Source organism: Quercus lobata, chromosome 8, assembly GCF_001633185.2.
Source record: "Quercus lobata isolate SW786 chromosome 8, ValleyOak3.0 Primary Assembly, whole genome shotgun sequence".
NCBI classification, from domain to species: domain Eukaryota; kingdom Viridiplantae; phylum Streptophyta; class Magnoliopsida; order Fagales; family Fagaceae; genus Quercus; species Quercus lobata.
Genome location: NC_044911.1, coordinates 33,103,084 through 33,175,172, shown reverse-complemented (window position 1 = coordinate 33,175,172; position 72,089 = coordinate 33,103,084). Strand labels below are relative to the sequence as shown.

General features: G+C 34.1%; 4 protein-coding genes across 6 annotated transcripts; 1 reads left to right on the top strand and 3 right to left on the bottom strand.

The window, feature by feature from the left end:
- Positions 1-311: 311 nt before the first annotated feature.
- LOC115958077 (protein DETOXIFICATION 40-like) lies at positions 312-6,308 on the bottom strand. Its single transcript, XM_031076440.1, has 7 exons — positions 5,967-6,308; positions 5,076-5,707; positions 2,332-2,388; positions 1,691-1,929; positions 1,445-1,563; positions 1,210-1,296; positions 312-550 (listed from the first exon to the last, which is right to left on the bottom strand). Exons 1-7 carry the CDS (start codon positions 6,306-6,308, stop codon positions 485-487), a joined length of 1,542 nt encoding a protein of 513 aa, XP_030932300.1. The 3' UTR covers positions 312-484.
- A 30,009-nt stretch (positions 6,309-36,317) lies between these two features.
- Positions 36,318-44,995, bottom strand: LOC115955047 (uncharacterized GPI-anchored protein At1g61900-like). Of its 3 annotated transcripts, none has more exons than XM_031073084.1 (8): positions 44,657-44,992; positions 42,720-42,899; positions 39,388-39,987; positions 38,972-39,187; positions 38,823-38,834; positions 38,038-38,181; positions 37,822-37,866; positions 36,318-36,764 (listed from the first exon to the last, which is right to left on the bottom strand). In XM_031073084.1, exons 1-8 carry the CDS (start codon positions 44,712-44,714, stop codon positions 36,694-36,696), a joined length of 1,326 nt encoding a protein of 441 aa, XP_030928944.1. In that variant the 5' UTR covers positions 44,715-44,992; the 3' UTR covers positions 36,318-36,693. The 3 variants fall into 3 exon arrangements, with proteins under 3 accessions (XP_030928944.1, XP_030928943.1, XP_030928945.1); XM_031073083.1 differs by having other exon boundaries at positions 38,972-39,217; positions 44,657-44,991; XM_031073085.1 differs by lacking the exon at positions 36,318-36,764 and adding an exon at positions 36,780-36,978 and having other exon boundaries at positions 38,972-39,217; positions 44,657-44,995.
- A 5,124-nt stretch (positions 44,996-50,119) lies between these two features.
- LOC115957748 lies at positions 50,120-50,994 on the top strand. Its single transcript, XM_031076072.1, has one exon. The coding sequence runs from the start codon at positions 50,187-50,189 to the stop codon at positions 50,718-50,720; it is 534 nt and encodes a 177-aa protein (XP_030931932.1). The 5' UTR covers positions 50,120-50,186; the 3' UTR covers positions 50,721-50,994.
- Positions 50,995-55,303: 4,309 nt separating this feature from the next.
- LOC115954552 (aconitate hydratase, cytoplasmic) lies at positions 55,304-64,632 on the bottom strand. The gene is made up of 20 exons (XM_031072428.1): positions 64,033-64,632; positions 63,196-63,300; positions 62,835-62,995; positions 62,658-62,750; positions 62,092-62,277; positions 61,675-61,836; positions 61,404-61,548; positions 61,156-61,298; positions 61,019-61,075; positions 60,838-60,917; positions 60,652-60,727; positions 59,483-59,668; positions 59,208-59,275; positions 58,989-59,107; positions 58,692-58,813; positions 57,764-57,862; positions 57,200-57,679; positions 56,707-56,805; positions 56,381-56,623; positions 55,304-55,796 (listed from the first exon to the last, which is right to left on the bottom strand). The coding sequence occupies exons 1-20, from the start codon at positions 64,331-64,333 to the stop codon at positions 55,728-55,730; spliced, it is 2,994 nt and encodes a 997-aa protein (XP_030928288.1). The 5' UTR covers positions 64,334-64,632; the 3' UTR covers positions 55,304-55,727.
- Between the last annotated feature and the right edge of the window lie 7,457 nt (positions 64,633-72,089).

Genomic DNA, 72,089 nt, shown 5'->3' with positions numbered 1-72,089 from the left:
TATCCTAGGGGAGACAAGTCAAAAACGGTTTGTACCGGTTACAAAGTTTAGCCAACTAAAGGCTTGAATCTCCTTAAAGAGAGCGAATGTCTCGCCTCAGTCTAAATAGTGTTGTGTAATTTCTTTCTTTAAATTAATAAAATTTATAAGTATTATTCAGTTTTTCTTTGTGTTATTTCCATTATCATTGTGTTAGCACCAACAATTACTAAGAAAAAAATAAAAGGAAAATAGCCGAGAGAGAAAAAGGAAGGAAAAAAAAAATTTTGACATTACATTACATACCAATGTCTATCACGTTTTCTCTGTTCTTCAATAATATGGAATGGTATACAGTGAAAGAAGAATTTTAACTCAGAAAGTTTTGTTTAATTTTTCATAATTTTACCCAAATGCCGTACCTCAGGCTCTCCCAATTTGCAAAGTCAGACAGTCACTAGTGCAATTCAAATGCACTAATCGAGATCATTTTTCAAAACTAGTTTCAGTTCATCGTAAGTGATTCCATTTTATCCTCCCATTTGTTCAACCTTTTGGTAGCTTCTTCCACCTGTAATTTAACATAGAATTTGATTTGACATAAACTAGAAATGGCTCATAATTAATAGCAATCTGTGCCGCACATATTGTTTTAATAGCAGTGTTTTGTTCTCACAGACTCACAAATAGGATTAGTAATTTGGCATTGGTTTTAATTTTCAAATCATTTTTAAGTAGTTGCATGTATTTCATGGACAATGGTGGTTCACCTGCTCCTTCTTTCGGGTTGGCTATTCCGGTACGGCATAGCCAGCAATACCCTAACCCAATCTGACCCAATTGCATTCAACTTTCATATTACAGGTTCAACATTAGATACAAAAGGCAGGTCTAATTGGTGGGTCATATCATAAGTGGACTTAGACCAAAACCTATACTAATATTTTTTTTTTTGCAAAAACATGCATTAATTTTTCAATTAATGCATGTTAACAGATATTCTTAAAATAATTGTTAATAAATTATATTAGGAAAATTTTAACATAATTTTTATAAAAAATATAAAAAGTTGTCAACAACATTAATTACTTTATCATTTTCACATAAAAATATTTCTAACATTTTCCATTAATTAATATAGGTAAAATTTGCAGGTAGGTTGTAGAATGAAAAACCAGACTCTGATGTTTACTTATTATACATGAGAGCTTAGGATTTGAAGGTACTTACCTCTTTATTCCAATCCGTCCGAAACGTAACCCAAATCAAAATGATAGTTTGCGCCAACGTGCCACTGAGCATTCCCAACCATATCCCCTATATATATATATATATATATATATATAACAATGTAATACATGCATCACAATGAATTATTACCACATATTTCATCATTTCCATTTCTCAAAACGTTAATATTTTAGATTGAAATCTCACTATATATTGAAACCAAAAAATGAAGTACCTTGGCACCAAGTTTAAAATAAAAGCCGAGAAGCACACCCAATGGTATTCCAACCCCGTAGTAACATGCAATATTTACGTATGCAACGAAAGCTTGCCATCCACACCCAACAGCCACCCCTTCAAATTAATATCATGGGCTATCACATTAGACCATAGCTAGCTTGTTTAAGATATATATAAGAAACGAATGTTAATGAACACCAATAATTATTTGTGCATTAATATTAATGGATATTAATTTTACCGGACACGACAGGTTGAATTCCATTGAGGAGGAGGGTGAGGGCGAGAAGTGGGCAGAGATCCGAGACAGCAGCGGCCACGGTTTCACCTTGAGTGAATGCATAGCTTATGACATCGCGTAAAGCAAGCACAACCAATGCTGAGATCACAGAGATGATGAAGGAGATCAATGTCACAACCGTCACAGAAAATGATGCTGACTTTGGATTTCCAGCTCCAAGCTCATTGCTCACTCTCACACTGCAATTTCTCATCATCATGAACATATATGTATATCAATTATAATTAATTTCAGAGGAAGAGAGAGAGACTAATCAATCTATTTCCACTAATGAATAATTACAATGTAAAACATGTGCTTATATATTAATTGACACATGTGATTCGATATAACAACGGACTAGTAATATATAGGACTGTACGAACGTGTTAGCTTCATCTCTTAAACGACTGTGTTGCACTGTGGCTATGCTTGGAAGGCTAAATCAACACCGATAGTGTCTTCTCTTGCTTATGCTTAACAAGTCTAAGTAGGACACTCAATTGAAATTAATGTGTGGTATCTAAATTAATTTTATTATTCATATAGAATAAAAAATAATAATAAATTCCTAGCTAAAGAAAGTGACAAGACTGACTGACCTTGCAGCTGCATTGAAGCCAACCGAGATCATGAAAACCCATCCAGATACTGTTGTGCTGCAAATGCAAATTGCATCCCATTCAAAAAATAATAATAATAATAATAAACTATATGGCGTTTGGCTTATTGACAAAAATTAAACATATGAAACTGTAAATACAAGGTAGTGTAATTTTTTTGTTTTTGTTTTTTTGTTTTGATCGTGATACTAAATGCTGTAGGGCCCGCATCAATAGAGATAGGACTCATCCATTTGCGGGACCATATGCTTATTTAAACGAGTTCAGTTTGTGGGCAATTAATGTATGTTGTTGGGCTGTGTTTAACAAAACAAAAAAAATGTATGCAGAGCTATCATTCAAGTGCAATGCAAAATCCCAAATGATGTTCGAGTGCAATGCAAAATGCCAATTGATGTATAAATGAAAATCACATTTAAAAGCAGTCTAGGCGGGTGCTTCAATATTCGCTCTTTAAGTTAAAGCAGGCTTCAAGGAGAGAAGGCAATAAACTTGCCCATTGCTTGGCTAAGAATTCTCTCAATGTTTTAGATTGTGCTATTTAGATAGAGGATATTTCACTACAGTTTTGTTATGTACTTCAAGTTGAAATAACCAGTTTTCGTTAATAAAATTTCATGTGTTTTCTCAACAAAAAATAAAAGTTAAAGCGGGTTTTATGCTTACAAGTCAGTGAAAAAAACTTATTTCCCTCTCCCTTGTGTGTGTGTATGTGATTGTTTCTCAAAAAAAAAAGAATGGGTAATTGTCTCACATTACTTAAGAGAGTGTTTTGTGTATAGTATAACTTGCCCCATCCTCCCTTAAAAGTTACAATGACTTTTGAGTGGAGTTGTAATGTGCCTTTGTGTTAGAACCCCTTTCCCTCTCCCTTGTGTGTGTGTTTGTTTCTCAAAAAAAAAAAGTCAGTGAAAAGAATGTCAATGATGAGATATTTTAACAACCTAGGATAAAAATTTAGTGAGATTGGTTTTAAAGTACGGGTAATTATAGGTTTATATGGTTCTATTAATGGAAATTTATTATTGTTTTTTTTTTTATATGGGAAATTTATTATTGTTAATACTTAATACATTGTAAATTGAGATTTTATTTCTTAAATTATTATGTTAACCTAATATAAAACTAACAAATATTATATTACTTAACAATAATAATTTTCCCCCTCCCCTTGAAAATATTATTATTATTATTATTATTAAAATTTAAAAAGTCCATTCACTTCATTCTTATGTTCCTCTCAAATTTCATATCAATAGAATAAAACTTGACGCGATGGTCATTTCACAAGTATAAATGCTTGTAAAGTGTGAGAGACAAAGGCTAGGATTCAAGTTTTCAAAAGGAGACTTCACACATATATACACTTATATAGATTAAAATAGAGTATAATTTTTATCTTATATAAAAAAATAGAATATTTTTTTGCTACTTCATACATAAATTTATTATTATATCACTTTAAATACAAAACTTTAAAATTTGCATATTTGATTTATAAGCCCATTATTGGTTTTTGATCAATTAAAATTTTGCAAGTATAAGAGTGTAAATAAATAATATAATCAAATAGTTGATTTGTAAAAAAATAAAAAATTAATTAATCCAATGTAAAGTCATTAAGTGTAACATTAGATTGCACTTATAAAAATGTTCTAAACTATATGGACAGGAGTTCATAAAAATTTAATTTAAAAAAATTAAATATAAAAAAATTAAAAAAAAAATTAAAAACTATATGGAGGAGAGGTAAGGGGAAAAAATGGTAGATATATTGCACTTAAAATAACCATGAACATGGAATTCCTCCCAATTAATGTTTCTCTTCTTTTTTATTTTTGGGTAGGTGTTATGACCACTTAAAAGTTAAAACTATGGTAGAAATATTGGAAACCATATATGAAGGGGTTTTACCTTTCTAAGGTTTTCTCAATATGGTAAATGTTAAACGATAAATGCAAATTTTATAATCCAATCATGGTAAGTAAACTGACTAGAGAGATGCAAAGGAAGACATATTTGTCACGTGTGGTGCTATAGGTACTACAATTTTTACTTTAACTTTACAAATTAATGTGTCACTAATTACAAAGAGACAATTCAAATATTTATATATAAAATAGTTGAACCCCACTAATTATATTTATTGTCACATCAATTTATAAGTATTGTATATTAAAATTTGTAGTATTTTTAGTATTTTCTGGCCAGCTTAACTCATTACTACTATATAATAGACTTTAGAAAGAAACAGCTTATCAAACACATGGCATATCACAATTAGTCTAGTATAAAATGGAATATATAAAGTATGACAGAAAATAGGCATTCATGAGGAATATTATTATTTCTAAACATGGTAAATGTTAAATGCTACATGCAACATTTATAGTATTATAATCCAATTAATCAAGGTAAGTATTAAAATATAGTGGAGAAATTAAGAGGAATACATATATATTAGTGGCCAGTTTGACTCTTTTTCTTTCTTTCTGGACATAAAAAAAAAATGCATAGGAAGAGAGCATGGCAACCCCTATACGCTCAAGGCAACACATACGAAGATGAACACCAACACACTAGTGAGGATTAGGGGAATTCGAACTAAGATCTAAGTCTTGTGGCCAGATTGACTCATTACTGCTATATTCAAGAATTTAGAAACAAACAAACAAAACAAAGAAACTACTTCCTAGAATTAAGAAATAAACAACATATCTTACCAAATGGATAGGGCATCCAAAGCCAACTCAGGGTTCGGAAGCAATCCAGCCAGCAAAACAAGAATTTGAAAGTACCACGTCTCTAGGCATAGCATCACCGCTGATGCCACTGACAACCTAAAGAATCCTGGTAATTCTGAGAATGCTTGCAGACTAAACCCCCTCCACGTATACTTGCAACTCTCACTTTTCACTATGTAGACAAATTGTGCCACCACTATAATCCACCATGACAAGCTCAGCACTAATGATGCACCTAACAACCCAAGCCCAATCTTGTACACTACAACCCAGCTTAGCAAAATGTGTACCACTAGTGTGGCCGTTGACATTATTGCACTAGGGAGTACAATGCTTTGAGCTTGTAGAAATTTTTGGATAGGGAAGTTTACAGCGTATGCGAAGATTTGAGGGATTAGACCATAGACGAAAATTGCTGCTGCAGATGCAATTCTTGGTGATTCACCAAGAAATATTAGGATGGGCTTGGAGAAGATATAGATGATACTGAGGAGGACACCTGCTAAAGTGAGAAGGATGGTTGATCTTTGCAAATATATGCCTAGCATTTCGTACTTTTGGGCTCCATATGCTTGTCCACATAGCGTCTCCACAGCACTCCCCATGCCTAACTGCGTGTGGAAGAATGAAAAACATTGGCCAAGATGATAAGAATGAGAGGAAAACTGTTATTAGCAAACTTTGTAGGTACATATTCTAATTTATTGATTCAATAGGATTCAAATATATTTTGTCTGATTGTTTTTTATTATTAGATCGGGACACGATTGATTTTTTTTATATTTTTTAGATAAATCCGAACACAATTCCTTTTTATTTGAACAAAAGACTTTATCGTTGATAAAAAGAGAGATTAGCAAGTAATATTACCATAAGGCCATAGGCAAAGACTTGGATGCCATTGTTGCCAAGAGAGGCGGCAGCAAGCTCAAGGTTACCAAGGTGGCCGGCAATGATTTGGGTGGACATGGACATGAGATAGTTGATCATGTAAACAATAACAGCCGGAGCAGCAAGGTAGAAGAGGAGCTTGAACTCAATCCATGTAGCGGCTGGTAGACGCCGCAAGAAAGGCACGCTATCGTCGGACAAAATCCTTTCAAGCTCGCGGCTTGATTGATGCTTTGTGGTGAATGAATAGGATGACAAAGAGGGAGATTGTGTGTTGCTTTGGAGCAAGGGCTCATTGATGTTATCTTCTGAAGACCCCATTGAGGGTTGGGGATGAGACTTTGTGGTGCTTGCGTTGTTTGTTGTTGGTATGTATTTATATGCTAGTCGCGGTGGATATAGCTAGTAGAGAGGAGAAGAAAATGAGAGGAGTATATATATAACTAAACTCTATCAATATGTTATTGTGTGTAATAAAAATACTCTGTCCCAGCTTGGATGCACTTCTCTGTTTCATCAGTACTAATATGCCACATACCTTTTTTCATCTTTATAAAATTACTATGGTTGGAGAGTATACTTCTCAATAAAATAAAATAAAATAAAATAGTTGGAGAGTATAAACTGAAATACTTCATGTAAATCAGACGATTTCTTTTTTCTTTTTTTAAAGTGAGTTATGAGGTTCGGTTATAAATGGGTGGCTGGTCAGATGAAAATGAAAGGTTTGAAAGTATGCAATTAATGTAGAAGCTACAAACTTTGCCAATACATGTGGATTGACCCGTTAGTCTTAACCATCACATATAATTTTTATTTTAATAAAAATAATAAATAAATAAAAACATCACATCTAAAACGGAAGCCAACATTATTTTGTTATTTTGTTTCCAAAGCTGACCAGAAAACGTAACCAACATAGCGAGAAATGTTTGGGTATTTTCTTTCCATACTTCGGAGAATTTCATGAGATAATTCAAGGAGAAAAACCATGAAATGAATTGTAAAAAATTTGCCAATGAGAGAGAGAGAGAGAGTATGTAGCAAGAATTTTTTTATATATAAGAGAGTAAAATCCAAAATTTAAAATTTCTGAGTATAAAATCTAAAAATCTCCAAACTTTACGGATGTAGTTTGCATTTTAGCCAAACTACTACTGTTAAAAGTTATGAAATTATTTATTTAATCTCAATAGTAGGACTAGCCAAGACTCTTGTATCCAAAGGCGAAAGGGGGGGACGGGCTAGGGATGGCCATGACGCCCCTTGACTGTTCAAAAATCCCTCATCCCTCTTATAATTTTGGTAAAAAAATTATAAATTTAAATAATAGTCACCCAAATTATTTACTACTTCCTCAAAAAGAATTACTAAAAACATGTAATGCATTTATATAGATAACAAATAAATCTTTTTTGTTTATTCTAATTAATTACTCTTATATCATGCACAACTCATTAATTCAAAGTGTAATTAATGTATTTCATAAATGCACTGTTCTTCTCTTCTAATTACTCTTATATCATAGTACATTGAACCAAAGAATATTTAGGAGATTCCCATAAATATATAAGTAAATTTTTTAATAAAAACCTTCTAGAGATATATATATATATATATATATATTAGAAAATTAGAGATATGGGTTTTTTTTTTTTTTCTTTTAAGAAGAACTGATAAATTTGAATTTCATGGGTAGGTTTTGTATTAATGTTTTATATATATATATATATATATATATATATACACCTTGTTATATGTAAGAAAACAACATATGTTAGCTATGTTACAAGCATATTTTATGTGTGTATTTTATATATGTGCGCACGCTTTTTCTTTTCCTTTTTTAATTTAGACCATTAATTTTAATATTCAAGCTTGGTCCTCATAGAACAAAAATATTTAAGTTGGTCCCCAGAAATTGTGTTGTGTCCTTGCTAAATTTTCTGTTACTCATAGGCTTTTTGGATATTATAATAAGCACTCTCTTCCTCTTATTATTGCTGAGTATTATACAAAACAAAGTTGTTAAGCATATGAGATCAGCACACATGTCAAGATTTGTTCTAGTTTTCTAGAAGGATGAGGAAACATCGAATTAGATGTATTAAGTCCTTTTTTCCCTCTTTATACAATTTTTTTTTTTTTTTTGGGGGGACAAATGAGATAGTTTTAATTTGATATTGCATCAAATATATAATTTCATTACCGAAGTAGCAGAATTATATCACTATTATTTTAGTTTCTCAAATAATATATATATATCACTATTATTTTAGCGGGGAAAAAAAATTTAAGCAGTTCGAAAGCAATGTTGGGGACTCTCACGAAAGGAGCGGGCCCCGTACGTGGGATTGCCCTCATTGCACATGTCATTTTGTGTTTAATTACACTCCATAAAATACAATTATGTACAAGAAGCCAAATTGAAGTGTCTTTTCTCTTTCTTCTCTTACATTTCAATATCTGACTTCTGAAATTTCTTTGCCGTCCACAATTACGGCTTTGCAACTAGGAAAGACAAAGAATGTTTCCGTTCCGCTCCTCACAAGTTTTTTTCCATAGATATTATGATTTTTTTTTTTGGGGGGGGGGGGGGGGGGGGGGGGGTGGGGGAAGAAAGAAGATGCATAAAAAAGAAAAGTGGCAACCCCTACGCCCCAAAACAACATAAAAGGAGATGCGCACTAATGTGCTGTGCTCATCGGCGGAGAGAGAGTACATGTTGCTCATCTTATGCAATCTCTTTTTGCTCTGTCTTACCCAAGTGTGTGTAAATGTATAATATCATTTTTATGCATATTCTACTTCTTATTAAGAAAAGTTAACAAATATCTTATAAATTGGACAAAATGGGCTTCTGCCCTTTTCAGGCAAATTAATTAGCCTTTTATCCTTCTTCCCAAACTAAATAGGGAAATGCCCCTCTTTTGAAAATCGACATTTTCAAAATTGAGTTAAGCCCTATAGTGACGTTTTTAAGAACCTATAGTGACGTTTTTAAGGACCTATAGTGGCGTTTTTGCCTATAACTCGATTTTATAGATATCAAGTTACAAAACGCCACTATAGGTCCTTAAAAACGTCACTATAGGTCCTTAAAAGTGTCACTATAGGGCTCCAGAATTTTTTTTTTTAAACTCGATTTTGAGAAAGTCGATTTTCAAAAGAGGGGCATTTCCCTATTTAGTTTGGGAAGAAGGGCAAAAAACTAATTAATTTGCCAAAAAAGGGTAGAAGCCCATTTTGTCCCTTATAAATTAATAGCATTGGTTTAAGAAATATTTATAAATACTTTTTATTGGAGAATAAAATAACAACCAATAATAACTTGACACTTTACATTTTTCAAAATATATCTTTTTTTTTTACAATTGTTTTTATATTTTTTATAAAAGTAATATCAAAACTTTCTTAAAATTGTCTATTAACAAACATCCTAAAAGCATTCGTTAACAAAAATTTTATTATTTTATTACAATCAATCCTCCTATGGACAGACTCATTTTTACATTCAATTTCACAACTTATTAATTTGTATAGGTATAAATAATTAACAACAAAAAAAAATGGTAAGTCCATATAATCATTTTAGGGAGCAAAAGTGTACCACTCTTATGATTTTCATCTTTTTTTCATTTTTATTTTTATATTATTAATATCAAACCCATCTCATTATGGATGACAAATGACTTCTAACCTACCCTTCACTGGTTTTTCTACGTTTCCTACGTCTACTTCTATCTACTATCTATATAAAAAGTGTCCATAGCTATCATTGACGGAGCTGTTATTGGACTAGGGGGGCAATTGCCCCACCCCCTAAATTTTTTTATAAAAAATATTACTATATTAATAGGTATTAACTTTAGCAATTTTGTTCAATAAAATTACACTTTGGCCCGTTAATAATACCATCAATTCTTTTGAAAGTAATGTTATAGTCACAAATATTTTTATAATATTTATACAAACTATTGAGGTAGCAAATTCTTATTGATTTGTACACTTGCATCACTTTTTACTTATCAATATCTACTCACCACAAGAATCCTCAAAAAAAAAAAAAAAAAAAAAAAATCTACTCACCACATTAGCACTTTGTAAAAAATTTTCAGTTTTAGCATTTTTCAACTTTTAAAGAACATAAAAAAAAATAATAGATTAAATCTAAAACAAAATATACAAGCCCAAAAAAATTAGCCCAATAACAAAAATCACCAATAATAAAACTAAAAAAGTTAAGCCCAATCAATCTATTTTACCCAAAGCAAGCAACTTGGTCATTTAAAAAATTTTAAACAAAAATCCTTCGTAGTAAAATAGTAGACTCAAAGAGCGAAGCCACCGCACACAACTAGTAGCAAAGTTGCCCCCCAAACTCCAAGTTCTGGCTCCGTCTCTGATAGCTATTTCTACAACTGGCTTGGTTTGGTTAATTTCTGTCTTTTTAGTAAGCCAAAGTAGTGTGTGTTGCTGCGAAAAGGCAAAAGTCATTCATTCATTATAAGACCCAAAAAAAAAAAAAAAAAAACTTGATGCATAGCGTTTCACGTGCTGGGCCTGCCGGCCGCTAGGCCTCTCTTTTTTTTTTTTAACATCTATATGTAGTTATGTTTAAATCATGATTTGAGCTTATTTCCGATTTTATTTCTTAAAGATATAGTGTTTTTGTTCTAGAGATGTTATACATGATTACCTACGCAACAAATTGTCATAATATTTTCATAATTAATGAGCTATCACTTCCTGATAAGACAAAATAAAATAATAAACAATAAGACCAAACCAACCACAATTTAAATATTTCCAAATTGAAATAGAGTGTTGACAACAATACATCTAAAATTAAACACAAGGTATTATTAGGGGAGTAGAAGTTCCTTGTCCCTTCCTTACGAAGGAGTATTTTCTCAATAGTCTCTCTGTCGCTAAGAAAGTTGGGTACTCCCTCTTTTCTTACGTAGTAGAAGTTCCTTGTCCCTTCCTTACGAATGAGTGTTTTGTTTTTGTCTCTCTAGGGATAACAAGTTTATCTCTAGAGCTTGTGGGGTTTTTCTTGTGGGAGTAAGGGAAGTAGTTTTTTTGTCTCCTTTTGTATGCAGTTCCTTTTCATTCTTTCTTCCAACCTGTCTTAATGGAGGAACTCACAGATACTTGGTGAAATATGTCTTTCTCAGAGAGGGAGGATTCAGGTTTTACCCTTCGAAATGATCAGCGATCTCAGAAGTTCATCTTGAATCTTTGCTATTGGCGTGGTAAGCTGAGTCATGATGACAAGAGTTGTAAACTAGGGACTTGAAGCAAAGGCAACCTACGGGTTTCAGAACAGCAAGTTGGCCCATCACTCGAAGCAAAGCAAGGCCCGTCATTAGGGGAGAATTTGCTTTGCTTTCCATGAACACTGTCATTAAATATTTCCAAATTGAAACAGGGTGTTGACAACAATACATCTAAAATTAAACACAATGTATTATTAGGGGAGTAGAAGTTCCTTGTCCCTTCCTAACGAAGGAGTGTTTTCTCAATAGTCTCTCTGTCGCTAAGAAAGTTGGGTACTCCCTCTTCTCTTAGGTAGTAGAAGTTCCTTGTCCCTTCCTTACAAATGAGTGTTTTGTTTTTGTCTCTCTAGGGATAACAAGTTTATCTCTAGAGCTTGTGGGGTTTTTCTTGTGGGAGTAAGGGAAGTAGTTTTTTTGTCTCCTTTTGTATGCAGTTCCTTTTCCTTCTTTCTTCCAACTTGTCTTAATGGAGGAACTCACAAATACTTGGTGAAATATGTCTCTCTCAGAGAGGGTGGATTCAGGTTTTACCCTTCGAAATGATCAACAATCTCAGAAGTTCATCTTGAATCTTTGCTATTGGCGTGGCAAGCTGAGTCATGATGACAAGAGTTGTAAACTAGGGACTCGAAGCAAAGGCAACCTACGGGTTTCAAAACAACAAGTTGGTCCATCACTTCAGGCTTCTCCACACCGTTTAGCAAGTAAAGGTGCAATTGTGGTGCCTGGGATGTTTGAGAGGACCTCATCTCAACCTATATGGAGTGAAAAGGATGCTGCTGACAATAGTGAATCCAGCGTTGCAACTTCAACTGAGGGAGGCAAAAATGAAATGGTGCAAGAAAATGTTGTGACGGTGCAAGTGGACGTTACATCAGTTATGGAAACCAAGTTTTGTGGGATTGATTCCTCATTAATGCTGACATTGCATTCAAAGCTAGCAAGGGTTTCAAGCTTTACAACTACTATGGGAAGTCCAAAATCCCAGCCAATCATTAACGAGTCCAGCCCGTTTAATGCACCTCTTATTTCGATTGTGGAAGTAAAGAGTGATACATTGGTAGCAAAAATAAGTAATATTGAAGCAACATTACCCACGCATGACAGCTCACTAATTATTGCTCCTATTAACTCTAATTCCCAGCAATCCCAATGGAAAGAGTTTAATATGGTCAATATTTCAGACAAGGAAAAACTCTCAACAACAGCAATTAAGGGTAATGAGCCAGATCAGTCCAATCAACCTCCACACCGTGCCATCTGGAAACCACCTCCATAGCCGATCCTGAAGGTGAACTCTGATGATGCTATTTTCCGAGAACAAAATTTTGTGGGTGTAGGAGTTGTAATCCGAGATGATAAGGGTCAGGTCGTAGCTTTCATGGATGAGAAAATCACTTTGCCCTACGTAGTTACTGCTGTGGAACTGATTGCAACTAAGAGAACACTCAAACTGGCTCTAGATTTTGGTCTTTCACCTATTGTCCTTAAGGGTAATTCCAAGAACACTATAGATGCCCCAATGTGTGAGGTATCATTGCTGGCAAACTAGGGACACTTGGTTGACGATGCAAAGAGGTTAGCAAACCAGTTTGAATCCGTGGAGTTTAGTCATGTAAAAAGAGAGGGTAACAGTGCAGCTTAAAACATCGCTAGACATGTTAGGGAGTTATCGGTGTGGATGGAGGATGTTCCTCCACACCTCTCCACTATAATTCAAGCCGAATCGGCCTTTCATAAAATAAAATTACAGTTCTCTTTCTCCCAAAAAAAAAAAACCACAATTTAAAATAAAGCTCTTGTAAAATTGTTATAACATTTTTGGTATTCTTACAATTTCTAAGATGTTAGTTGCATATAGATAAAATACAATAAAGATAGGAAATACTATCATATAAGGACATACCACAACTTAAAATAAATGTATTGTTAAAATGTTATCATAATATTTTCACAACTAATGAGGTATAAGTTTCTTAAAGCATTCACATTGGCTCATACAAAATGGAACAAGACCAAATTTTGCCCTACCAATCCCAAAAGTCACCTACATTAACTCATGCATCTATTGTGCAAAATTCATTTTAGCTATAGTTCTTATGCAAATATACACAAACATTGTTGTTGCGCATTTCAGTTTTTATTATTTCTTTGTATTTTGTCGAGGATGAAGAAAGAGAGTGAATGCTGGTTTTGTTGTTGTCACAATATTTTCACAATTGGTAAGTGTGCGTAGCTTATAGATCAAAATAAAATAAATTAAAATAATAAAATATCATACCATGACCCACCACAACTTAAAATTAAGGTATTGTGAAAATGGAGCATTTTGTTGTTATCACAATAATTCCACAATTGCTGGGAGTAAGTTCTTTTTAGGTCAAAATAAATAAAATAAAAAATTATTAGACTGAGACTCATCACAACGAAAAATAAATGTATTGTGAAAATATTGTGACATTTTATTGTTGTCACAATATTTTTCATGTATAAGTTTTTTATAGGTCAAAAACAAAATAATAAACTATCAAATTGAGACCCTCCACAACTAAAAATAAAGTTATTGTGAAAATATTGTGACATTTATGTCCCTAAACATTTTTTGTTTAGTTAATTTCAGTGAGCCAAAATTCACTATTTCATGCGCAGTTTTCTTAGACTAATTTTTTTTTAAATTTTTATTACACACTAACAAGTAGTTTTACTAATAAAAAAAATTCACTTTCTTCCTTTATGTTTGGGTTACTTCACGATTTCTCCCCTAAACTTTAACCAAGCAAATTCTTGATCCCTTTATATTTTGGAAACAAGTGAATATCCCTCTATTATTACTATCTCAGTTAAACCCTAATGGAAGCTTATGATACCCATTGTGCAATGTCTATACTACCCCCACTAAATTATAATATCCCAAAAATTTCCTTCATGTTTTTTATTTTATTTATTTACGTGATAGTCATGCTTGGAAAGTTGGAATAGTAATATAGAATATTCTAATTGTTACCTAAAGAACATTGATTTAGTAGGTTTTAATCTTCTAAACTAATAATTTTATATAATTAGATGACATAAATGCCTTTGGCTATCTTTTTTTTATATATATATAAATATTCTCTTGCTTAAAAGGGTGTTTATTAAAAGCTAAATAAGCAAAACATTATAGCTAGACGCATAAAATGTAATATGATAAAGAATGAACTATGAATAAAAATCTTCGTTGTGAATGGTTGTAAGTATTTGATGAAGAGCCTCAATTGCATATGGTATTATTCGTTTCAAAAATTTAAATACTATGACAATGTCTTAGCAAAACTTAGTTCCTTATTGTTGGAAGATGATATTTGTTAAAAAAAAATTTCTTTTTTTCTTTTTTCTTTTTTCTTTTTTCTTTTTGATAACCTATTTGTTATCATTCAATCAAAAAAAAATGATTTGTATCTTCCTTAGATACAAATCTGAATTTTTTTTAAATCCAAAAAACTGATCTACATCTTCTTTAGATATAGATCTGAATTTTTGTTAACATAACAGATTTTGAAATTAAAAAAATAAAAAAGGTAATGAATAGTTTTGTTTGATGCATGCAGCATAGGTGTATTTCATGAATATAGTTCTCTTCTAAAAAATATTTTTCTTATTTTATTTTACATATAAAAACACAAATCTAATTTTTTCTAGCTCTCTACAAATCTAAATTTTTTTGTTATAAAACAGATCTGATTTTTTTTAATACAAACCAAAAAGCAATTTCTCTAGTTCTCAAAAACATATCTGATATTTTTTTTAAAACCAAAAGACTTTGTTTTATTTAATAAACAAAGATCTGACTTCTCTATGCCAAAAACTTTTTTTTTTACATGTACAAAAATAGATCTGATTTTTCTAAACCAAATCAAATTTTTTATTCACAAAAATAGATTTGAATTTTTCTTAAAGAAGAGGACACATTCGTAAATAGATTTATGTGACTTAGTTTAGAATTAAGTTTGTCATGTATGCAACATATCATCCATGTCATTCATAAAAGGGGTACATCGATCATAAGATTCTAGAAGACCAAACTCTGTCTGGGCAGAATGAGTGCCTAACTCCTTCCCGTTCCGTAACCTAACCTCCAAATTTAGTGTCTTTGGATGGGTAGACCTAGGCTTTATCTTTTTTCTTTTTTTTTGGGGGCAGATTGTAACTAGGACAAAAAGCCATGTATCTTTGGTAGATTGTAAGTAGAACCCAAAGCCATGTAATATTCAATTTATCAAATTTGTACTTTTTACTCAATCAATGAGAATGGAACAATTCAGTCACGTAAAGTTGTATGTAATTTTTTCTTTTCTTTTTTTCTATAAAAAATAAGTGGCCACTCCACACCACTTACCCAAAAAGAGAGGTGCCCTTAAAAGCACTCAAAAAATCTCTTTTTTGAGAGCACCCCTAATTTTGGCAGTCTCTCAAAGTGGCGACTCCGCTGGGGATGTCGAGGGCCAAGTTTTGTATTAGACTTAAGTGACCAAATGTGTACCCTTGTTTTTGCATGGTCTTGCACGATATTGTTGTTTGTTTGTTTGTTTATTTATGTTTTTTGAGATATTGTATGATATTTTGTTGTACGTATTGTTTGTTAAAAGCTTTGCTTAACTGTCATGGTGTGTGCCATCCAAACAACAAATATGTATACAGCCCTCTCAACAACATTGTGGTAGTAGTAACCATAGATCACCGATCTTCATTAGATTCGGGTACCCATTGGCGAACTCGCCAGCTCATAGCCTAAAGTCACTGGATCATTTCTTGTTGACTGTAAAGGACAGACCATGCCGTTTGGGCTAACGCAATGTTCATTACATTACAAGTTAGGAGGTGTAACGTCCTAGCTATGGGAAACAATGAAACAATAAACCCACCCTACAACGTAATGACTTAGAACCTACCCTTAGGCTGGCTCATGTTAAAATTGCATTGAATGTTGTGTGTGTTTGTTTGGTTGATTGATTGATGTAGACAGGGACCTAGCTTTGATTAACCTGACCAGGCCCGTCATTAGGGGAGAATTTGGTCAAGATATTTAGGAAGGCTACAAAGAGAACCTAAGGCCGACACTCAAGACAGTAGCTCCAATTCCAAGCCTATCACTCCAATTACGGTACTGAAGCCCGTAATTATAAAAGATACTCTGCTACTGCAACATCACAATCCTATATTTGACCTACAAGACAATTTAAGCTACAAGAAGTTTGAAGCTCCTAACACTATGGTAGAAGAGGGAGAACATCCAAACACTTAAGAACCCATGAACACTCAAGAGCTACTCAACACCATGGTAGTTAGTCAGATCCAGTTGAGGGAGGACATGAACCTTATGGTGCAATAGTTTCAAAGTCTAAAGAGTAACCAAGAGTAGAACAAGGCTGACCATAATCTACCAACCATGGAGAGTGAGAAGAAGATCATCGAAAGAATGAACAAAATGGAAGAGATGATTAGAAGAGCTCATAAGATGGAAGACCTCATGGACTACGAATCCCTCTCACTTTTCCCTAATGTGAGACTGCCTCCCAAGTTCAAGATGCCGACCTTGGACAAGTTTGACTGGACCGGTTGCCCAAAGTCCCATTTCAAGATGTATATAAGGGTCATGCAGCCCCTAGGTGTGACTAAAGAACTACTTGCTCAAATGTTCCAAAATATTATGACTAGAGTTGCTCTTAGATAGTTCCTCAACCTAGATGACACTAGAGCAAGGAGTTGGGAGGACATCTATCGTGAATTTCACAAGCAATACAAATACAACATAGAAGTGTATATAATAAGGAAAGATCTTGAGACTACGAAGCAAGAGCCAAAAGAATCTTTCTCTACCTTCATTACCAAGTGGAGGTCCAAAGCGGCACAGATGATGAATAGGCCAAGTGAAGAAGAACAGTTAACTATGGTTGTAAAGAATTTATTACCTGTATACCATAAGTACTTGTTTGCCCAATACTTTCCTAATTTTAAAGCTTTAATTGCTACTGGAACCTAAATTGAGGATGTAATAAAAAATGGCACTATAAAGAATGATGACCCACTGTGGTTTAAAAAGAATTTAGGATCTAATTCTAAGGCTACAGAAGTTTCTAATATCCATAAAAGTATTATCAACTGATTGCACCCATTGCACTCGTACAAGTATCACAGTGGCCTAAGCCTAGGAGGGAGTTTCATGAGTTATATATGCCTATAAGCCAAGTTTTTAACAAGCTAAAACCAAAAGGATTATTGAAACCCTTAGAACCAAGACCAATTTAAAACCCGCTACCCTCAAGGTTTGATGTGAATAAGAGATGTGCCTACCACCAAGGCCCTGGCCATGATACTGACAATTGTTTTGGCTTTCGTCATGCAATTCAAAACCTAATAGACAACAAGGTGATTGCGTCGCCTACAAGGCCTAGCATCACTAATAATCTCTTACCCAATCACAATTTTGGGAGAGGACCAAGGATTACTTGCCTGATGACCGAAGAGGAAAGTAAAAAAGACTCATTTGACCTGATCTATGACCTACTTGAATGCTTTATGATGACATAGGAAGAATTGATGGATAGGACATCCACCACCACCATAGGATATGATATATGGAATGAAGAACTATTAGAAACCAAAAATTACTCAACATCCACAAATGGGGTGAGACAGTTCAAACCCTAATCAAACAACCCTACACCCACAAACAGGGGGAGACACTTTGAACACCAATCAAATTACTCAACATCCACAAATAGGGGGAGACACTTTAAACCCCAATCAAACAACCCAAAACCTACAAATGGGGGGAGACACTTCAAACCCCAATCAAACTACCAAGCACCTACAAACAGGGAGAGACACTTCGAACCCCAATTAGGTAACTCAATATCTACAAATGGGGGGAGACACTTCAAACCCTAAGATACCAATCCTAATGACCCAACAAAAATTGCCCACATCACAAAGGGGGGAGAGACACTTCAAACCCCCACATTTGGAGATAGACAACCCGGTAGAAGCCTTGAATAAATCTACCCAACAAAAACCCGTTGAAAAAGATGAGGTCCTCAAGCAACTACAGAAGACACAAGCCAACAAATCCTTATGGGGTTTACTCATAGCCTCATTCAAACACCGTCAAAACTTGGTAGACTTTCTCAACCAAATTCAAGTCTCTACAACCACAACTTCCCAAGATTTGAATGCCCTAATTGGGTCCATAAGTAGGGAACTTAATATTTCCTACGCTAACAAGGATCTGACAAAGAAGGGGAAGTACCACAATGACCCATTACACATTACTGTTGATGCGAAGGGGAAAAGGATAATGATGGTTTTAATAGACCATGGAAATGCCTTAAATGTGTGTCCTTTAAAGATTGCAAGTTGCTTGGGTCTAAGCATTGAAGACTTAGTGCCAACTGACCAGTATGTGGGGGCATACGACAACAGTAAAAGAGAGGTCTTAGGAACCATAACATTAGAGCATACTATAGAGCCGATGATCAAAAAGCTGGAGTTTCAAGTCCTTAACATAGCCTCATGCTTCAATATGCTCCTAGGGCGATCGTGGATCCATGACACAGAGGCCATGCCTTCATCTCTATATCAAAAGGTTCGGTTTCTGTATGAAGGAGCTGTTGTGACCATATATGGTGATACTTTGACTGTGCCTAAGCCCATTTTTGGTATTGATTCTGAGAAAGAGTCATTGACCTTGAATGGCTTTGGGATTGAGAAGCCTAGCTTTAAAATTAGAGAAGAAGAAGTGGAGAAGATCCCGATGGACTTTGCTCCCTACAGCAACAACAATGTGGTAGCGATAATGAGAAGAATGAATTACCTTCTGGGGATGAACTTGGGGAGAACTATGAAGAAGCCTACTATTCAAATTCCAATGATTCCCACTGCCACACCACCCTTTGGGCTAAGCTATAAGCCCACTAATTATAATTTGTTAGAGATGGAGGTGAGAAAGATGGCCTGAGCCAAAGCTAAAGCAAAGGGACTTCCTTGTCCCCCAGAACCCCTAAAGCCCTATACTCTTACATTGAACGAAAAGTTTGTCAAAGCTAGAGATAGTCAATACTATAGGGGATTCCCTAAACCAAGATTTGATCATGTGACGAGGACAATGGTGCCTGGGTTTGAAATACTACTTCATTACAATAACAAGCATTCAGAATTGAAGAATGAAGGTACAACTTAGGTTCCTACTGATTGGGCTGATTACATAGACCCTGATGCCATGACTACACTCCTTGGAGATGCCATCTACAATATAAAAGAAGAAGAATATTAGGAGGCTCGCCAGCATACATTGAAGAGCCCGTATGAACTAAGAGCCAATGATGAAGATGAGGAAGGAGAGCATCCCCTAGTGATGATGAAGAAGGAAGTGATGCCAAGAGTGATAGTAGTAGTGAAAGTGGACATAGTGATGATGATAACAACAACGATGGTGAGAGCAACAACAATGAAGACTATGATAGCCAATACAATGGCAATGATTGGGGCGAACCCCCTAGTGATAGAGAAGATGAAGATGCAGAGCTTTACTATGAAGAATATGATGATGATGTAAACTACTACGATAAAGATATTGAAGATGATACCGAAGCTAACAGGTGGAGTGACGCAAATAGTGAACAATACAGGCTGATAAATGTATTAGAAGATATAAGAGATGAGGTTGAAAAAGCAAATAATGTGGACTATGATGATTACCCCCATGGGCGCCCCTTAGATTGGAGCTGTATCACTGATGTTAGCTCGAGGTCTGGTCATTGATATAACAAACATGGAAGAGAGATTCCAGAGTTGGGGTCATATTACAATTCAAAACCTAGATCCCTGACCCCATATACCGAAGAAAAGGATGACATAGACGCTAGGTTGGCCGCTCTAGACCAAAAATTGATGGTCCACAGTCTCAGAATCCTAACACTTGAGAATGCTGAAGGTGATAATGAAAAGATGGAAGGGGGCGAGTCAGAACACCTCCCTCAACACACCCACTTGAGTAACAAAGGGAAGCACGATTTGTTTGATGAGTGGATGGATAGCAAGTGCGTCTGGATGCTTTTGTGACTGACAAGCCCACAAATATGGAGATTGATGATGAAGCCATAGATTATATGGATAAAGACCCCTCGATACTGATGCTAAGGGAAGAAGGAACTTGCTAGGAGACACCTGCCATCACTAAAGCCACAACTGAGTTGAAGAATTTGGCATAGGAGGAAGCTGCCCACCCCATGGAGGACTCTGTGAAAAAGATCAAGATAGTTAAATCAGTCACTCTTGCCAAGAAGATCAAGACCGTCGAACTAGTCTCCCCTACCAAGAACATTGTTTCTGTCCCTATTGAGTCTATTTTTGCTAGTATTTCTATTCTTGTTAAGTCTGTTTGTGATAATATTCCTATAAAGTCAGTTGCTATTGAATTTGTTAAGAACTTTTTTCCTTATAATATGATTTCTGATTCTGCTTATTTGTTGACTTTGAATGTTTTTATTTCTGAAATTGGTAAAGAAACTCTTAATAATAAGGAATTAAAACAAGGACACCTAGAACCCATAAAAGAAGAAACCCAACCCATTAACCTAGGGATTGATGATGAACCTAAAATGATACAAATGGGTAATACTCTAACCACTTCTGAGAAAGATGCATTAGTGGCACTGCTAACCGAGTTCAAAGAGGTATTTGCGTAGTCATATGAAGACATCCCTAGGATAGATACAGATATAGAGCAACATTGCATTCCAACAAATCCAACCATGAAGCCGATCAAGCAGAAGTTGAGAAGAATGAAGCCAAAGTGAACTCTCAAGATCAAGGAAGAAGTTAAGAAACAGTACAATACAGGATTCCTAAGGGTGGTCAATTACCTAGAATGGTTAGCTAATTTGGTTCCAGTACCAAATAAGGATGGTAAGGTCAAAATATGTACAGACTTTTGAGATCTAAATAAGGCCAGCCCAAAAGATGACTTTCCTTTGCCTTACATTGATAGCTTGGTTGACAACACAGTAGGTCATGCTTTGCTATCGTTTATGGATGGATTTTCAGGATATAATCAGATTAAGATGGCTCTAGAAGATATGGAGAAAACCTCCTTTATTACACCATGGGGTACATACTGCTACAAGGTCATGTCATTTGGCCTTAAAAATGCTGGTGCTACTTACCAACATGCAGCCACCACTTTGTTGCATGATTTGATCCACAAAGAAGTGGAAGTGTATGTTGATGATATGATAGTGAAGTCCAAAGGCCATGAAGAACATATGCCAGCTTTACGGAAGTTAAGGTTGAATCCAAAGAAGTGCACTTTTGGTGTAACATCCGGAAAGCTATTAGGGTTTATGGTAAGCCAAAGAGGAACTGAAGTCGATCTAGACAAAATCAAGGCAATTATAGAGATGAAACCTCCAAGAACTAAAAAGGAGATTCGAGGATTTCTGGGGAGGATACAGTACATCAGCAGATTCATAGCCCAGCTCACCATGACATGTGAACCAATCTTCTGACTACTCAAGAAGGAAGTTCCTACAATGTGGAATGAACAATGCCAAAAAGCCTTTGAAAAGATCAAGAATTATCTAATAAAGTCACCAATACTCGTCCCACCGATACCTGAAAAGCCATTGTTGTTGTATCTCACCAATACGGATACAGCAATTGGGGCTTTACTTGCTCAATACCTAAAGGAGACTAGAAAAGAGAATGTGATCTACTACATCAGTAAGAAGATGTTGCCTTATGAAGAAAAGTTTCACCACTAGAGAGCACATGCATAGCACTTGTATGGGCAACCCACAAACTCAGACATTATATGCTTGCTTACAAGGTCTTGTTGATTGCAAGAATGGATCCTCTGAAGTACTTAATGGAAAAGCTTGTGCAAGATGGGAAGACTGCTAAATGGGTTTTTCTTTTGTCAGAATTTGATATTAAATATGTGACTTAGAAATCTGTAAAGGGAAGAGCAATTACCAATCATTTAGCCCATTGTTTACCAAAAGAAGCTAAAGAGATCCAAGAAGACTTTTCAAATGAAGATATCATGGGGATTGAGATAGAATCAAGGAAGATGTACTTTGATGGAGCAACAAATCAAAATGCGAGTGGTATTGGAGTTCTCTTAATCTCTCCGAAAGGGACAGACATCCCATTTTTTGGCAAACTCAACTTTCCTGCCACCAATAATGCCACTGAATATGGAGCTTGTATTATAGGGTTACGAGCATCCCTAGGCCTAGGGGTGAAAGAGTTGGAGGTGTATGGTGACTCAACTTTGATAATCTCCCAGATTCAGAATAAATGGAAAATCAAAGAAAAAAGGCTGATGCCTTATCATGAATGTCTTCAAAAGTAGGCCTCAAAATTCAACAAGATCCAATATCAATATATGCCAAGGATGCAAAATTAAATTGCCGATGCTTTAGCAACCATGGCATCCATGATGGATGGCCCAAAAGAAGATGAAGTTAGACCAATAGTGGTAGAACAGAAGGAAGAACCAGCCTATTGCACGACAATAGAAGAGGATGAGGAAAAGAATGGAGAAGGTGAATGGTATTTAGACATCCTACAATACCTCAAGGATGGGACATACCCGAAGTCTGCAGACAAGAATGACCAATTGACCATCTGAAGGTTGTCTACTAATTACATTATTTGTGGAAAAAGGCTTTACAGAAGATCATATTATGGAATTCATCTACTTTGTGTAATTGCAAAGGAAGCACAGCAAATAATTGAAGAGGTTCATGAGTCAAGTTATGGGCCACATATAAATGCACACATGCTATCAAGGAAAATAATTAGACAAGGCTACTACTGGACTACTATGGAAGCCGACTGTATGGCTCATGTTCGAAAATGCCATCAATGCCAAGTCCATGGCAATCTAAAACACATGCCACCCCTTGCCATTACATACCATGACATCACCCTAGCTATTCTCTACAGGGGGGATAGACATTATTGGGAAGATTCACCCAATAGCATCTAATGGCTATGAATCCATACCCGTAACCATTGATTACTTCACTAAATGGGTAGAAGCTACCTCATACAAGGTTCTAAATTCAAATAAAGTTGTCCAATTCATTCAAACCAATATCATCTACAGATATGGGGTACCATATGAAATTATCTCTAACAATAGGCTGCATTTCAAGGGAGAAACAGAGAAGCTGCTATGACAATTCAACATTCAGCACCACAAGTCTTCAACTTACCGTCCTCAAACTAATGGAGAAATTGAGGCTACTAATAAAAATATAGAGCGAATCTTGAAGAAGAGCACAAAAAATTACAAGGACTGGCACCTATAATTACCCTATTCGCTTTGGGGGTATAGAACATCAATTTGATCTTCCACAAGAGCCACTCCTTATTCATTGGTGTATGGGATGGAAGCAGTTCTTCCCATTGAAATGGGTGTCTATTACTAAGGACAGTATTGGAAAGTGAAATCCCTGAAGCAGATTGGTTACAAGGCAGGTATGACCAGTTATGCATGTTGGATGAAAAAAGACTCAAAGCCTTGTATCATATTCAAGGTTACCAAAGGAGGCTTAGGAAAGCTTTTCACAAGAAAGTAAGGACCAAAGATTTGAAATTGGGGGATTTAGTGTTGAAAGAGATCCAAGCCCCGATTCAAGATGCAAATGGGAAGTTCAAGCAAAATTGGCCAGGTCCATACATTATAAAGCATATATACTCTAGGGGAGCAATAAGATTGACGGATTTAGATGCAAACCCTTTCACTGAGCCAACCAACATGGATCAATTGAAGAAATACCATGTTTGAGGTGGTAGTTTGAAAACACCATGTCTGAAGTGGTTGTAAATTATGTTATTTTCCTTTCTAGGCTTGATAAAAAAAAAGGTAGGTTGAAAACCCGAAAGGGCAACCTACGCAAAAGGAGAGTGAAAAAATGAGAATGAGAGACTGCTAGGTTGAAACCCGAAAGGGTGGCCTAGGCAAAAGTTAAGGCAAATAAAAAAATAAAATAAAAACAAAGAACTACGTGATGACCTGATCCTTCTACAAAGGGAGTACATAGGCAACCATGCATTGGTCCGGTCACAATTTTCCCAAGCCCTCCACTGGCCCACTAAAGTAAAGTAAAAAAAAAAAAAATTCCAAAATTCAACCATTCCATTAAACCATGTCATTACACAAATCCAAAAAAAAAAAAAAACTCCAAAAACCTACACCTTAAACAAAACCCTTAACCTATAAGTCCTAAATGGTTCCTAAACATAAGAGTTTCACATCAACTTTTAAAATAAACATATTCAAAGCCAAGAATAAGAAGGTCATTTTGTCTTCAATCTTTTCTCTTTTGGTTGATCATTGATTTCTTCTGTGCTAGCTACTTTGTCATCTTTGTCCCTTCTTTTAAAGTCTTAGTTGTCATCATCGTGTCTTTCCTGATTGTCTCTAAGAAGTTGCTTTCTCATAGCAACCATGTCAGCTTCCTTGTTAGTATTCTTGTCCACCAACCAATTAGAGTATTCTGTAGTCATCCTATGAAAGTGAAACTTGATAAAAGACTAATCCATTTCTGTCAGCCATCTCCAAGCCCAACAACATGATCCTTATAGAAGTAGGATTTGTGTCCACAAGAGTGAAAGATCTTCTTCTTTTTCCACTGGGCATTCCTTGCTCATATTGGAACTGCCTCAAGAGTTTATCCACCTTATAGAAAGTGGCCCTTCGCAATCCAACTATGAAGATGTGATCTAATCTTGGAAACCGTAGTAGAGGGGGTGGGCACTTCCACCAATAACAATTCCATCAAATTTAGGCACTAGACTTCTTGTTCAAAAACTTCACCCAGTCACTCCCAATTTGGCACTCAGTTTTGATGATAGTCCTGCTAAGAAAACTACTAGGACCATAATTACAAGCTATAGGCCTAGCAATCATATCTAGTCGTTCCTTCAGCCATATCTGCAAAGTCAAGGGACTCCCAAGAAAGTTTTGAGACTCTCCACCATGAAATACTTCGTCTAGTCCAAGAAGAGTCTCTGCCATGATCAAAGAAACAGGACTATCACCATCCTTAATTTCACTCACAAGACTTATGGCTCGAGCATCCGCAAAACCATGCCTTCCAGAGCAAAGCAAAAATTCTCCCACAAAGCATAGGGCCAAGCCAAAAAATTTCTGCATATTGTCAGTCACTCCATAAGTGCGTTTGCTAATCAGCCTTGAATGAATTGCACGAAGATTCACCATATGTCCTTCAACCATACTACTGGTAATGGAAGTTGGAAGACCGAGAGCATCAGATAAAGATTCCCTATGCTAGGGATCACAAGAAACTGCTACGGATTTCTTGCTTGGATCATAGCCCATAATAGCGGAAAATTCTTCAATTGTTGGACAAAGTTCAATAGTTTTAAACTGGACCACGTGATCTTCAAGATCCCAGAATTTCACAGCAACACGAAGGAGTCCCACTTGATTTTGACGTTCCTCAAAGCCTTAATTCCCTCTAGTTTATAAGTTGTAAAATTGGTCTTGGTACTAAAATCAAAGCTACGAACCCATCTATTGATATCATGAATTGTTAAATGAGAAAAATTCTGGTTGCTAGCCATGGATGACTTTTACTTGTGATTATTGTGTTTTGCTAACCTTGATGCAGAGATTTGTTGCAGGAAAGACCACTAATGTAAGCTACATCAGTTCTTAATCATGTTTAAATAGGTTTCAAAGAGTTTGTAGCAGAGTAGGAAAGTATTTCATGGTCACACACGAAGAAAATATTTTTCAAAAAACTCAAAAATGCAAAACACGCATTGGAAAAGTGTGAGAAGTCAACCCACCATGGTCTAAACCCGAACAGCACTTCTCAAGTGCTAAATGGCACTAAGCCCACTAATCCTTATTTAAGCTGTTTTGCGTTTTCAGGCATTTTTTTTTTTAGGTCCATTTTTTACCGCTAAACACTTAAAAGATTTTTTTTAGGTTAAACTGGGGCATTCAAACATGCCCAACTCATTTGTTTTCAAAAAATCATCACCTTGCATCATTATTTTCAAAAATTGATCAAATCAAGATTATTCAAGCTCATGAATACATGTCTTTTACTAGGGGCATTTGACCATGCCTCATTTTTTTTTTTTTTTTTTTAAAAGGACCACCATCATCATCTTTTCAAAAAAAAATTCATCAAGATTCTAAGATTTCCACAAAATCATGCATTCATTTTTAAACTAAGGGCATTAGGCTTCCCCTCATTCAAGTAAGGCAAGATTCCATTAGAGCCAATCAAGATAGGTTTAAATTGGTACTACAAGACCTCATCAGGTGAATTCTAAACTTGTCTCATTTAAAGGTTCTACATGATCAAGGGCAATTCTAAGGAAAAAGAGCTAAACATGGAAATTAATACAAGATTGTCTAAGGAACACTTCCTTTTGTTTTGTAGGATAAATTAAAAAATACAAATCAAACATCATTGGGACTCCAGGTTCGCCTGCATGAAGACGTCCTTAACCCACCTCAAAAGGAACCACCTTCGGTATTTCCTTCTTAACTTGCATAGAATCAAGGATCATACTAACAGTTCTCAAGTTCAAGGTTTCTAATCCTTTCCTCCAAAGTTCTTCTAGTGGAATCAGTTGCTACCATTCAACCCACTTAAAAAGTCAGCAAAGTCAAGTGTTAGGTCCATTATCAAGAAAAAGTCCAAGCAAAAGACACTCAGAAAGCATCATTGCATACCTAACTCGCTTCATTGATCACATATTGAGAAGACTGAGTACGAGCCAACAATTGGAAGCCTCAGATCATTTGCATAATTTCCTCCATAAGTTCATCATCAACCTGAAGCACAAAACTACCAGATTAGGAGCCATTCAATAAGCCAAGGAGAAATAAGGAGAAGGAACTAAAAAAATTTAAGAACACACCATATCAGGCCAAGGGACGTTGGGGGTGTGCTCTGGCCTATCCAAAGGCATGGAACTATATGTTCCATCTGGATTCATCACTTCATATTGCCATGCCGAAAAATGGAGATAAGTCTCCATGAAAGAAATAGAAAAGCTACCAGCATGGTGAGGAGAAGGAATCTCTTCTTCTTCTTCTTCCTCTCCCTCTTCCTCTCCTTCAGAAGATGAAGCCTGAAAGTCCAACATGCAGATATTGTCACCAAGCAGAAATATGGAAAAGTAGAATACAAGATGAAAATTTGACTTCAGAAGGGAAGGGAAATACTAATGTCACAAAAATGCCAGCCAAACAACCTTGCAATTGAGTTTGAATAAATTCAGAATAAGTCCCTGGTATTCTTGAAACAACATGGCCAACATAAGCCCGAGCAATCTCTTCATTAGTCAAAAGATCAATCAACCGGATGGAAGGACAAGGAGGCATTGAAATTGATGTAGGATGTGATGGCTATTTAGCTCCAGAGCCTATTCACACTCATCATATTCCTCACACCCAACCGAAGGATTTAAAGTCATTTGAAAAATCACAAAAGGACCCAGAATGAGAAAAAGACCAAACCATATTCAAACACCAAAAACCCCACACACACACATACACAAAAAAAAAAAAAAAAAAAAAAAAAAAAAAAAAACAGCAGAAAGACTCACATCATCAATAATCAAATTATCAATCACCATATGCCAAATTTCCAAAGAATGTCTAGAGGGCATTGGCAAATGGTGTTTGGGCAACCAACGGAGAAATCTAGGATAAATATCATCAACCTCCTCCCGAATTTGAGGACCAACTCCAAAGTACTCATACATCTAAACCTAAAAAAAAAAATTCACAACACCATTACAACATAGCCAAAATAACTTTCCAAAATCCACACATAGCCAAAATAATTTTTCGAAAACCCACACATAGCCAAAAATTCCAAACCTCACCTGCCAAACAAATGGAGCACCACCCAAGCTTAAGAGATTACGCCTGGAAAGTTAAGTCATGAAGTGTAAAAGGGTAGCATAAGCCATACCACCCCAGTCATAATTTTTTATTTGCTCAATATTTCTCAAGCTCCACAAATAGCACAGGTTCACTGTACTACCTAAATCTGGGCACAAGTAAGTCCCAATGAAGAGAAGCATGAACATACGTGTACCCATTGCCACAGTATCACATTTTGCAATGTTCTCATACAGCCACATCAAAGGGACATTTTTACTCCTCATTTTGGAAGGCACTACGCCTAGAAGTTTCTTAATTTCCTTTGGAGTAAGGGAGTCATTGACCCAAATTCTTTCACCACCCAACCTCAAGCCAGTGATGACAGAGAAGTTGTAAGGCGTCAACATCACCTCACCAATACGCAAAAAATGAAAAGTACTCGTGGTGTCCCAAAAACACTCTGACAAGGCAAGGAGTAACTGAAGGTCCTTGTACTCGTGAGTCTTTTGATTTAATAAAGCCTCAAAGAAAGTACCAAAGCCACATCATTGATGATATTCCTGATATCTAGAGACAATGCTTCCCATATGCCCTTCAACATTTGGAGGCTACCTCGACTCTTGAGACTCTGTAACACAAAAATTTAGCCCATCAAGATGCCGAAAATTCTCATGCCAACAAAAATCTCATTCCATACCAACAAAAATTTCTAGTGACCAAAAATCATACATCTAAAAAAATCAATGTCCGACCAAAATTTTACCATGACCAACAACAACAAAATTCCCATGTCCAAAATAACTGTCAAAAATTTTCCTACATGTCCAAAATGACCATCAAAAAAATTCCTACATGTCCAAAATCACAACGAAAAATCCCTACACTTCCAAAGTCATAACCACAAAAAAAAAAAATTTCCATGATCTAACATCACATACCCAACAAAATTTTTCCATAGCCAAAATTTCATGCCCATAAATTTCTTCCATATCCACAAAAATTGTCCGTACCCACAAATTTTCCATACTCATACCCACAAAATTTTGCCATGTTCATGAAATAAAATTTACACATGCCAACAAAATTTCCCACATGCATCATGAATATATTCATACAAGCCTACAATGCAAAATTTTCGCAATGTCAATGCCCCAAAATTCAAGACAAAATTCATCCAACAATATCACAAATTACCAACATTGCCAAAACTCCATGAGCCACAAATATTCTCCAAATTACACCATAACCCAAAAAAAAATACAACACTTCAAAAATGCTCCAAAGCCAAGATTACAACATGATCAATCATACAATGCCCAAAATTCCAACTAGAGCACTCAACAAAATGACAATGTTTCACCATCAAACTTTCAATGAAGCATGTAAACAACATTTTTCCAAACAAAGAAACCAAAGAAAAACTCACCTTGAAGTCCATGAGGGAATGTGGGGCATAGGTCTTGGGGTCTTGAAGGAGCCGCTCCACATCATTCCATTCAAATGATAGATGATATTTCTTTCAATGAAAATTAAGAAAAGAGGGTCCATTGGAAGAGAATGACATTTTTGTGCAAAGAAAAGAGGAGTTTAAAAATGGGTTTCACCAAAAATTAATGTGTAGCAAAAGTGCTCAAGAACACAAGGATCTAGAAAAAAAAAATACATATATAAATATATATATATATATATATATATATATATATATTGAGGGAAATGAGTGAAATGGGGTTGAGAAGCTTAGGAAAGTAATTTTTTAGAGAAGAAATGGTGGGATGAAGAAGAAAAGGCAAGGTGAAGAAGAAGGTGAATAGTGTTAATGGTGGAAGGAAGAAAAGGATGAAGGAGGAAGCAAAAAAGAATAAGAGAGAAAGACAAAAATTGGGGGGCCAAAATTCGGCCCCCTCACTTAAAACTCAACTAAGTTGACTCAATCAACTACTTTAAAATTTTTAAAAAAAAAATGGTGAAGAAGAAGAAAAGGCAAGGTGAAGAAGAAGGTGAATAGTGTTAATGGTGGAAGGAAGAAAAGGATGAAGGAGGAAGCAAAAAAGAATAAGAGAGAAAGCCAAAAATTGGGGGGCCAAAATTCGGCCCCCTCACTTAAAACTCAACTAAGTTGACTCAATCAACTACTTTAAAAAAAAAAAAAAAAAAATCTTTCTCTTTTTCTTCTTTTCTTTTCTTTTCTTCTTCTAAAAAAAATCATGAAAAGAGAAGGGTCATATCGATTTCCCAAAAAAAAAAAAAAAAAGAGAGAGAGAGAGAGAGAGAAAAGAAAATTCTTGGAGCGGATTAAGGATAAAAGATTCACTTTCAAATTCCAAATTTTCAAATCCTAAATCCCAAATTTTCAATTCAAAATTTTCATTCCTGAGCTTAAAATTCCACATTCTAAATTTCAAATTCAATCTCAAGTTTCAAGTTTCAAAATTTCAAATTGCAAGTTTTCAAAATCTCAAGTTTTAAAATTTCAAGTTGCAAATTTTCAAATCTCAAATTCCATGTTCCAAATTTCAAGATCTCAAGTTTCAAGCTTCAAAATCTCAAGTTTCAAAATTCCAAAGTTTCAATTTTCAAAATTTCAAGTTTCAAAGTTCCAAGTTTCAAATTCCAAACTCTAAATTTCAAATTCCAAGTTTCAAGTTTCAAAAAAGAAAAAATCTTTTTTAAGGAACCACAAAATCCGTCAAGGTTTTCATGCTAATGAAAAAATTCAAATCAAGAAGTAACAAATGGAGATCACACATCTCAAAAACAATGGGATCACAAAGCCCTCATTATTTAAAATCTAATCCTAAATTTTGACTTTTGCTGGCAGCAACTCAAATCAAGGTTGAAAAGCCCCTTGGTTGCCACAGCTCCGATTCTGAGGTTGAAAAGCCCCTTGGTTCCCTTTCTTCAAGATCGAGATTGAAAAGCCCCTTGGTCACCACAGCTTTAGTTTCGAGGTTGAAAAGCCCCTTGGTTCCCTTTCGTCAGATCGAGGTTGAAAAGCCCCTTGGTCGCCATAGCTCCAGTTCCAAGGTTGAAAAGCCCCTTGGTTACCTTTCTTCAAGATCGAGGTTGAAAAGCCCCTTGATCACCACAGCTCCAGTTTCGAGGTTGAAAAGCCCCTTAGTTCCCTTTCGTTAAGATCGAGGTTGAAAAGCCCCTTGGTCGCCACAGCTCTGGTTCCAAGATTGAAAAGCCCCTTGGTTCCCCCTCTTCAAGATCAAGGTTGAAAAGCCCCTTGATCACCACAACTCCGATTCCGAGGTTGATAAGCCCCTTGGTTACCTTTCATCAAGATCGAGGTTGAAAAGCCCCTTGATTGCCACATTTCTAGTTCCAAGGTAGAAAAGCCCCTTGGCTACCATCCACATTTAGACTAAGATAGAAAAGCCTCTCGGTCACCTCAATTATCAATAATCATTTCAAAATTCATCAGCTATCAAGTAAGTCAAGTATTCACAATTTTCATTTTTGTCAAAAGGTAAAGCACTAGTTCTATGTTCCAAGATTTTAGGTTCAAGGGCGAGGTAATCTTTGAAAATTCAACCTCAATTAAATCATGGCTGCTAAAATCAGTGTCTTTGTTTTACATTGACATTCATTTTCCAAGATTTGTCAATGAGGGGCATTCTATAGACACTCGATTTTGCACCCATGATTTAATCGAGGAAGATAACTAGAGTGACCATTCATGTACCCAAAAATCATGATTGCATTACATGCATTAAATTTGTTCAATTCATATCATAAAAAGATCTTGAGATTCTAACGGTTGCAACGTTATGCCCGGTTTCCAAATCGGACCTTCAGATCAAAAGATATCGCATGATCAAGTTTGCACGGTTAACATGCATTGTGTCTAGGTAGAATCAACCACACATGATTAATTTAAACTTATCTTGATTGGTTAAAAAATTAAAATTAATTAAATGATTTTGTGATTGGTTGTTAGTTAGTGTCAAAATAGGCTTGCTTGCATGGGAATAAAGGAGATAATTGGATAACAATAAATTGTAGATAACCTAGACTTTATCAAGATTTTTTATAAAGTATTTGTCTACAAGATAATTGTTGCTGAAAAGACCTGTATTACCTAGAAAAGAGTTTAATGTTTAGAATACGGAATAAAAATGCGTCTAAGTGCAAGTCTCAGCTCAAAAAATGAGTCCAAAACAGACTAAAACTCAAAAGCAGGATTGATTGGCACATATTTGGGCCTCGGCCTGAGGGCATTGGGATTATATTAAAACACATCCTTTTCGATTTTTTAGTGATAAAGACGCATACCAGTTCGTATTCTAATCATCTAAGCTATTTTTTCAAGCCTTCCGTCCTTTATAAATAGAGATTGGATCTCAAAATTCATGACACTTTTTCATGCCCTTAGATTTCCCCTCTTTCTGACTCCCTTTCCTGGTATTTTCTCTCTTACGTTAAAAAGGTTCTGGAGGCTTTAGTCTTAAGAATTTCTTTTTTGTAAGCAAGGATTTTTAGGTTTCAAAAATAATTACATAAATTTCTTTGAACCCTAAAATATTCTCTCAATAAAAAGAGTACGTCCATGCAAGAGGTAGTTTTCTTTACTTTTTCTTGTTCTATCTCTTTTAATTTGGTGATGCATGAATAAATGTTTGTTTAGTTTTGATTTTTTAAATGCTCATATCAAATGTTGTCGATATTTTCTCTATTGGAATATGTTTTTTATGTTTTTGATGTTTTTGTTGTCAAGATCTTTTTTTTTTTTTTTCAAAAATCTGCTTGTTATCATATCTTTTTTCAATCAAAAAATTGATTTGCGTCTTCATTAGATGCAGATATGAATCTTTTTCGATATAAAAAAATAAAAATAAAAATAAAAACGATTTGCATCTTAATTAGATGCAGATCTAAATCTTTTTCAATAAAAAATAAATAAATAAATAAAAACCGATTTGCATCTTCATTAGATGCAGATCTGAATTTTTTTCAATCAAAAAAACTAATCAAAAAAACTAATTTGCATCTTCATTAGATGCAGATCTGAATCTTTTTCAATCAAAAAACTAATTTGTATCTTCCTTAAATACAAATCTAAATTTTTTAAATCCAAAAAACTGATCTACATCTTCTTTAGATATAGATTTGAATTTTTGTTAACACAGCAGATTTTGAAATTTAAAAAAAAAAAAGGTCATGAATAGTTTTGTTTGTTTTGTCTGAATGCATGTAGCATAGGTTTATTTCATGAATATGGTTCTCTTCTAAAAAAATCTTTTTCTTATTTTATTTTACATAAAAACACAGATATGATTCTTTCTAACTCTCAACAAATCTAAATTTTTTTTGTTATAAAGTAGATCAGATTTTTTTTTTTTAAACCAAATGACTTTGTTTTATTTAATAAACATAGATCTAACTTTTCTATGCCAAAAACAATTTTTATTTTACATGTACAAAAATAAATCTAATTTTTCTAAAACAAATCAAAATTTTTATTCACAAAAAACATATCTAAATTTTTCTTAAAAGAAGATGACATATTCATAAATAGATTTATGTGACATAGTTTAGAATTAAGTTTGTCATGTATGCAACATATCATCCATGTCATGCATAAAAGGAATACATCAGTCATGAGAGTCTAGAAGACCAGACTCTGTCTGGGCGGAATGTGTGTCTTACACCTTCCCATTCAGTAACTTAGCCTCCAAATTTAGTGTCTTTGGATAAGTAGACCTAGGTTTTATCTTTATTTTTTTTATTTTGGGTAGATTGTAACTAGGATAAAAGGCCATGTATCTTTGGTAGATTATAACTAGGACCCAAAGCCATGTAGTATTCGATTTATCAAATTTGTACTTTTTTACTCAATTAATGAAAATGGAACAATTCAGTCATGTAAAGTTGTATGTAATTTTTTTTATTTTTTTGTTTAAAAAATAAGTTGCGACTCCACACCACTTACCCAAAAAGAGAGGTACCCTTAAAAGCACTCAAAAAATCTATTTTTTGAGAGCACCCCTAATTTTGACGGTCTCTCACAATAACGATAAGAATTCCAAAAGAAAAAAGTTTAGTTACAAAATTGGCCGTAATCTAAGGATACAACTTTACTCAATATTTTTTTTATTGGAGATGAATTTTGACAAATCCATCATTGGATTACATTTTCTTCTTATATCCTCCATACTTGCAAAATTTCTAGAAAATTAAATATCAATAGTTATGTCATCAATAAATTGATTAAATTACAAGTTGTTGTAGTTTAAAATTATGCATAAAATATAAGCTTATAAATCATATAGTAAATTTAACATATGTATTAAGAACATAAATAACATGCAATTCAACCGTTAGATTTTCAAAATATATAGTAATGTTAATTTTATTAAAGGAAATTGTAGCCTTAGGTTACAACTAATTTTGTAGCTAAACTTTATTCTTTTCAAAATATATAGTCATAGTTAATTTTTTTAGTGGAAGTTGTAGTCATTAACTACAACTAAATTTGTAACCAAACTTTGTCTATTTTCTTTCATCATCATCAATTTGTTTTTCAAAATTGAATTTTTTTTTTTTAAATTATTTTGGGTTTGGATTTAAGTGCCAAATAAGTTGGTCAAACATAGAGCTGTTTATAGAAAATAATGTTGGTTTATCATAGATAAAAGGTTTTTTTTTCTTTAAATTTTCCTTTATATAGTAAAATTTGTTCTTGAGTTATGTATAATGAGTTTGATACATGAGTGTGTAATACAAGGAATTAAGAAAAAAAAATTATTTGATTAAGTTTGCAATTGTTTGTTAATGATTGATTATGACTTAAAATAATAATAATTACTTTTAATTGTACTTAAAGGAATAACTTATTAGGGAAAGTCGGGGTCATACCATAGAGGACTAATTATTAATTAAAATTGTAATTTTATGGCTTTTTTTCATATTAACTGTTGAGTAATGATCGACTCAAATTGTTGAGTAATGCTATAGTTTCAAAATATTTTACAATATTTTTACAAATTATTGATGTGATCAACTTCTTATTGGTTTTATCTAGTCTTACTATTAACATCACTTTTTCATTTATCAATAACTACTCACCACATCAGCAGTTTGTAAAAAAATTTGTAAAAATTTTTTGTATCTCTAGCATTACTCTTAATTATTTATTCATGTTCTAAAAGATAAGGAGATGCTAATAGACGAATTCAATTCAATAAAAGATTGCTATAAAGCATAACTGTGATAAGAGATGTTAAATTCATCACAAAAAAAAAAAAAAAAAAAAAAAAAAAAAAAGAGGTGATAAGAGATGTTAAATTCTTCTTTTAATATATTTTGTACATCTTTATAGCAAATTAAATAGTTTGCGTAATACATTTGAGTTTAGAAAGATTATAATATGTTAAATTTGATCATTTTCTATACAATATATTTATAAATTATGACTAACATATGTGCATTATTCGCCCCCAAGTAAAAATCTTGGCTACACCATTAGATGGGACACCTATAATCCAACTCTACCATGCCTTGCCATCCCTATTTGTAACTAACATTTTTGTTTTGTTAGTAATTAAGTTATAGACTTGTGGGTTCTAGTTAACTTAATCGGTAAAAAAATCTCTGATAGTTGTATAAGAGATCTGGAGTTCAATCCCCGCCTATACCAAAAACTAATTGGTGTCTTGATCTGATGATAAAAAACTATCATCAAAAGCGAACATCATAAGTTGAAACTCTCTCCAAAAAAAGTTATTGACTTACACATACAATCTCACCAATACAATATATTTTACTGTAATTAAAAATATATTAAGCCCAAATTTGTTGACATTTTCACAAGGAGGAGAACTTGGGTTTAAATCTCCTTCCTCCCAATTGTTGAAAGTGAAAAAAAAAAAATATATATATATATATATATTTATATTAATGCAGTTTCTTGTAATTGAGTTTTTAATCCAAGATGAGGGAAAAAGAATAGGAGTATTGATGTTTTGTAAATTGTAACAAATTTGACAACCAAATTAGGAACTAAGATTGACTTAGGAGAATCCCTTGATTAGATTAAAATCAAGGACAATTATTGTTCCTTAATTTTAGTCAATCAAGGATATCAACATGTGCTAAATGTAAAATCATGATACGCTAACACTTCCATTTCTCTCTTAACCCAAATATTTCATATTTTACAACTCAACTGAGCTCTTCTAAAAAGTTACAGAATTTGCTTCTTTATATCAAAAAAATAAAAAGAAGAACGAAACAGATTATGTACACAGTGCACTCTTTTAATTTACACACTTTATAAGCAGGCATATAACTTTACCTTCTTCATTTTAATTGATTTTACAAAAAAAATAATTACATGTGATTGCAATTAGCATACACTTAACATCCAAATCAGGAATTCTCTATAGAGGCCCACTCCTCTTTCTTTTTCTCCTCTCCAGATTTAGACCAGGCTATCCAGCACAAATAGGAGCTTCTGTTGTGGCCAAAAAGGACTAAAGAGCGGTGGAAACTAAAATCAAAGAAGCATCGTGATAACTAGTGAGAAGATCACGAGTAGAGTAAACATCAAGTCTTCTGTGCAATGACCTGCAATGTATGAATGGAAGATTTCAGAAAGGAATTTACTTAAAGAGACAAATAATTGCCAAAGTCAGCATTATAAAACTAAGTTCAGCTGTATTCTAGAGCTACTAAAATAGAAAATCTTGCAACTAAACCATGTAAGAAAATTGCTTCATGCTTGCATGGAACACACCCGGCTAACCAACTCAAGAGATCTTCTACTACATGCATCATGCATCTGAAATGATCATTCAAGGGGAAGTAAACACCCAAGTTACCAACAAGGGAAGCAAAAATGAATCACAAATAAATACCAGCCAAATTTTGGTTTTAATAACAAAAATACTAAGTGAGTGTTTGGATAGCATTTTGCGTCCACGTTTTTGGCTGAAAACTACCTGGGTCCCACGTTTCTGTTCACGAACTTCACAAAAAGATGAAAAACACAGATGAATTATTTTGTACTATTCATGTTAATATTCAGCTGAAGTTACAGTACTTTCAGCCCAAAAAATCAGCTAGCTTATAAATTATTTTGCTACAGTCCTTTCAGCAATAAGTTTTCAGTTTTCAGTTTTCAGCAAAATAAGCGGTATCCAAACAGACCCTAATTACATTTGTAATGGCATTTGTCATGAACATCTAGGGGAAGTGAGTCTAAACAGAAGTGTTGTTAGAGTTGAATAAGCTTCTAAAGAATATTGTGAATTCCAACTAGTTCCTCTACGAATTTCTTTAGTATTGTACCAGATGAAATTATTAGCATGAGTTTACTTCAGAACAAACTATCTAGCAGATAATATTTATAATGCATGTGATACCAGTTGATATGCTAAACTGATAAGAGTTCAGCCAGGAGTTACGAGCCTGAGATATTACATTTTGTTTTACCAGTATAGTAACTTCCACAGAGACAATCCCAATTTAGTGTGGATTTCGGGTTAGTTGAGTTGAATCAAGTATCATATCATGTAACCAACAGAAGAACTCTAAAAGAAAAAGGGGACAAAAGATGTGTCTTCTTTGCACAAATTAAAAACTGAATTGTATTAGTGCAGCAACATAGTTCTAAGTCCCTTACCACTTTGTGAAGAGGTTGCTGTGGGAAGTGCTGGAAGTTTGGTTGCTGCAATTCCATTGAGCCAAGGAAAAAATCAATAAGAGGGGAGAAAAGACAAAAAAAAAAAAAAAAAAAAAGAGCAGATTTGCGGGTGGGGGTTTAAAGTGGAAGAAGCAGAACTTTGTACAGAAAAAATAAATTCAATTGACAAAAGAAAAGTGAAAATTCTGGCCCTACTTTTATTGCAGGAAGAAGCAGGTGCGTAAGATTTAGAGGGCCAAGGAGCAGCTATGTTATCATTAAGATCACAAATGAAGCTGATCCCCGAAGTTTTATCATATGTTGCATCTGAAGGTGAGCTTGGTAAAAGGCAGCCAGACTCTAAAGAAAAGACAGATGAAACAAGTTACTTTTCTGAAGTCTCACTGTAGAATGGAGTTTCCAAGTGTAAATGTAAGATTTAGATTACTAACATTTACATTTTGCAGTGTAATGCATGTAAAATTATTAATAATAATTCATAACTGTATTATTTTTTAATAAAATAAATTTAAGGACCAAGTGTACGCCACAACTTGCATAGTATCTAACTCCATTCAAGTTTCATCATGATTTAAACACATCTCCCTAGAGAGAGGCAGGACATGCACTTTCATGGTCATATTTATTAACTTAACCAAATAAGAGCAGAGGCTCAATGTAGCAAGGCTGGGATACTTTTCAAACTCTGATCTCAAAGACACTAGTTTTTATGTAGACTATTACAAAACCAATCTTCTAAGGTGATGAAATTGACTAAAAGACTTGCATCCTAGAAGATCGGGAGGCACAAGGAGCAAAGGGAACAGCCAACAAGTTAAATAAAGCGTCTCCTATATATATATATATATATATATATTAAATCACCAATTAGAAGACTAGAGGTGCACAAGTGTTAACTAAAAGGAACATCAAAACTGAAACCTCCAAGATTACGAAGTTTAAAAAGCTACATAGCAGTATTTTCAAAATAAAAGCATTACCTTGTGATCCAACTGGTGTATTGCATTTGTAAATTTCACCATCACGAACAAATGAATCACAAAGAAGAACATATATCAATATCATTTCTTCCTACAAGGTTGAAATAGGAATGCATTCGCTCATTTGGGGGGCATATAATAAAACTGACCTTGAAGAGAGAAATCTTTGAGGTTTATATGACAAAGATTATAAACATCGTAGGAGATATTGTTTTTCTGTAACCTCATGCCAAGTGATGCAGCACATTTCAAGGCTTGCAAGTTGGTGAGGAAACTCTGCTGTTGCAATTGGGACACATAACTCTCCATGGATTTGCAGCAAGAAGTCTGGTTACTTGTAACACTTCCACATTCTTTCACAACATCTGTCATGTTGGGAAAAACCAGTGGACAGACTGAACCAGATAGTAAAACAAACTTGAAGATCAGAAAGTCATACGTAGAACAGATTGGTCCAAATCATATTGAAAAAGCACCTCATATGGTTTTTGTCATATTCTAAATTTCCAAGATGTACGAGTTCTTTATTTTCTTTTTATTTATTATTTTTAGTTTTCATGCTAACCTTTATTTACATTGCAATTTGAAAGTCCTCTAAGAACACTATTTGCTGAAGAAGGATCAAGTCTACTGGCCAGAAATCGGAGGACAAGATTTGTGCAATCATCAATCCTTCTTGAGAGATCAGGTGAGATAGAGGCCCCATCCGTATTTGACATACCATTTAACGCAATTTTTCTAGCAGCATCTAGTATAGCAATTTGGCAAACTTGGGTACAACACTCATTGACAGGATCAATCCTTCCACAAGCGGCCAAAAGTCCAGAAGAGTCCACAATCCTCTCAAATTCATCAACATCAGTGACGGGGCAAGAGGCTTCTGTGAGGTTCTCTGGGTGAAACGAACATATATTTTGGAGATTATCATTTGCTCCTTGACTCACGAGGATCTTCTCAACGTCTGAGAGGCAATGCTTAGAATGAGTCCTGTTCAAAGCAAGGATCCCAGAGTATTTACTGGACTGTCCTATAATAATCACTAGTGTGGCATCAAATTGAGGACAACATACTACATTAGCCAAATATGGTGCAAAAGAAGCCCAGCAGTCGGTTGCTGTTATGCTTATCACACTTTCAGCAGCTGAAAAATTTAATGTACAGAGTCCTGAAAGATAACCAGTAGAAACCAGTTAAACATTTGGATGGAAGAGATCTGAAAGGATTTTCATTATGATCTTCACTCCAAAAGTATCCAATGAAAAAAAATGAACTGATTCAACTTTTACATAGAATAAGAAGTACCACCTAGTTATCAAAAATGTGCCCATGAATTTTTTAGTCCATTTGTAGCTTCCACCTTTCCTAGTTGAGTATTACCATTTATATTTTTACTAGGGTAATATGCTTTTTATTCCTGAAATTTGGTGTAATTTCAATTTTGGTCTATCAAATCTTAAATGTTTGGATTGGTCCCTAAAATTTCAAAAAGGAAATAATTTAGTCCCTCCATCTATTTTTCTGTTTATTTGACTAAATGGATGTTGAAACACCCAATATTTTTCGAACCAAATTGATCAAACTACAGATTTATCATTAAAGGGACCAAAATCGAACTGATCCCAAATTTAAGGGACCAAAATCAAATTAACACCATATTTAATGGAACAATATCGAACTGACCTCAAATTTTGAGGAAAAATCCGTACCTTCTAAATTTAGAGGACCAAAATGAAACTTACCAAAAATTTCAGTGACCATAGTTAAAATTTACCCTTTTTACTATTTGGTCAAAAGAACTATAACAAAACATCATCATTACTGAAGGCTATGGTTCATATTCAAAGATCCATCATCCACTCATTGTTTCAAATTAATATTTAGGGAACATTTTGAAACCCCCTCATTTTCTTACTTATTTAGTATTTTTCTTTCTAAACATTTTTTCTTTAAAAAAAAATCCTTTCTAAACAACTTTTTTTTTTTTTTTCGAGAAACCTTTCTAAACAACTTAGGTATTGGATTTGGGTTAAATTGTTATTTTTCCTACCATTTATGAAACACTTAGGAAAAGAATATAGTTGAATGAAATTTAATTTGGCAAGAGCCTTGGAGTTATTAAAACAAACTTTGGGGTACTTGTTTTGTTTTAATAAATAGCATCAATAGTTGAATAAAGCTTAAATTAGGGTCACTGAGCAGTTCTAAAAATATTGGTGGACCTCTAGCATTTCTCATTGAGAGAGAGAGAGAGAGAGAGACAAAGAGAGAATTAATTCCTAGTTTAGCTAGGGTTTTGGGATTGATACAAAGAAGAAACCTTAGTCTCTCTTAAGCATAAAGAGGGCTGTTGAAGGCTGCCAAGAAGGGACTTAGAGTTTTAGAAGTTGAGAAACTTAGCGAAGAAGAAAACCTAATCCAAAATTGTGAAGCTAAGCCTTAAAATCTAAGGTTTTGAGATTTTCACTAGGATTTCATTTCTATTCAAGAGGTACAAATATAATCACTACTAAATTTTTTTCAAAAAAAAAAAAAATAGGAACAGGAGGCTGCAAAAATTGTGCATAAGAGTTTCAAGAAAACCAAGAAGGATTAGAATCATTATTCATAATAGGATTTGATTAGGTGCCGCTTTGTATTGAATCAATATTATTGATATTTTTGCACGATTTTTGGAAACTTACAGACTTTATTCCTAATTTGATTAGAGCTCAAGATGCTCAATTTTAATGGGGAATAAGGTGTTGTTACATTAATGAGTTGATCAATTTACACTTAGGTCCTCTATAAGATTTCTTGATTGATTGATCCACCAGAAATCAGGCATGCTATAGAAGCATTAGTTTATGATCACCTGATTCCTCAAAAGTACCATCCAATTACTCACACACATGCAAACACACACACAGCATGCCAAAGTGTCTATAGTCCTTTAATCAAATTGATAGGCATCATTTATAGTGCTCTGAGCAGCAAATGATACTCTACATCTGCACTACACATGTATGTGCCTTGGAGGCTAAGAAAACTAGAAACTATAAATAAAGGGTTTTGCGTATCAAACCAAAAGGCAAAACCATCCCTACTCTAGTCCCTTCCCACCCATAGAGACAACAAGGAGAAAATGTCTCTGCTGTTGAATACCATGTTGACCCGTCATTGTGTTCCGCCAATTGCTTTCAAAGCAATTTGTGGGCATGAGGGTGTTGCTGCCTCCTAGGCTTCCTGCTCCTACTCAGTACCCTCACGCACACCCCCAGTGTCTCTCTGCCTGTTGGTCACTCCCATTCTGCACTCTTGGAACCCAAAACTGTGGAACCCATGAGTTAATCATGTACTTAAACTTGTATTATATGGATTTGGGGTGTGATGTGTTTGCTACAGTATAATGGTGATTATGCAGGAAAGATGAGTCAATATTTTTGCCAAGCAAATAAGAAACTTGAATAGAATAACTATTCCTAATCATTTATTTGGTTAAAACACTGTAATATATCCTTGAATCTATATTCCAAAATTTATCTCATTTGACCTTCTCACACATTGTCATTGTAGAGGTTAACTTGATTTAGTGGTTGATCTTGCCAATGATGAAGACTACACCACCATGTAATCTCCAACATCCATTCTCTTATAATAGCTCTAGAATCGCCCTATACTCTCGGTCCACAAACCACACGTCCATACTTACACTAGTGTTTTGCTGCATAAAACTTGCTACTTAATTATGACAAACAACTATTAATTACGGTTCTAGTTTAAACACACGTGGAGGACAGAACTACTTCATATGACACAATAGTTTGTGGCAATAGCCTTTAAAGATGAAATCACAGAGAATAAAGCTTCCAATTAAATTATAAGGCTTTGCAGTTGCCATAAAGGGAAGGTAAGGCAAACCTGATAATATCGGCACAGTGTTATTTGTGAATGGTGTCAACGGTGATGGAGCTAAAAGAGGAATAAAGGGTTGAGCGTCCCCACTTGGAGAGATATCCGGAGCCAATGCAGTGGACTTTATTTCCATAAGAACAGAATCTTTTGTGCTAGTAAGGGGGGCACAATAGGACTCACACAGGCCTGCATAGAGGTATATGTACTACTCAGCAAGTGACTCACATACACAGAGAGGGAAAGGCATAGAGAGAATAGAGCATGGTGGCATAAAGTACAGAGATTATAATTTCTACACATATGCTTCAAACTCCATATCTATGTGTGCATCTGTGAGAAGACATTTAATGTATTGATATGGAAGAGGAGAATGCATAATTAAATTTCAATTATTCACATGATTTGACATATTTCTCAAATAGTATATTTTAAACATATAATAGTTTACCATGAACTCTCTTGTTTTGTTTATCACACAAAAAAATATCTGATCTTTGGGTCAAGATATTAAAGCCATCGTAATGAGCCCAATTTCGAAATGGAGCATGAAATCTCAAAGATTCTCATGATCCATTTGCACAAACTGTTATGTGGTTCAGCCTTCTGGTAGTATATAGGCCTTTGACAATAGGAGCAGGAAAGAATCTATACATATCAATATGTTAAGTCATCTTCTCTTTCTTGATTTCCTCTATTTCTGCTTAGGGACCCAAACAGTAGAAACCTACAAATCTTTTCTTTCAGGCCACTTAGTAGTACAACAACAAGAGCTCTGAACTCTGAAGAATAAACGCCGCTGCCAACTTTAGCAGCTTAAATCTTATTCATGAATGCCAACAACTTGTTCAAAATAAAAAGTCTTTGCTGTCAGACTATAATGGTAGACAGCTCATTGGTGCTGCACTATTTGGAAAAGGTTTTTTGCTTCAGAACCACTAAATCTTCTTCTCTACATTTTTCATTATATAGATATGACACAATTTGAAACCTATAGCATCTATTCCATAATAATTGTTTTGTACAATCAAGCCAAGATATTAATAGGTTTCTTTTTGGTGTAGGAAGGATTTGAACCTAGATTCCTTATTTAAGGACAAAAGACTTTACCGTTTAAGTTAACTGGAATTCACACTTTTCTCTACATCGATAATATGCTTTTAGACACAAGATTCAAGTCAACACAACCAAGCTAGGGGCTATGAATTTTGTCACAACATTCAGATGGGTAGTTCCAATAACTCAACTAACATTAAGAATACTTCATTAGCCAGATTTGCGCAATGTGCATATACTTAAATATTTTCTATGATTCCAAAAAAATGAAGCTTTAAGGCTGTGTTTCTTTTTGCCAAGAGTGCTGGAAAGAAAACTAACAAGTTTCTGTCCTGTAAAAGCTTTCTTTTGTTCAAAAAAGTGGAACTTACCCTAACAATATTTTCTCCATTTTTTGAACTTTAATGAAGTTGCAAACCAGGCCTTTTTCCAAATTGACCAAAATAGGAGTATATCACTTTGGTTCTCCTTAAAATTGAAAAGCCAAACCAACTCTGACTTAAACAAGAGACACACACAGTCCAATGTGCTAATACACAATGTATGTACCAGAAAACCCAGTATTTCCCATCCTAGACATAACAGTGTCAAGATGACCAAAATGAGACTTTGACAGAAATCACAAGAAAAATATAAATTAAACATTAGTAGCTATAAGGGCAAAAAGAAATAAATTATTAAAATAAACTGAGAAGCAATGACCAAAAAGAAGTAACAACATCAAAATTCACAATGCAGCAAATAACCCAACAGCACCAACTAGTTCACCTCAAAGGATAGCAAATTTTTCCATAAAGAACCAACAAAGAATTTGACAGAAATCAAACTGCAGTAGTAGTAAAAGTGTAAAACAGTAAAGAAACATGGAAATAAGCAATGAGACAACTTACAGAGAAGAAGAAATAGAGCAAGTTGAATAGTGGGAGTGAAAGAGACCCTTTGTCCCATATAATTTACTGACTTTCAAAGAGAATGCGATCAACAAAACTATGTGAGAAGAGAAACACATTGAGAGCCAAAACAACTAAATTTGAAAACAAATAGTAGAAAGTCAGAGAGTTGTGTGTGTGTGTCTCTGTTTTTGCGTGGAATGTAATGTGAAACCAAAAACTTAAACTTGGCTAGTTGCTACAAACAACTTCACGGTTCGCACGTGTGGAGGAAGCAAAACACGTGAGGTTCACGTGTAAAGCACGTGATGGATAAGACTTGAGATTTGAGTTTGAGAGGAGGCACGTGACGTGAGTGAGTTGCTTTGCTTTGCTTTGCTTGGGTTGTTGAGTTTGTGTTACCTCCTAGTGCGGCAGCATTGGTTGCTTTTGGATCCGTACGATGCCAGGAAAGGAGAGGAGAGCCGTTGGATGAGAGGAAATAGTAGTCAGAGGTTGCCTTTTTTTTCTTCTCTAGATCTCTTTTTGAGGAAGACAATTAAGACATTAATTTAAACTATTGGGCATCTTGGACCAAGAAACTATTGGGCATCTTGGACCAAGAGCACAAGATTTGTGGCCCACAAGGCCTGTCAATGACAAACTACGATTCAAAACTTCAATTCAATTTTTCTTCTTCTTCTTCTGAGGTTTTAGTGTTCTACTTAACTTCTTTTCGAAGTTTATTGGGCCCCTTTTTGAAATTATATTTGATATAATTTTTTATAGATACATTAACCAGTTTTATAATATTACAAGTGTATTTTGACAAATAGTATAGATTACATTTTTTTTTTTTTAACTCTTTTTACTTACAAAATTTCAAAATGATATAAAAATGATCAAATTTCATGTTTTTTATATTCTAAAACTTTACCTAAAAGTTGAGTTTATAGATCAAATATGAAATAACATTTAATTTAATACGAAATTTAATATGTATTAACTATTAATCAAAGATGGAGTGAAGATTTCGAGTTTGGGGCCAATGATTTGTGGACTAATCTGTAAAATTATTCTGTAAAAGGGGGCCAAGATTTTGAAGGAATGGGGCTAAGTTTTATTTTTTTTGGACTCGTTCAAATTATTCTTAATATATTTATCAATAAAATTTACAACTTAGAGAGCCTGTGGCACCCTTGGGCCCTAGTGTGGCTCTATCCCTTGTATTAATCCAACAACATAACGCAATTGAATGATGTAACATTATAAAAAATTAAAAAAATTTACATAATGTATAACTTTTTTTTTTTTTTTTTTTGATAATCTACAATAACATTAAACCAAACAAGGAGAACAAAAAAGGTAATCTACCTTACAAACATATTCGATATCGATAACAGGAGGTAGGTTACCATTATTAAAATAAAATGGTAAAATTTAGGCACAATATCTTAGGTATTGTTCTTTAGGTTTCCCATTTAAAATTGAGTCATGTGACTACTAAACTAAAAAATACATTTCTATCACATAAGGAAAAATTCACATGGTAAAATCTTAAGAAGAGAACCTAAGTACTATACTAAGTCTTGTCCAAAATATAAAAAGACTGAAACGAGATTCGAGCAAATTTGGTGGTTTCATGCGCTGCTGCATTGCCCAATCTTCGAACCCAACTAAACTTAGCAGAACTAAAACTAAGAGAAAGACAACGGATGTTTCTGATATAAGCGTAGATCGACCAATCAGGAATGGTGTCCTCCAAGGATAAACAATCAAAACAAGCTTTAGCTTCAGCTTCTCTATCATTCTTTTATTATTATTATTTTATCCAAAAACTTTAACAAACACTCCAAAAATACTGGTAGAAAGAAGAAAATTAACTACAAGTCTTTCCTTAAAAAAAAAAAAAAATTTTAAAAATCCAAAATTTAACGAACACTACAAAAATACAGTAAAAGAAGAAAACTCACACCAATTATCCAGGTGTCTTCTTTTAATTAGAACCTCATCAGGTTCTACAATGAAATAAATTTTGTTCAATCCATTCCAATCCTTATCCAAGAGTTATGAGCCTGACTTAAATGGGACCGTTTCATATATATTTGCGACAATCAAACGGGTTAGCTAATTATAACTTGAGAGACTGACAACTGGAGTGGGTGTACAAATAATAAAGTGGAGCAGCTAGCTTTTATGCTGAGAGCACAGGAAGAACTTATAAGCTGTTAACTTGAACTTATTAGAAATTTTTGTTATAGAAGGTCAACTAATTGTTGCAAAGTGGTTCATTGAGGTTTGGCTAGAGTACTGTCTGCACAAAATTGTTTTTGTTAGGAGCCTGCATAAAGTGTTAATTGCATGCAATTAAATCCATCTTAATTAAGGTAGCTTAAAAGGGTCAGGAAGCGAGAGAGATAAGGCCAAAGCCTTGAGAATACGAGGAATAATAATAATAATATATGATGTTAAAATGAAGGCGGTGATTATGAAAAGCTGACACATACCCAGCTCAAGATTAGACGTGTGGTGCGTGTTCAGATTAAAGGGTGTCCCATTTTCACCTAGATTCTTCTTTTAATTCAAAGTCTCTCTCTCTCTCTCTCTCTCTGTTAAAGAGAGTAGAGATTATCCACTAATCTACAAATTTCTTCGTTGAGATTGATTTGATATGGTTGAGATTGTGTTTTAAGAGCCTTATTAACATGTTGGGACCCATATCCGATTGTCCATTATATATAGGTCCCCTCCTTGGGCACTTTACGTTTGTTTGCTGTACTTGATTGACAGCCTATATATGATTAATTTTAGGATATAGGCGTCAAATAACTATTCGTTACTTTTGTTGGTGGGCAACTTGAAACTTTTTTTTGTTGCCTTTACAATTATTGTAGTGAGAATACAATTACAATCAAATATTTCACATTTTATAGCCGGAGCCTTTTTACTGTATCAATATATCATCCATAGGTATATGCTCCTAAAAATTATTGTTATGGTGACTCAGTGAGTCATTATTTAAATAAATAAATGAAAAATATCTCTAGGAGTCCACCTCACATAAATAAGTTTATAAAATGTGATAATCCAGTCGAAAGTTTATAATAATTCATTAAAATAATTTACGCTCCTTTATTAGGAAATTATTATAAATAAATAAATAAAAATGTAACAGTTCAAAATATATAGATGGTCTACATAATTGGGGTTTTCTACAAGAGTGGATGGTGAAATTAGTAGGATTCTTCAATTGAAAGATCCCTTTCAGTAGCAAAACGGTTTACTACTCACTAGTTATTGACTTGGTAGGGAAAAATCAAAGAAATAATCATTGCACTTTGCGGCTTATAACTCCACCGCTTCAGATAATGGCTTATAACTCCACCGCTTCAGATACTGACGTGGTTCTGATATATTGTAACTCTTTTATTTTTTTCTCTCTAGAGAAATTATTAAATCCACTAGAAAGAGTGCTGAGGTAGTTCTCCCAATCAAAAAAAGATATCACTTATGCAAATGTATGAGTTAACTTGCTAATCAGTACAAGAAATAAAAAATAAAAAATAAAAAATCATCAGGTGATGTCACATTTGCATTAATGATAATGTTTTATTAGTTGGAAAAACCACTTCAATAATCCTCCGATGGACCTCTCTCTCTCTCTCCATATTTATGGTGTGAAGGTGTCTCTATAATGTAAACACATCCATTGCACTGGTGTCACATAGTCAAACATGAAAAGCAAATTTTTAGTTGGGATATTTGGTAGTTGTCTCCCATTGATATTAAGTGCTAAAAGAAAGAAGTAAGGAATGGTCACATGGGGTCGCTCCTAGTCCACATGCAATTAGGCTCCAATACTGCTCCCTTACGAAACCATGAAAAAAAAAATTCTCCATCCTTAAAAAATAAAATGAAAAAAAAAAAAAAAAAAAAATCAAACCCCATGTGAAAGAAAGATGCCCCAACAACAAACCGTGTTCACACACGTAAGCAAGCACCTTCTTCAATAGATTCAACGACCCCTGATATCGTGGAACCCTACGCAAATAACTTCAAAGCAGCTTCCCTAAATTTGAAGGACATGTCACATGCACTGAACCCACCACCACCAGCTTTTTTTTTGCCATTATGTTTATCTTTATGTGTTGGCTTCCCCATGTTATTTGTATATTTGCTTTGACCTGCTTTTGTTTTTCGTAAAATCAATGATAGTTTTTTAATCAGTGAAAAAAAGTATTTATCATGTATGCGTTGCAAATTGGTTGGCAAAGAAACACGGTCAGTCACCGTCATTTTTGGGGTGACCATTAGACTAAACTTGCTTCGAGATGAAGGTACTTGGTATTTGTTTACAGAGCCCATATAGATGAATTGGACTGGGGAAAATTAAAACATTTTTATAGTTTAAGGTGGTCTATAAATTTTTGTATTAGATGAATTTGATGTGACACTGTTTGATTCATGTAACTTTGAATGTTGAAAGTCTTCAAGTTGCTACCTTTCATCTAAAGTACCTAATAGAGACGTTGAGATGTTTTTTAACATGATGATGTTCACAATTGAGTCATGAGACAGTTGAATGTGCAGATGAAAGGTACTAGATTATGATTGATTAATCCAAATATTATATGATACACACTTCGATTTTACTCTATATACTTAGTCATAATCATTGATCTGTTATTATAAATATATATTAAATAAAAAATTAGTGGTAAAAATTAGATTAGGTAAGTATAATACATAAATAAAATAAAATAAAAAACGTTTATCATAAAATTCTCTAAGTGTGTATGCTAGAATTCTCCTAAGGTCGAATCCTAAAATAGGAAGTGCTTGGAATTATTTCCACGCAGCCAACCCAATGTTCACTAATACTTTCAAGGCTTATAGAAATCCCAGTGAGTAGAATGTTACTATAATCACGTCCAAGTTAAGAAACCATCATTGGTCATTCCCTCCTACCAATTTTCTTTCATTATAAACCAATAGTTAATTGTCTTAAGTCTTAACTATATTCATCAAATGTTAGTTGTTTAACCCTGATACCTGCCTCAACAAAGTTTTGAAACCAATATCATAGTGGAAACTGTATAATCAAATTTTATAAATAAATAAAAGGTTACTTAGTGGTGTCAGAGTCACGCAATAAGCGCTCCAAATTTTGAGCAGTGATTAAGGGGCCTTAAACATTACATGTTCATTGATTGTCATTATGCATTGAGCCTGACATGCTTTGTAATGTTCATAAAGAATCTATTACAATGAATTGCATAATTTTATCGGCTAGCGCAGCTGCCTTATGCATAAAGTACGTATGGGTAGTGGACTAGTAATTAAGAAACTATAATCACAAGCAGACGACCGTGTTAATATTTATTCACATAACAACATAGAAAACCAAGACAAAGGGGCATCAAGAAGCTTAATATATAGGTTGTGTTGGTCACAAGCAAGAGAATCTCCCTTCTACTCTCAAATAACTCTGCACAATAACTCAACTCCTATCAAAAAAAAAAAAAAAACTCTGCGCAATAACCGCTAGTCCATGTGCTTTCTCCACCCTTCTCTTTCTTTAAATACACAAGGACATATTTGCTTTGCCCTCTCTCTCTCTCTCTGTCTCTCTCTCTTTGTTTCTTTCATCTGTATCATGGGAAATTGCTTAAGTAATAAGAGCTTAGCACAAGAAGAAGAGGTGCCAAAGGAAGCAGAAGTGGTTGAACAAACAAAGCCGTCTACAGCATCCAAGTTAGAGCCAGTGAAGCTTGTTGATGGGGGTCACAAGAAGAAGAAGAAGGTGGTAAGGTTCAAGCTCGAAGAAGATGATACTAATGTCGGTACAAGCAGTGAAGGTGATTCTAGAAGTGGGGTTGTGAGGATTAGAGTGGTGGTGACCCAGAAAGAGTTGAAACAAATTTTGGATTGTAAGGAAGGCTTAAAGTATTCTTCTGTGGAGCAATTGGTAAATGCATTGAACTTGAGAGGAAGGAAGATTTCTGAAGTTAGAACAAGTGATGAAGATGAAGGCATAAATAGCAATTGGAGGCCAGCTTTGGAGAGCATTCCAGAGGACCATTGACGAGCAAGATTAGTGTTTGTTAATTGCTAACAATTAGTACTCTCTCTCCCTCTCTCTCAATCCCCCTTTCTCTCACCTAGTGAGTTGTAAACAATCTTCATTGTATGTATCATTGTACTAGTTTGGAGTCAGTACCATATCAATGTAATTGTATGGAGTCACTACTAATTGGAATTTTGCGGATCATTAAATGTTCCGTGTTCTATCCTAGCAAATGGCATGATTAGATAATCTCAGACATTATATATATTACAATTGTGCTGTGTGATTTGTTCGGATTAAAATCTTATCTACATCTACTTGTTTATGTTTACCCTTTTCGTCTCAGAAACTTGTTATCAAGCAACTACTTTAGTCTAATTTACAGGAATAGCAACATCTTGGATTTAATGTCCAGTTTTTACCAATTACCAGACCTTTTACCGACTAGATTCCAGATTCGGACAAATAAATATGCATGGTGTGATTACTGATTAGTAATAGCTTAGTGCCATCTGAATTGAAGTCAGCTGGCATGATTTGATGTCTTATATGGTGTTTCAATGGAGGACAATTTTCTCAAAAAAAAAAAAATGGAGGACAATTGATTCAGATTTGAACACAGTAAAATAGATTTCCTTTTAAAAAGCAATCTAGTGGTATTTTAAGGGGAAAAAGAAAAGTTCAATAAGAGAGATTTCTAAATCATTGCTTTGGTGGCATATTTGACAAAGGATGTACATGTTCAACAACTTTACATTGTTTTATGACTACTCCACCATGCATTTCATTTTCTCCTCATAATTTTTGTACTTAAAAAGTATCAGGATGATAAGAGATTAATACATTTTTTTTAATCTATAGAAGCCTTAAATTTCACTTTTTTTTACTTTAAAATTATACACAAAACATAAATTTTATGGATCATTTAGTAAACAAGTCCAATTGACACAAAAGAAATGTATGTTAAAAATAACAAAAACATATAATACAACAACAGGATTTTCAAAATATTATGAAGTTATTAAATAGTGTAATGTTAACAAAGAGTTTTACATTTTGAATATTTGCATGTCACATAAAATTCTTATGAGGCAGCAAGTTCCACACCAAATGCCTAATTACCAAGAGTTTTGTTTTGTATGTTTAAATACCTAATGAAAAACAAAAACAAAAAAAAAAAAGATTAAAATTGGAACGTAAACATTTTATTGTAAGAAAATTACAATCCGACAAAGTTACTGAATAGTTAAAACTATGCACATCTTAGGTAAAGCGCATATACAATAATAGATACCAAATATTATATAGTATGGAAAAATCGTTTTACTTTCGCTATTGCACATTTCGTACACTTTATAATCATGTTTTTATAAACACAATTTCAGTAGGTGTGTATACAGTGTGCAATCACTAATATGTAATAACCATTACTTTATATAATGTTACAGTAAATATATGTTTATTCATCTTTTTCTTTTAGTGTGTTTTTTTTTTTTTTTTTTTTTTTTTGCCTTTTCTTTTTGGTTTGTGTTAAGACTTAAGTGTGATAAAAACACGAACGAGATATCCAAGATTAAGGAGTTTGAAATTTGCTATATCCCTAGTATGGTTAGTCACAATATTGAAAACGATTAAGGTTCCACTTCCACAGGTCCATTAAATTATACGTGAGATTTTAGTTGTTGCGGACCTTTGCACATGTTCATGTTCTTCCCTTTATATTCTATTCGCACTATAGGAGTTTAGTAATACATAGCTTACCAATTCTATTTCTTTGCTTTATCTTTTAATCTTTTCCCGCGCGATGCGCGGATACTTGGTAATTTCATTTGAAAATAATTTTTATTTTTTTAAGACCCATATATAATAATCATTTTGTTATATAGTTGTAGGGATAAGGGTCCAAGATTATATATTGGGCCTTGGATTTTGTCCGAGGACAGTGATACATCCGAGGAGGAGCAAATAGATGTTAGGAGTTCCCAATTAAAGCCTCGTAAGTAGAGAACGAATAAAGGATGATCCGAGGAGGAACCCCTCCTCGGATACGATGAATGTAGCCCAAGTGTGAACTCCAACAATTAGAGTGACCCTCCAAGAGACTTCAGCGATAGGAACGTGCCTCTTGAACATACGAAAAAGAAAGAAGCTCGAAAATATCTAAAAAAAAACTGTTACCACCGCATTAAATGCATTGCAGCTACTTTTCTAGCCGCATTTATGTGAAGAAGACCTCTAAATAGTGCTACCTTGGCTACCACAACTCACAGAAAGCCAAAAGGGGTGTTTGATGGGACGGATACTCAAGTAGGGACTCAGATGATCAACAAGTGTAGGATCAAGATGACCCAAAATGAGCTATATAATGTGAGAGACCCTCCATGAGAAGGAGATCGGAAAATAGAGAGAAAAAAATATTATAGCAATCTAAATCATTCTGATATCCAAGAGTGATCATTATATACAGGTCTAACCTCCTCGGACTGAAAGTCAATTGATATCAGCGTCCTTTATTTGTGTTTGATCGTCATGCAATTCAATACTAGCCGTTGTTCAACTCATTAGGACCTAGTTCTTTGACTCATTCTCTACAAATTCATTGTATTGGACTCATTGGGCCAAGACTCCATACATTTTGGGCTTGGGTTGCAAATTAGGACCCTACAATAGTATTAATGATGTTTCCAATAATATTGTTGAATGATTTGAAACTTAATTTTCTTAATTCATATTTTATAATTTTAATTTTTTCTTATCCTAGAAGTAGTTTCCGACTATTGAATGGATTTTCTTTACTAATATATATATATATATATATATTAGAAATTTCTAAGAGTTTACACCATCTTATAAATTTAATATTTAAAGTAATAAAATAACATCTAGATAAAAGGTAGACTTTATTTCTAAAACTGAACACTTCTTCAACCACTTCATTCTCACTACCAAATCCCAAGACCCCAATCTCAAACACTTTGTTCGTAATCTAAATGAAACAAAATTATTCATATACCAACATATAAAGAAAGTAATCAAATAAAGAAAAATTGGCTAAATACACTTCCATTTATCAATATTTAATCGCCTCTAATATGGCTTTTATATTCTTTTAAAAAAAAACAAAAAACAAAGAGACTTCTAAAATTCAAGAAAGTATAAGTTAAAAATGGGAGAACTAATCTTGTATTATTAATTTTACACATGAGCTTTGTCTTTATATAGAGAAGTAGAGCACACTAATTAACTTCCAATCGTACATCAAAACCGTAACAACAAATTAAATCATTTGAAACTAATCTTAACAAACCACAACAATTTATAATTTACAACACTAACAAACGTAATCAAAGAAATATAGGTGAATAAGTATTATACGTGAAAGATACATGAGAAAGAACATAAAAATTATGTGAAGAACTACCTAATTGTAGCTTTGATGGAGAGAACTAACAATATGATTGTGATTTGTACACCGTTTCACACTATTCCTGAATAGCTGCAACTAAACCTAGGGTTGCAACTAAAGTTGAGATAATCTTGATTCACAATAAAGAAATCTCCATAATAATCACTGTTTTTTACTTTTATGTTGAGGCTCATACCAATACCACACTAAATAGTAGTTAAAAAAATGACAAAGAAACCAAGAAATTGTGAGGGCTAAAACAAAATCAAAAAGCACCTAACCTATGGCATGAAGATGAAAGACTATAGGTAGGTGTATATAAAGTAGTAAAAGTACAAGAGGTGAAAAGGGGTGAGTGAAAACACGAAAAGTTTTGTGCTTTGTAAGAAAGAGGAAAGTCTTGAAATAATGAACTCAAGAAAATAAAGAGTCCTTATCTTTTAAATTTTAATTAGTCCTTATCTATAATGTGGCAGTTGAGAAATGTCTTGATACAATGAATCTAAGAAAATAAATTTCTTACCTTATGAATATTTTTTTCATGGGAATTATTATTTGAATTTTAATTAGACTTTATCTCTTATGTGGCACTTCAGTAAAGAATTTATATGAACAAATTCCTTATCTAAGAGAGCGCCATATGGTAGAACTTCATACTCTTCCACATGAGGTCTCTACTTATATATATATATATATATATATATATATATATATATTGATTGATTTGTGTTGATTCCAATTATCAATAAAAAATATATATATAAATAAATAAATAAAATCGAAGAGCAACTCTTACCCTATCTAATTCCTAGAATTTATGATTTTTTTTCTATATAAGAATCTTGATATCAAATCGATGAAGTAAAATAAGTATAGGCATATATTAATAAAAGAGAATCACATTTTTTTTAACATTCTGAATAAATAATTGATTTAGAAATTGAATGTATTTGTTTAATCATTATTGCTAATCACGGCAATGACCAGGTTTTTTATAAATAAAAAAAATTTAAAAAAAAAAATCCTTCAATTATTAACTTTGTTGTCATTGTTCAAAGAGTTGCATGCTTGTCACATTAATCATATACTTTGTAAGGCGAGAACCTGTCTTCATGTTTTCGCCCTTTAATTAACGCACTCGTCAACTTTGTTATTGATGCTGACAATGAAAATGAAGCGATGAAGAGCCTGAAAGTAAAACTTTCGCATCCATCTTTTTTGCATCATTTTAAAAGAAAATTGTTGTAACATAGCATCGTTTGGAACTGAATACATAATTTGTGTTGTAAAGCAGCTTGGTCGATTAGCCTTCACAACAATCACATATGTGTAGCCTTAAAGTTAATGTCGCAGTATTTCATGCACGCTACAACAGCCTATACGCTCGACAAGATCGAGAAAATAAAACAAGAATAATATTGACTAAAAAAAATACTCCTTTCTTTATAGAGGAAAACATGCTTGCACCCACCCCTCGATGGCGTTTAAAAGGAAACAAAAATACGTGTCCCATAAATGGGAATTTTTTCTGTTATTAAAAAGTTTTATTCCCTCACATTTTACAAAGGAAATGAACTCAAATGGATGTCGCAAGGCCGATATTCGAACAAAGCAGTAATCTATTGCTTGGTCAAATTCCGTATAACATATGGAAGTATGCCTCCATGATTGAAATAAGCCAATTCCACCTGCAAATGCAACAAGAGAATTAACTACTGTATCTACATTTTTTTTCTTTTCTTTTCTGATAAATGGTATCTTAACTATGTTAATAGCAGGCATGAACCTTCATGGTACATCATTACGGCAATATTTATTGTCAGGAAGGGTGGTATAGGCACTCCTTCAAACAAAAACTGGAACCATCCATAATGGCCTAGTAGACTAAGCAATTCCCCGAATAGAATAATAGTACCTAGACAACTGAGCCTCTAGTTCAAGTTTGATCTCCACCTTAGCCCTTACTCCGGAGGGGCTTCTCCCCCCACATCACTAAGAGCAATACAAACAAACAAAAGGTACCTAGACAAACCTGAGCAAAACAGGCTAATGTATGGTTTTCTCCTTGATGATGAATTCAGTTTCAAGGGTAATCAAGGCAAGGTACTCCAACTAAACATATGGCATGATTACAGTGGTGCAAACTAACCATGATATTGGTTTTCTAAGTCTTGTATGATTCACACGCAGTGACCTTTTCTAGTTTTCTTTTCCACCACACTGATCGCAACCACCTCGAAAAAATGTAAAAACATAGTTAAGTGGGGAATACCTCAGTGTCAAAGCGGGCGATGCAGGTGAAAGATTTTCCAGAGTCAGTTGTGACAGTTACATCTTGGCCTGGCCTTATATCGCTAACATTGTTAGGAAGATCAATGGTGTAACGTTCGTGACCAGTCAATCCAAGTGTATCTGCATCCTCACCAGCCTTGAAACAAAGTGGAACAATACCCATTCCCACCAAATTACTGCGATGAATTCTCTCAAAGCTTTTGGCAATCACTGCTTTCACTCCCTGTTATATACAGAGATTATTTGAGGACAAACAACTAGAAAGACATGTTAAAGATAATCAAAATAGAGATTTGAGAAACTCACCAATAACATTGGACCCTTGGCAGCCCAATCCCTGGAGCTTCCGCTCCCATACTCAGCACCAGCCAGTATAATGGTATCCTGTCCAGCAGTCTTATACCTCTGGAATAGACACAGGTCAAATGCACAGATTCAGTAATTAAGATTTGGAGATTATCATCATCTTTTTCACTTACGAGTGGGATCCATGAATCACAAGAAAGGACTTTTTAGATCACTAAAGTAATTTATGTTTTTACATGCAGAAAACATCCCATTCAGTTTACAACTTGCACAATAAGGAAGGTATTATAATATATATGTAAATGGGACTAAGTAAATTTATCTAATTAACATGGTTCACATTGCAGCGCTACTGTCAGATCAAGTGAGCCTTTGCCACCAAAAAACACAAAAGATAAATTCTTAGTATGCTATATTATCTCAAGTAAAACCTTTGATGAAGAAAAAAATCAGGATGAAAAATTGTAAGACAATTTGATACCAAATAACTCACCATTGCTGCATCAAAAACAGAGAGTTTCTCTCCAGTAGGAACATGAACTGTTTTTGGGCCCACTTCTCCGTTCAAGAGCTTGTTAACTATGCGGATATTGGCAAATGTTCCCCTTGCCATCACTTCATCATTGCCACGGCGACTTCCATAGGAATTGAAGTCTTTGCGACCCACCCCACGCTCAATAAGGTATTTTGCAGCAGGACTGTCCTTGTGAATGCTTCCTGCTGGGGAAATGTGATCTGTTGTAATACTGTCGCCAAAGTTCAGCAGGCAGTAAGCATCCTTCACCCCATGGACTCCAGGAGGATCAAGGGTCATGTTTTTGAAGTATGGAGGCTCGTGAATGTAGGTTGAGTTGGGGTCCCATGAATACAAGGTGGCAGTTGGAACCGATAGGTCATTCCATATGGGATTGCCTTTTGTAATTGCCTCATAAGTACTTTTGAACATAGAAGGCAACACACTGGATTGAACAACCTAAACAGTATGCCATCCAAAGTTAATGTATAACACACAGATTCTCAAACTTTACAACAAAACTATATAATTGTAACTCTCTACCTCAGCAATTTCTTCTGCAGTCGGCCAGATATCCCTAAAATAGATGCTCTTACCATCCTTCCCTGTGCCAATTGGCTCCTTATTAAAGTCAATGTCAACCTGGAAATGAAATTATGTCATCTACCGTCTACGCAACAAAAACAACCAAGTCTTAGTGGCTATGAATCCTCAACAGACCGTCAATGCAATGGGTCATTAATATGTAACAAAGAAAATTACTGCAAAATAACTTCTAAGCGATTCTTCAACATACAAATTGAAAGTAAATATATGCATTGTGCGTACACAACAAACAAACATAGAGATGTGGCAGAGATATTTCTTTCCCCGTGTTGTTAACATGTTGGAAGCTTGATTAATATTTTCAAGCATGAGATAGAGTTGAGAGCTGTGGCAGAGATATAAGTGCTGAGAGGTAATGCAAAACACCTACCATATCTAATGTATTAGACATCTCCTTTTATGGAAACAATATAGTACCTGATATAAAATGTTATTCCATGTCGTAACAAGGCCACATGATGTGGTCTAGGAAAAATATTTTAAGGGTATACAAAGTGAAACTATCCAGTCAATGTCTACCACTCAAATGTTGAATAACGTCAGTCAAACAATGATGGGTTTACATGATGAGCTGAAACTGGAATTTGCAAATTGTGTTGGCCTTAGACCTCAATATAAGGAATAGTGGGTACCCCGTACTGATAGAAATGAAACTAAATAACTTTATATATGTAAAGAGTGTATGAAGCTAAATCTGTGGAAAGCAGCAGACATGACAAGTACTTGCAATTGACCTTTCCGCCTTTTCATTTTTCACATCCCTCTGATTAACTCTCATCAGGTTTTCTGCATTCTGCGGATTATTGTATCAATCTGCCCTTTATTGCTAATATATCTAGACACTGAAAGTATTTAAAATATGTACCGTGCCAGCAAGGGCATAGGCGACCACTAAAGGAGGCGAGGCAAGGTAGTTAGCTCTTGTCAACGGATGAACACGACCCTCAAAATTCCGGTTCCCAGAAAGCACAGCAGCTGCTACTACGTCTGCATAAACAACCAGATAAATTCAGGTGGGCATTTTGGTATATCTTCATCCCAAAAAAATAAAACAAAAAGGTTTATCATTTATGAAGAAACTTTAAACTTGTAAACAGCATGATAAATTATTTAATAAGTAAACACGTCTAAGCTGAGGTTATAGAAATTATTTATCCCTTACCATTTTCTGTAATGGCAGCAGCAACTGATTCATCTAAGTCCCCTGAATTCCCAATACATGTTGTGCAGCCATATCCAACAATATTGAAGCCCTGTTGGTTTAAATATTTTTGTAGTCCACTGCATCAAGAAAGTCTATATTTAGCAGACAAAGTTTTTTATTATGTACAGCAATAAAGTAGTTATTTTATATTATATCTCTATATATATTAAGAAATACCTCTGGAGTAAATATTTTGTAACAACTCCAGAGCCTGGTGCAAGACTTGTTTTCACCCACGGTTTGACCTGTTAAATCATTTATGAATCAATATCTAATCAACACAAAAATAAAAGAAAAGATCCATGGCATCCAAACATTAATATTTCGCATTCTTACAGTAAAAGGAAAGCCAACAGAAGTATATGCCGAATTGGGAAAACTTGGGAGGAAAAAGGAATTGGAGGCAGTGATCGTACAGTCTGAAACACATAATAAACATAACCATAACTAACCTGCAAACCAAGCTCAGAAGCCTTTTTTGCAACAAGACCTGCCCCAAGCATGACGCTAGGGTTTGATGTATTGGTGCAGCTTGTGATTGCAGCAATTACAACACTACCATGCTTAAGCTCTGCTGGCTGTCCTTGGAATGAAAATTTTGCCACTTTCTCTTGTTCTTCTTTTGGTATAGCAAACCCCTGCAGTACAGTAAAACAATTAGGAAGAATGGTAGGCAATATACAGAAAAGCTATTGTCAAATAAAACGAAATGACGCATGAATGGCATTACAACTACATATTCACTAATCTAATAAATAAATAAGAAAAGTGTGCCACTAGGCACTAATATATGCAGAGTAGAAAGTGAAATAGACTAGACAAGTCCTGATCATCACTTCAATTATGATCAGCGAATCAGTCATGTTTTATTGCTGGTAATGCACACACTTAGAGAGAGAGAGAGAGAGAGAGAGAGAGAGGGTAATCATGCACAAAGGTTGTAGCAAAAGCATGTAGCTGAGGATTGGCCAAGACAAAGGTGGTAGAAAATTGGAGATTGCAGGTTTACAGCAATGACCATTTGGGTAGTAACTCAGATTGGAGATTCCTTGATGTTCCAAAATGAGGAAGAGACTACATCTATAAGAGGTGGTGGCAGTTAATGTTGACAATAAATGTAAGTAGCAGCTGAATGAATGATGATGGGACAGCAGTGAGCAGCCAAATGATTGTGGAATTATAGTTCAGCAATAGTCCAACAGGTGTGGCCAATGGTCAATTAGAGACAGTCAATGATAGTTTATTATGATGGATTTGGACATGAGGTAACTACAGCAATGAGGATCATGGAATCTGGCCAAAAGTCAGAGGAGACTGGGACTGGAATGTGCTGATGGAAATGACGATATAAATCCAGCATTGACTGTTAAGATGATGTTATCTAAATTTGGTCCTTATGATTTGTAAAAGAGAAGACATATTGTATTATTGGTTCAGCCTTCCATAATGCATACACATCAAAACTAAAAGCATCATTTACACAATTTTTTAATAAGTTATCTGATAAAGAACAATAAATAAATCAGCTTCCAAGGAAAAAAATCAAACAACTAGGTTAAATAATAAAACCAAAAGACCATGTAAATTAATTAGACTGCAACATTCAAAAATTTTGACTAACCTTGAATCCAACTTTGTTATCAAGACAAGCATGCCAGTCAGACTTCATTTCTTTCAAAGGCACTCGATCATGAGGTCTGCAAAAGATAGCAGTTACTTATAAAATGAATTGTACAACAAAGGAATGTTCAAGAACCGAAATTTGATTTAATGTGAGAGCAACTCTGTGCATGAATTAAGTATATACCTCTTTGGTCCTGACATACAAGGTTCAACATCCGCAAGATCCAGTTGTAGATAAGAGGAGTATACTCTTTCTAGTTGAGGCTGATTTAGGGGAAATCAGTTAGCATTACCCCTATAAGAAAATCCGATGCAAATATACCTCAGACAATTAAGAAATATAGGGAATATATAAAGACCCTTACCTCATTGTAGTCAACAAACAGTTTGTTTGCCCGGAGATATGCTTCTATCATTTCCACCTAAATTTAAGAAGGAAAGAAGTTACATAATGCTATAGGAATTTCACATTGCAAGGGAACGAATACAGTGAATCACCCACCGTCTCATCACTTCTTCCAGTTAATTTGAGATACTGTAAAGTGACATGGTCTACAGGGAAGAACCCCATGGTTGCACCATATTCAGGAGACATGTTGGCAATAGTGGCCCTGTCAGCTAGTGACAACTTACCCATGCCTTCCCCTACAAGTACATACAAACATGATAACCCCATATCTATCTAGTTCCACAGATCAAATCATTGCAATTTAAGATTAGATAAACTCAACTTCCGGAAAGTTAAATTACCATAGAACTCAACAAATTTGCCAACAACACCATGCTTCCTCAGCATTTGTGTCACAGTTAAAACCAAGTCAGTAGCAGTAACACCATCGTGCAATTTTCCAGATAACTTGAACCCAACAACACCAGGCAACACCATGCTCATGGGCTGTCAATGAAAAATAAGAAGGCATTAGAAGTATAATGCAGCAGAAATCTTCCCTTAGCAGGGATGAAAGTGAGCTGCAGGGTGTATATTGAAGTTTAAAATAAATGAGCAGCAGAATTTAATTACCTGGCCAAGCATTGCTGCTTCTGCTTCAATACCTCCAACTCCCCAGCCAGCAACTCCTAACCCATCAATCATGGTTGTATGGGAATCAGTTCCAACCACACTATCAGGATAGAGTAGGCCCTCAGTGTTGAACACAACCCGTCCAAGGTATTCAAGATTAACCTGTGAATTCAACACATCAAGTCATTCCATGCCACATCTTTATAAAACTGTCAGGATCAAACACTCAATTTTCATTTGACATACAGTAATTGAAAGAAAAAAGGATATGATTTTTTTTTTTTTTTTTGAGGAAAAAAAAAAGGATATGATTTAAATATGTAGAATGAGAAATAAAAGTGATGTGATTGATACACCAAGGTTGACATTTAAACCAACATTATCTTATCTTTCACATCTCCTTCCAAACTACTTTACCTGATGCACAATACCAGAACCAGGAGGTACAACAAGCATGTTGCGGAAAGCAGTAGACCCCCATTTAAGAAAAGCAAATCTCTCCTTGTTTCTCTGGAATTCAAGGTCCATATTGGCCTGCACTGCATTTTCAGACCTTGCAACATCAACCTGTACTGAATGATCAATTACAAGATCAACAGGAACCTGCATGTTTAGAATGAGAGATGGTAAGACAAAAACTGAGAATATAACTGCTAAGGTGACATGATATACTAGCAAATGGTTTACATTCCATAACAATTGGATGTTAATGTAATCATGTAAAGCTATAAAAACTAGTTAATGATCACCACATATGAAGTTATCTAGGAAGACAAAATGCCTCAACTATTAACCCAAAACAAAACATGATTACAATACAGTATCAAAATATGATGAATATAGACACAAAATCTTATTCCAAGTTAATATAAATCTATGCATTATCAGGCCAGAACACAAAAATTGTAGTCCACAATGATATATAAATGACCCATATCAATGACTTTAATGATACCACATGGACAGACTATAAGAAAACGCACCAAAGGATTGATCTTGTTAGAATCGCTGCCAAGTTTGTTCATGGCATCACGCATACAAGCAAGGTCAACCACAGCAGGAACTCCAGTAAAGTCCTGGCAACAAACAAGAAACCTTAGAAGAAGAACAAGAGGAAATGTTTAAAACAATTACTGTGTACGCTCAACTCCATTAGGTACCTGCAAGAGAACACGAGCGGGCTTGAAAGGAATTTCAACTTGATTCGGAGAAGTGTTCTCCCAATCAATAATTTTCTCAACATCTTCCTTCTTGACTTGGAAGTTGTCGCAATTTCGAATTGCAGACTCAAGAAGGATTCTGATAGAGTACGGCAACTTCTCTGTTATAGATATAAGAATAAGTATTGTCTGCGATAGTATTACAATTAACGAGAATGCACTACTAATGAACTGCTGAGAATTCACTACAAAATCTGTTTGATATAGTTGACAGTTGACACAAACGAATTTATTTGCTGCAAAAGAAAAACAAAAAACAAAAACAGATCCCCGTAAAAAGTAGTAGAAAAAAGAAAATTACCAATCCTCGGATCATTGAAAGACGGGAGGCTGTAGAACTTTCCAAACTCGCCGCCTCCTGGCTTGGGAAGACTTGTCAAGTGTGCCTTGAAAGGATGTTCAGATGCTGAAATCATATAGATGAGCAATCAGAACATTAAGTTTCCTCTTCAGTAATTAAATTGTGCTTATTAAAGACTGAAAAGTAGGTTCACTTTCTGTAACAAAACGATCATTCTCAAGCCAATAACAGTACTACAAAAATAACAACAACAATATATAAAGTTCATTTTTAATGATTTGAAATCCTGAAACACTATTCCTCAATTTAAACGTTAAAATACATGAAAGAAACGACTTTAGCATTGTAATTATATTTGCTTTCTTTCTATTTCCTTAGCCTTCTCGGGAACCAAACAGAGCGTAGTAGAAACTTATAATAGCTAAGCTGACTACAGTCTACAGTGCTGGATATATCAAATGACACGGAAAGTACAAGAAATTCTACAAAACTGCATCATTTCCAGAAATTTTTATGCTAGATTTACTGCATCAAACACAGAATCCATTCCTTATTCGTGATCACACATCCTGAAACAGTATCGCTCTGCTAATCGTTGAGTAATCGCAGGAAATGAAAATAAACACAAGAAAATCGATATAATAACATCGTTTTCCTTCAATTTTCTCAGCAACTACTTAGCTCTCAACTCAGTTGACTTTAGGAGCGTTGGAAAAACAAAATATAGTTTCAATTTCCCTTTCGTTGGCTTTCTCAGCAACCAAACAGAGCAAAACGCATAAAAAAAAAGTCCAAAAAAATTGGAGACAGTAGTGAGTGAGTGTTAGTATAGTATACCCATAGTGGCGATCTTCCTCTGGAATTGTTCGATGACGGGAGCGACGGCTCTGATCTGAGAGCGGAGACCGATCGGAGATCGCCAATCGACACCGTGGCTCCAGCGAGGGACGGAGCACCGGAGAGATCGAACCGCGGAGGAGAAGCTGAGAGATCGGTAACCGGAGACAGGAGGAGGAGAAGAAGAAGAAGGAGCAGCGAGGGTTCTAGAAAGATACGAAGAAGGAGCGAAAAGCCTGGACCTTGCTCTGAGAATAGAAGAGAGCGCAGAGGAGGACGATGAGGATGCGCTTATATACATGACGCAAACGCTAATGAAGGTCACGCATGCATAAGCATTCGAAAATGGAGGAAAACGACGCCGCCGCAGAGCAACAGACAGAGAGGAAGCAGAAAAAAGATTGGAAATGGAATATAAATATATAGTAGAGAGAAAGAGGAATGGGCGAGCTTTTACAAGTTGCAACGGTTCGCGGAAGTTTCTGCGCGAAATGAATAATTTTCAGAGAGAGAAAAGAAAGAGGCGTGTGGAGAGTGAAGAGAGAGAAAGAGAGACGTGAGACCTAGGGCTGCGTGCCGCTTTCTAGAAGTGAAAGTGAGAGAGAGAGAGAGAGAGAGAGAGAGCCAGAGCGAGACTACACTGGGTATGAGCTAGCCTTGAATTAGGACGAGAAATGGTTGTCTGTGATGAGGTGTACTACACTTTTTCAGACACTGCTATTACCCAATGGTTTCCCTCCACGTAATTCGCTCCTACAATTATTGTTCCATTCAGAATTTAAAAAATCAATAAAAATTGTATACAAGTTTCGTTGATCAACGAGGTTAAATTTTTTAAGGATTTAAGCTCCAATAGAAACATGTCACGTAATCATATTATTAACCCATAAATACATTTTATCACATAAGATAATATCTCAATAAATATCATATTTTAAGCTTTAAGTGAAGAATTAATGTTGTGGTATTATTTTAAGTTTTAAGTAAAGAATTAATGTGGTGTTATTAAGTTTTAAATATATAAAAAAACTTATATGGTACTCTCTTATTTGTATTTCATATCATATCTTTACAAAGTACGGATTCTTTTTTAACTAAAAATTGTATTAGAGCATCCACAGTAGTGGTGCTAAATAGTTATATTGCTATTTTTAGTACTACTAAACATCAAAATGTGTCCTACAATAGTGGAGCCAAATCTATATTTTTTAGCTCCAGAGCTACAATGCACAGCTATTTTTGGCTGTACACTGTAGCTGAATGCACAACTATTTTTGACTGTACACTGTAGCTGAAAGGTAAAAAAAAATTATTTTTTTTTGTTCGTTCACACTACTTTTTATTATTTTACTATTTTACAAACTCAGTCGCACACTGTGACTCTAACTTGTGAGTCACATTACAAACACTTCATATCTCTCTCACTCTAAACTTGCAGACAACAATGGCGAACCCAAGTCTATATCTTCTTCTACCTTTCACTTTTTTGCTTCTCATCCTCCATTTCCTTTTCTTCCAAGCTTCAAAAAACCCAGATTTGGAACCTCTCTTGGTGTTCAAAGCCTCTACAGATAAAGCAAACAAGCTCACAACTTGGAACTTCACCACCAAGCCTCTCTCTACGTTCACACTATTTTTTGGTGATGAGACTTGCTGGGAAACGAAGGGAGAGAAGTGTGAGAAGTGAGAAGTGAGAGCTATGAAGTACGGGTGCATTTTTGGATTCGGGTGCAAGTGTGGGACTCGGCAATTTTTGAAAAAGTAGGATGTGGGTATGGCGGGGTGCGGCAATTAAAAGATTATTAAAAATATTTTTATTTATATTTTAATATATTGCTAAGCATACATTTTCGCATTATATAAACATATACCAAATTTAAGAACAGTAGTAAATAATAACTAAACACATGATGTTCATAAATTAAATACAACCCACAACATTATTACGTTACATTACAGCTTATATAAAAAATAAAAATAAAAATAAAAAAATCAGATCACAGACACATTGAGTAATGGTCAGAGCATGTGAGAGCTATGAAAAACTAAGATTGAAAGCTTGAGATTGATACCTAAGGGGAGACGAAGAGCAAAGTGTGAGTGAGCTGAGAGTTGAGACTCTTAAGAGTGAGATTATGTGAGTGTAAGAGTGAGTTGAGAATGAGATTGTGTGAGAGAGAGGAGACAGAGAGAGGGGAGACAGAGAGCACTGAGCAGAGGCCAGAAAGTCGTGGCGTGGAGCATAAAGACCAGAGAGTGAGAGAGAGCTAAAGATGAGAACTGAGATAGAGATAACTGCGGACTAAGATATAGGGTTTTTGTCCAAACAATGCATTTTGCACCTTTTTTTTTTTTTTGAATTTCACCCGATATCGACGGTTTTGCCCGATATGGCCTGAGTCTACACTTCGTCGGTGTGAGTCATGAAAAAAAAAAAAAAAAAAAAGTTGGACGCGGCACTGATGTGCAAGTAGCAGCATTGTCGTGTTAGGCCGCGTCGGACGCGGGTGTGGCTACTCTGGCCCCTCATCCGTGCTTCCCAGAGTGAGAGTGGAGAGGCACGACATAGAGACAGAGAGAAAGAAAGAAATTAATAAAATAATGTAGTAGATATATTATTTTATAATGATATTTATATTATTTTATTGTATTGAAAGCTAAAATAAATATATTGATGCTGGATGTTTTGTAAAGTGAATAGGTAAAATAAATAAAATAGTTTTTGTAATGCCAAATTGCTAAAAAAAATAGCACCACTACAGTGAATGCTCTTATATGTTAGAGGCATCTCCTTTAAGTATGTGATTAAGTTTACTGTCACTTGACTAAGTTCCCACTTTGTAATATCACTAGTTTTAACTGTAATTATATTCTTCTAAAAAAAGTATGTAATTATATTTGTATTTTTATCTTCTTCTTTTTTTACCATAACTTATCTTTAATTAAAAACAAAATAAACCAATAAAATATGTTATCTTAAATGGCAACATAAGGTCTCATATACTCTTCTTTGAAATTTTAAATTTTTTTAAAATTGTTATAACAAGTGCAGAGAGGAGTTTCAAATCATAGTCTGCGAAAAATAAATTTTAAAAAATTATATTAATTTACAAGGTTTTTGGCCAATTATTTTTATTTTTTATTTTTATTATTATTTTTGAATGTTGTCTTTTTCTTTATCAAATAGTAAAAATTCCTTTAAACAGTTACATCCAGAGCAAGTTGGGTTTGGATGAAAGGAGTAACCTTCTCTATGCAAACTAAAAAACTTGACACATACTTGGGCAAAATTTGCTGAATAGTACTTTCTCCATTCCAAATTGTTTGGCCTAATTAGAAAAACTCAATTATTTAGGGAAACAACATTAACTTCTTTTATCTCTTTAAAAAAAATTAAAAATTTCCTAAATTACCCTTAAAAATTAAAAACCCAATTATTTAGGTTTTTAATTTTTTTTAATTAAAAAATGCTCACACAAATAAATTAAGGGCATAAAAGGAATGTTAATGAAATAATGGTGTTTGACTTTTCAAATAAGGCATAATTTTGGGACATCCTAAAATGGAATATAGACCAAAAAATTTGGGACAAAGGAAGTAACTTTTTAGGGAAATTTTAAGTGAATAGCATGCGTTTGAAGTTATTTAATCATGTAGACTGTTTTTGAAACTCGAGTTTGGCAAACTCAAGTTCCAATTGGTAGTCATCTGATGTGGATTTAAAATAAAAATAAAAATAAAAACCATGTGGAACTCAAGTTCCAAGCCCTTCTTTTTCGCTTCTTTAATGAAGCGTCCACTGCTTCTTACTTCCAAGTTCCAACAAAAATAGTCAAGCCTATTGAAATTTGAAGCACTGGTTTAAATTTAGTCTGCATTTAGATTCATTTGTTAGAAAGCAAATGATTAAAGCCCAACCTTTTTGGAATTTGAAGCACTGACTTTGATTGAAATGAAAACAAAGCGTGCAAAGAAACAATGTGTTAGTGTTCTGTGAATTAATTTTTACAGTCTGGAACTTGAGTTCCAAGTGTTTGCTTGTTTGTTTGTTTGTTTTTTTTTTTTTTTTTTTTTTAATTCCACGTCAAACATAAACTAGTTGGACCTTAAGTTTGTTAAACTCGAGTTCCAGAAATGTAACAATTCTCTATCAAATTTTCTACTCATATCTTACTCATGTGACTAACTGAATGCTAAACCGCCCATAAGATCAAGATGAGCTTATATTTTTAGGAGCAAGAATTGTAAGAAAGAAATGCACCAAAAAACAAGAAATTAACAGAAAATAGACAAACGAAAAAAAAAAAATTAAAGGATTGAATTATAACTTTTTAAAATTAAAAGACCAAAATTGAACAAATAGTTAAAGAGCCAAAAAATACAAATTATACCCTATAATTTTTACAAACTCCAATGGCGTTATTTCTGAAACTATAACAATAAATCTAGAGACACAAGCACACGGCTAATTTTACAATATGTTGAAGTGGTCGGCTATGAGTAATAGACATTTTCAACTCACCCACTTTTTACGTGAACTCATTATTTTTTTTCACCATTCACAATTAATTGCCTATATAAATTACAAAATTTGGTGTAATATTGGGTGTATTCATAATATTGTTAGAACTATAAAATAATTGAATCCATAGGCACGCTAATGTAAAAAAGTAAAAATACCACCTTTGACAATTATTGTTATAACTACTTGGAAGTTCGTAATATATACCAATGTAGCATCACATATTGTATTTTTTTTTTCTCTCTCTTTTTGTTTTTTTTTTTTTTTTTTTTTTTTTTAAATAAAAGTTATAATACCTCCTCCACTCTTTACTCTTATATCTCTCTCTTTATTCTGCTTTTTTTTTTTTTTTCCAATCCCATTTGATTTCATACCCCTAATTTATATGCATTCTCCAACTTTCAAATGTAACTCTTTATTTTGTGACAACAGTTATCACCACAATTTGATTGGATCATTTTTGTAAATGAAATTTCCTCCACCCTTTACTTTATTTTACCTTATTTCCAATCCCATTTGATTTCACACCCCAAATTTATGTGTTCTCCAACTTTATTTCCAATCTAACTCCATATCTTGTGATTCTATGTGAGTTTTTCTTTTTTGTCACTCTATTTTTACACATTCTAGGAAATAATAATTGATTGGAAAAACAAGGTTTGGTTGGTAAGAGTTCTGATTTTTATTATATTTTTTTTTTAATCTTTTTGATATTACAGGAGCTAGCTTGGGGAGCAAAGGCTAACATAGAGTTATAGAGTATGTAATGTGGTGAATGACTAGCACAATGTACTGTAGTTTTAATAATTTGATTTTTTTTTTTGGGGGGGGGGGGGTCTTCTTGGTTTAGTTTGGATTTTAAGTTAATTTTGATATATTGATTCCCTTAGATTTTGTTAGGACTTAAAGGACATTTTTTTCACTGACTTATTTTTATATTTAATTAAATTTCTATTTTTGATTTTTAAAATTTTTTTTCCCTCTCATGTCAAATAGAAACTTTTCTAATTGATTTAAAATCTTTTTCATAGCTTCACTATTAAAATGTCTACTGCCCATGCAACAACATACAACTAGATATTTTAGACTAGCATGACATTGTTGAATATATTGTAAATATCTAGTCTTGTAGATATTTGTCACATAGAATATCTTGTAGATATTATCTTGTAGATATTAGTTTAGTAGTTTTATACTTAGTTAGTTAGGCCACTTGTCATTTTGTATTGGCTGATTGTAGAGCTTGACTTGGTCCTCTGTTTCTACTATATAAAAGGAACAGAGTCAGTTATTTTAATATACGAAATCATTTCACACAGAAGCTCTAGAAGATTCACTTTCTCTCTGCATGATTTCCTTCACGTCTCTGCATGTTTTCCTCCATTGTTGATCCTTCTTCGAGCTTGGATTCTTGATTTCAACATTCACCAAATCTATGACGTTAGGTGAGCTTCTGTTCTCTCTTTTTAGAGATACTTAGAATATTAATTGATTAGAAAAAAAAAATATTTTGGCTGACAATGAGTTTTTTTTTTTAATAAATCTTTTTGATATCATAGATTTCAACATTGGGGCTGAGGTAGAATGAAGTTGTGAAGGGCTAGCACTATGAATTTTTTTCAAGAGCTTATTGATAAGTTGAAGGCGACCTCAAAAGTATTATATCATTATCTTTTGTATTGATTATTGAGAGTAACAATCTTTGAAAAATTAGTTAATTGTTTTTGCTAGTAAATAATAGTGTGAGTTTTGTGTGTTACTTTCAGGGTTGCAGATACGTGATTTGTGCACCATTACCTTAATATTTCCTTTTTTATTGTTGTTGATGTTGTATTAGTCATCATATTAAGTTATGAGAGTTTTTATCTTCTCAAAAAGAAAAAAAGTTACCACAGTTTTGAGATATTCAAGAAACAAATTTGAGTTTTGTTTTATTTTTATTTTTTGATAACCCTATATTTACAGTATAAAGGATTTGAAGTTTTGAACCCTAGATGTAATGAAAAAAATAGTCTGCATCATATTATTCTTTATATTCACGTTTTCCTTTTATTGGATAGAACTATTCAATAATGATTAATTAAATAAAAATGTCAAAGTTGAAGCTTCCTATATTTTGCTCAAAATTCTTATCATGTCTTCCTTCTACCACTTATCTTTGTATTAAGTTGTGAAATGGAGATGTCATAAAGTATCAAAACTTGGAAATTAATTGTACACTAGAATAGGACAACTAATCTTGATGTTTGAAACCCAATTGATAAATGGGGATTGAATAAAAATATGATGATGTGTAATTTTTTTTAACATAATATTTTCTTATTAGGCTCTTTGCATGCTCATTGTGCATAATCAGAAATTTTTCTATTTATTTTTTTAAAATATTACTTACCATTCATCTCAATTAGAGATTTCTGTATTTGTTAGTGAGATTTTTGTGTTTTTTAATAATCAAAACATCTAGCAGTGTGATATGATGTATATGTTTGTGTGTGTGTTAATTTTATTTTATATTTGGTACATCAGATCATTCATACTCCTAGATTTTTTAATTATTAAAAAACACATAAATTGCACTAACAAATACATAAGTCTCGAATTGAGATAAATGAAAAGTAATACTTTAAATTAGAAAAAAAAAAGAAAAAAAAAAAGGGTCTTTAAGTACGCGTGAGCAGGAGCTAGTTTATAATATAACAGAACAAGTATACTTAGGAAAAAAAAAAAATCAAACTTTGATAAATTTTATATAATAAGTTTTTTTTTTTTTTTGAGAAAGAAATATATATATTTTTTTTTTGAGAAAGAAATATAATAAGTTGATGAAAAGAAATTTAACAATTTCCAATAAAAAGAAAGAGTTAAAGGTGACACATTTAAATTGGGATTGTGTAGTATCTCTAAAAAACAATGGCACGAGTTAAAATAATAATTTACATAATTCTAAGATATGATTGAGATACACTAGACAAGGATGTGTAACGACAAGCTCTTATAGACGAGAAATTATTGTGTACTCCCAGAGTATCATAAATGTGTATTTTTTCATTTTACATGAATGGTGGATCTCACTAATTAAATTCATGGTGGAACCCATCATTCATGTGAGAAGAGGGACTATGCATTTAGGATACTCTAAAAGTACCTAATAATTTTCGCTTATGGACACATAGCAATGATGGGGACTATACAACAAAACCAGCCTATGTAATAAGGCTAATAAGAGATTGATTCAATGACAGCTGACCTCTAGCAAAAGTTGACTGGAAGACCATTTAATTTGGGGATGTTTTTTTTCATGTGGAGACTGGCTTGAAATTAGAGTGATCCAAACCAAGGTTCTTAATCTAGAATTCAAAGTTTCCCCATTGAAGATCTCAACGGCATGCTTTGTAATCAATTAATGCAGCCCATGAATAAGTGGAGCGTCTATTCATTGCTCAATTGCAATAATATACGCCATGGCCAATCAACTTCCTTAACATGAAAGTACTGAATTAATTATTGGTTGGGAATGAGCCATTGGTGACTGAAG

Coding starts and splice junctions, on each gene's coding strand:
- LOC115954552 (XM_031072428.1), bottom strand. CDS start 64,333: ATGTATATAAGCGCATCCTCATCGTCCTCCTCTGCGCTCTCTTCTATT. Junction 59,276..59,482: donor CTTCTGAGCTTGGTTTGCAG/GTTAGTTATGGT, acceptor ATGATTTAACAG/GTCAAACCGTGGGTGAAAAC. Junction 55,797..56,380: donor TCGCCCGCTTTGACACTGAG/GTATTCCCCACT, acceptor TTGCATTTGCAG/GTGGAATTGGCTTATTTCAA.
- LOC115957748 (XM_031076072.1), top strand. CDS start 50,187: ATGTGCTTTCTCCACCCTTCTCTTTCTTTAAATACACAAGGACATATT.
- LOC115958077 (XM_031076440.1), bottom strand. CDS start 6,308: ATGGGGTCTTCAGAAGATAACATCAATGAGCCCTTGCTCCAAAGCAAC. Junction 2,389..5,075: donor TTGGATGCCCTATCCATTTG/GTAAGATATGTT, acceptor TTGCATTTGCAG/CACAACAGTATCTGGATGGG. Junction 1,297..1,444: donor ATTTTAAACTTGGTGCCAAG/GTACTTCATTTT, acceptor ATATATATATAG/GGGATATGGTTGGGAATGCT.
- LOC115955047 (XM_031073083.1), bottom strand. CDS start 44,714: ATGGGACAAAGGGTCTCTTTCACTCCCACTATTCAACTTGCTCTATTT. Junction 42,900..44,656: donor TGCTCTATTTCTTCTTCTCT/GTAAGTTGTCTC, acceptor ACCTCTATGCAG/GCCTGTGTGAGTCCTATTGT. Junction 36,765..37,821: donor AGCAACCTCTTCACAAAGTG/GTAAGGGACTTA, acceptor CATACATTGCAG/GTCATTGCACAGAAGACTTG.